Here is a 72089-nt window from a genome sequence, read left to right as displayed (position 1 = left end):
GAGAGTGACTGTAGAAAATAATTACGTGATCCAAGTTTTAAGTTTTAAGTTAAGTTAGTTTTAAGTTTGGACTTTAGTTAGGTATGCGTGTAACGTATCTACTTCTTCTTTATATAATCGTTATACGATACATTATTTCGGTTTTTTAGTTTCTAGCTGCCTATTGTCGAGTCTGTATAAAAGCTTGATCTATGATCGAGACAGACGAACAAGCTGTTTGTTTTACATACAGAGTTTATGACAGCAATTAGGAGCCTAGCTTATTAACCGGCGTTAAACTCACCAAGTAACGATTTTCCAAAGTGTATCCATTTGTTTTGATAGCGGTTCAGTGACGGGTATTTTTGTTCGATTGGCTGTTTGCTCGGTGTACTTACTGGTAGAATGTGTTTGGTTAACGAATTTATGTTTTGACTGACGGTATACTGACGGTTGAATGTTTAGGTGCTTTTTTATGGGTTTTATAAGTTACCGTTTAGGTGATGCCCGCGGCTTCGTCCGTGTGGATGAAGCTGTAAAAAGTAGTATGAAATTTTAAAGATATAGTCAGAAAAGCAGGGATTTATTTGCTTTGGACGAGTTATTGAAATGTTCTCTCATATTAAACTTTCGCGCTGATATAGATCACAACACGTAGAGGCTTATCGAGAGTTTTAGTCTTTGAAATAACGTAACGGCAATATTAACTTGATCAGGGCGCAATAACAGCTATTGCAACCGTGAACCGTTCAATCAAAATGGCGACCTACACACAAGAAGTATTTAATCGTCGTTGAGTCTCAAGTCAGACTACTAGGTAGGTAGGTATAGGTACCCTAAAAACATTAAAAACGCTCGAGTGGTATTACATTGAATAGGGGTTTGCCCCAAAACTGACTGAATAACCTCACAGTGGTTTATTTTAAAATCATTGTGAGGTTCTTCAGAGAGATTTTTAAGCCTCGATAGCTCAACGGTTGAGGAGCGGACTGAATTCAGAAAGGTCAGCGGTTCAAACCCCACCCGTTGCACTATTGTCGTACCCACTCCTGGCACAAGCTTTACGCTTAATTGGAGAGGAAAGGCGAGTATTAGTCATGATTAGCATGGCTAATATTATTTATTTAAAAAAAAATTGGGGGAAAAAACTACCGTTTACCAAACAATGGCCATCATAGTTTTTATTTTTAGCAGTTAATAGCAAAACCCTATCTTATGCCTAGGTGTTCTAATGCACATGCACATAACCAGTCATTATTTTTAGTTAGAACTTGAATAATAGCTCTAAGAAGTAACTAAATAGGCAAGTAGGTACAATAAAAATGAAAATAAATAGGTTTACATTAGATCGGTTTTCTGAATCGCGAAAACAGTAATAATTTGAATTAAAACAACATCGGAACAGATCTGTTTCTCCGCGTTTCCACTCTCAGCCGTGACTGACGGACTGACGGCTCGTTTACTCGTAATGACGGCCGTTCGCGTTTAATCAACGGTTTAATGCGCCTAATGGAGTTTGTATAAGAAATTCCTGCAAATTCTTACGAACAACGATCTTTCACCTTAGTACCTACCTTCATGGCAAAGCTGTACCTTTATTTGTCGCGCTTCGTGCGACAGGTAGGAATTTAGTAAAACGCGAAGACGGATTGATACTTATAATTATAGTCAAACAATCTTACAAATAGGTTGTGTCTTATTGTGGAACTAAATAAACTTAATAGATAACTCAGTCGGGAGCGGCCGTAGGTAACGCGCTACAATCACAGGGTAGTTAATTGAGAAACGCATACGCATGAAGATACGTTGACCGTCCGAAGGAAGACAACTGGCCTTGGTCAGACGCCGGGGCAGACACGGGCTCGCAGAAGGCTCGCAGACGCGTCGGACAATCGACGATGCTCGGGCGGCGCTGCGGTGCGGCGGCTTAGTGCTTGTGCGTAGGCTACTCGACAGCAGTGTGCAGCGTGGCTTGGGTAGACGGTACGAAGTTGGTAGACACTTCGCCGGTGGGGTAGCAGTCAGGTTAATAGCAGGGCTTCAGTGTAACTGTTAGAGCTTCCTGGTAGAAGGAACCCTGGAATCGAGAGAGGCAATCTTAAATGATTTGCTCAAACTCTCGTTCCATAACTTTAGATGAGCCTTGGGTCGTCTGAGCCAAGTGCAGGTCGTATAATATAAAAGTGATGGAACGAGTTTACAGATTCTGTTAGTAAATATCCTATCGCAAGGGTTAGGTTAAACGAGTACAAAACAATTAGCCTAAACTTATAATTTAATAACATCACAGTTACCAACCTTAATCCAGGGTTACACAGAATTCACTACACTTATTTATTACTTTCACTTCACTCCTGCGTCGTGATTGCAGGTAATAGAAATCAGGAATGTCCCTGAACTAGGAGGATTGCTTATTTATATTAAATTTAGCGGAAATAAGGTGTAGTCTCGAGTGTTCTGGCTACAGGAAATGTTATTAGTTTGTCGGGAAAGTTTCCAGAATGAAAGACTATTGATCGACAGATGTCGCTAGCGTATATGATTAATTAAATAGTCTTGACAGATTATTTTTAAATGGAAAGCTATCTGTCGTTAGAGGTCGCTAATTTGTATGAGTAGTTTTATTTTACAGAATGTTCTAGAAAAACTGTCATTGTTTGATTAGTCTATGTAAACTATTCTCCGACAGATGGCACTGAATGTTAATCAGTGTTGACGTTGAGGTCTGTCAATGTCAGAAATTCTTTGTCCTAGTAATGTATTATGCGACCGGTAGATGTCGTTCGTAATTGTTTATTACAATTCCGTGATTCGATTTTTTTTCGAATCACTACATATTTATTTATTTTATTTAAACATCTATATTGCTTAACTAGCTGATGTCCGCGACTTCGACCGCGTGGATATAGGTTTTAAAAAATCCCGTGGGAATTCGTCAATTTTCCGGGATAAAAAGTAGCCTTTGTGTTAATCTATCTCCAAATTTCAGCCAAATCCGTCCAGTGGTTTTTACGTGAAAGAGTAACAAACATACACACATACACATAAACTTGCACCTTTATTAATATTAGTGTGATAGGTAATAGTGACAAAGAATAAAATACAGGAGACATAAAACAAAGGGCGACCTTATCACCATAGTAATCTCTTACAGGCAACCCCTACTTAAGAACTTAGAAAACTATAAGACGGCGAGTCGCATTTTTTGTTAAATATAACATAATCATCATCATCATCATTATCAACCCATCACCGGCTCATTACTGAGCGCGATTCTCTCAGAATGAGAAGGCCATAGTCTGCCACGCCTGGCCCTGTGCGGATTGGCAGACTTCACACATTTTTGAGAACATTATGAAAAACTCTCAGGCATGCAGGTTCCTCACGATGTTTTCCTTAAAGGAAGTGATATTTAATTGCTTAAAACACACATAACTCCGAAAAGTTCCAAAAAGAAAAGAGCACCCGACCTCCCGAAAAGAAGGCCGAAACCAAAGGCGTATGGGTTAAATAAAACAACTGCCATACCTCTTCCAGGTTAGCCCGCTTCCATCTTAGATTACATCATCACTTACCACCAGGTGAAATTGCAGGCAAGGGCTACTTTGTATCTGAATAAAAAAAATGTCTTGATGTTATTATGCCATACATACCCTACAGGCTTAAAATAAGAACCCAGCCTAGAGGTCAAACTCAACACATAACCCTTCTTTTAGGCTTCAACGCAGTCGGGTTAAAACGTGATGTTTCATCCACCATCACCTTTCAGAAAGTCGTTCGAGGCTCGAGCCCTTAGCCCCTTATACCTGATTCAACGCGCTATCACGAACTCCTATAAAGGATGCTCCTTATCAGCCGGCAGTAAACAGCGCTGTTTATGCGCTTCCGGCTTCCTTTATGCGTCACCCTGTATAAGGCACTTTATACTGCTTTGTTTCCTCTTTTTAGGGTTCCGTACGTCAAAAGGAAAAACGGAACCCTTATAGGATCACTTTGTCTGTCTGTCTGTCCGTCCGTCTGTCGTGTCTCGCAAGAAAACTTATAGGGTAGGTAGGTACTTGCCGTTGACCTAGAATCATGTTTGGCAGGTAGGTATGTCTTATATCACAAGTAAAGGAAAAAATCCAGAAACCGTGAATTTGTTTTAATTTTCAACAAAATTGTTTGAAAATTGTGAAATGTTTTCATGAACAAATACTAGTTTTTACAATTTTCAAAGTGAGATAACTATACTAAGTGGGGTATCATATGAAAGAGTTTTACCTGTACAATGTACATTCTAAAGCAGATTTTTATTTATTTTTATGCATTATAGTATTTGATGATGTGTCGTGCAAAATGTAGGAAAAAAATACCCGAGTTCGGAACCCTCTGTCCGCGAGTCTAACTCGCACTTGGCCGGTTTTTTATTTACAAGTGATAAGGATGTTTCTTTAGTGGGCTTTAACTATTAGTTGTTTAGAGGTGCCTAGTGTAAGATATAAGAAAAGCTGGAAATTAAACAACTACCTAAATGGAGTTTAAATCTTCAATTATCACCATTATTTAAAACAACTTTACTTACGGTGATTTTTTAAATGACTTACCAAATAACTTCTGCCGAGAATCGAACCCCCAACTTGCCAGTTATAAGATCACATCGCTCACCAATGTGCCAGACTTCGTCGGTTGCAAAATAAATATGTGTATGATTTTCATGACATTGAAGAACGTCGTGGTTTGAACTTTATTTTATCAGTTAAAAGTTCCAGACAGAATTCCTCATCAAAACAGCCATCTCGCCGACAAGCTTGTTTGTCAGTCTGTCTGTCACAGCGGAGGCCGTCTTCATCTAATGGATTTGGCCTGTGAAATGTTTACATAATATCTTCAAGTTTCTTTGAATAAAACGAAGGACTTTTAAAAATATGTTTTCTTCACAATGTCGGCTTTTATCTGTTGGTGAAGGTATTTGTCTGTCTTTATGACGACTTCTTTATGACTTTTTCATTTTAAAGGATTTTATTTATTTATTTATTTAGTCGCAAACAGTTCACAAAATTACGACATCTCTACTCATGTGTACACTTTACAATCAAAATACAATATAAGTAATATACATAGGTAATATTAAATACATAATAGGTTAATAACATACATAATAGGTTAATAACATAACATACATAATGGGTTAATAAGAACAACAGGTATAGTTCGCGAAAGGTCGACATGGCAATCGGAGTAGCGCGCGCTATCCCGCACTGAGTTAGCGCGGGTGACGATTGCCATGTCGACCTGTCGCAAACTGCACCTACACCAATAAAGAAGATTCCTAGGCTTGTGCTCAGTAGTGGACCGGTGATGGGTTGAAACATGACGATGATGAAGAGACACATTGCATTAAAATATTATGTTGAACTAGCTGTGCCCGCGACTTCGTTCGCGTGGAATAGTGACTTTTCGGGCAGCATATTTTGAACGCTCAGGCGCGAGGCGTGTAGTACGTACTCTGTACGTTAAGAATGTTCGCCGTGATTCTTTAAATTGACATAACTTTTTTATTTATGAACCGATTGACACGAAATAAACACTAAATGTTAAGTGAAGCTTACTACAATATATATAAGTGAAAACCGTATCTAAATCGAATAAGCCGTTTCTGATATAAGCGTGCACAAACACACAGACAAACAGACAAACAGACAAAAAAAAAATTAATTACAATTTCGGGTTCGGCATCGATATAATAACAACCCATGCTACTTTTTTTTTATATATTTCCATTGTACAGACACCACTTTTCTACATTTTTATTATATGTATAGATGTTGTGTTGAAGTGTGTGGACCTTTCAATTGTCCATAAGATACTGTAGTTGTATTGTTATTTGTTACCTAGGTACATGTTGTAACTTTTTGTTAAAAGAGTAACTGCTGAGTTTCTTTACTGTTCAGTAGAATGTGCATTCCGAACCAGTGGTAGAGAGTAGAGACGCTACATGAAAGAAATTTAATTTGTAAAAAGAAGTGTTGAATCAGAGGCTAAGCTGCACCGACATCGCATGGCGGCTTCACAGAGGCAGAGCTAATCACTGCGAGCGTGCGATGCTTATCTGTCTCCAATTATATCGACTCTGACGGGCCCTCGGATATTATTACATTGAGTTGAAGGCCCGGCTGTGAATTAACACGGGGGGCAAATTATGTGGTTACGTGGCTGTTGGGTTTTACACAATGGGAGATATTTCCCCAATTTATGAGATACAGCCCACTGACAGACTGATGGACTGGCGGACGGACACACACCGGAGTCTTAGTAATAGGGTTCCGTTAGCACCCTTCAGTTTCGAAACCCTACAAATTACGAAAATTAGCGTGAGCGCAGCGAGCTGAAAACTTTCGGTCAATGCTACAGAATTTATGAATTCTGAATAACGGTTATACTAGCAAACTGAATTGTACTCGTTGATAGCTTTGATGCATTAATTTGAGGTAAAATCACTTATGAAAAAGAAGAAACGGTGAATATTCAGTGGCTAAGCTGCACCGACATCGCATGGCGGCTTCACAGAGGCAGAGCTAATCACTGCGAGCGTGCGATGCTTATCTGTCTCCAATTATATCGACTCTGACGGGCCCTCGGATATTATTACATCCAGTTGAAGGCCCGGCTGTGAATAAACACGGGGGCAAATTATGTGGTTACGTGGCTGTTGGATTTTACACAACGGGGGATATTCTCCCATTTTAGTGGTTTCTGTTCCTTTATTTTATAGGGTTGCTTAGAACAAAAACCAGTCAAGTGCGAGTCGGACTCGCACACGGAGGGTTCCGTACAAGATATAGCATCTATGTACTTTTAAATTTTTTTCAATTTTCATGGCGGACATTTTTAAATTTTTTATTGAGTACTTATGTTTTATTGTTGTAGTAGAAATAGAACTACATATTTGTGTAAATTTTAACTCTCTATCTATTACAGTTCATGAGATACAGGCTACAGCCCATTGACAGACATACGGTCAGATAGTCAGCGGAGGCTTACAGGTAGTAATAGGGTCCCGTTGGCAGTTGGCACCCTTCGGGTACGGAACTCTAAAAAATCAAAGTCAAAATTTATTTAATTCATGTGGAAAAACTAGGTACCTACCTAGTGTCTCTTATGCCGATTTCGAATAAAATAATCTAGATATAGTTTAGTTCAATCCGTCCATCAGTATTCTGTTCGTCTCTCCATTTGAAACTGCTGAAACCTTTTACTTCAACGGTTTTTTTTAATACTCACTATACTTAATAAAATAATCTTAATAAAATAATCTGGAATGAACAAGCATTTCAGATCCATCAAAACGCATGACGAATTAAACGTTAAAACGTGCCACATTAAACTACCCTACCATACAGAATAGGTACAATTCATTCCATTTTTATCACAAGTATTCTGACAAAACATCTCTTTAAAAGCGATTATCTCGCCAGGACCCGCTCAGAGTGACACATAAATAAAATAAAAACGGAAATAAAGACCCACTAAAAACACCAAAAAACTCATACGTTCAATCCCTTTGGGGGAGCCGTCATATGCAAAGCTTCTCTATGTCAAAGTACCGGACCACTGGTACCTCAAATTATACCTAAGGAAGTGGCACTAAAGATAAGACGTAGGTATATTATCAATTCTACGGTTCTACCTGTAATCTATCACACTATAATATTATAAAGGTGAAAGTTTGTATGTGTGTGTGTGTGTGTATGTTTGTTACTCTTTCACGCAAAAACTACTGGACGGATTTGGCTGAAATTCGGAATGGAGATAGATAATATCCTAGATTAGCACATAGGCTACTTTTTATCCCGGAAAAGCAAAGAGTTCCCACGGGATTTCGAAAAACCTAAATACACGCGGACGAAGTTGCGGGCGTCAGCTAGTCGATAGATAACTTAGAAACGTTGCTGTATTTCAAAAATTGTATGGTCTTTTTTGACGATTAAAATCGTCACTCAGTAACTTATCAGCATTACTGAATTTCGACTTTAAATCAAAGAGCTTAAAATCCATTTTATTCTAACGTTATTGTGTTTTCACGCTCGAATTCTATCAACGCTGCTGAAGTGTAAAATCTCATACTAATCACACTGGCCCTTTTATCAACTCCCAATTGTATAAAAAAACGTACTCATTGTAATCGCTAGCAAATTCTGCGCCTTGTTAGGCTGTGAAAAAATACGAATTCAACCAATTAATGAGCAGTCTTTGCTGTCGATTACGAATACGATGAATAAATTTTTCTTACACAATCGGAGGGCTGAATAGGAGAGCATGTCAACTCTGGGGCGTGTTGCTCGACGTTGGCGGCACATCAAAGCGGCGCCGCCTTTGATCTGCCGGCTCTCAAGTATCAAGAAGCTGCGGCGCGGGCGGTAGTCAGGATGCGGTTCTGGATTCACTTTAGATAGGTATACCAAGATATAAGTATTTATACTAGGACAAATGCGTGGCTACGTTAATTTCAAAGCTCAGGCTTTGGTCACAATGGCGGCTAAACAAGATAAAACTAAAATCTGAACACTCTAAAAAGTTCAAAATAAAACAATTTTTATTTTAAACTTTTTAGGGCAGATAGATTTGTATAAATTCACTGACAATGTGGCTAATTCTGTTGTACACGATCTTTAAAGTAAATGGAATCGATTGATATCACTTTCAGAATGCGCCCTGAAAAAAAAGGATAGGACTAGATTTAGTTTAGAGATTGTGTTCAACAGAATTATCCACTATGTACAGTACATTGCATATAACTTCGTACCTACATAGTTAAGAATGATACCTTAATATATACTTATACTTTCCTGAAAGTAAATATATAATATTATGATTTGAGAAAATACAAACATACATACCTACATTATTAATAGAGATGCCCGTGGCTTCGCCCGCGTGGATTTCGGTTTTTTAAAATCCCATAGATATCTTTGATTTTCCGGGATAAAAAGTAGCATATGTCCTTCCCCGGGATGTATCCCATGTGTATCTTTCATTAAAATCGGTTCAGCGATTGGGCCGTGAAAACGTAGGTACAGACAGACAGACACACTTTCGCATTTATATGTAATTTAGTAAGTATGGATTAAATACAGAACCTTCTGTTTTAATGTCGGTTATTCGCCAATCGTCTCCGAACGTTTGTTTCAGTGGTAGCCTAAAGCTATTAAAATTCAGAAAATGAGTGAATAGAATGGGCTGGATTCGATTGTTAGCTATGTCAATCTGATTTATGATTACTTAGTTGCCAAATTGACTCAGATCTGATTTGGCGGGGGGCTTCGGCCGTACCTAGTTAGTAGTAAGTTACCATCCTAATGGCAAAACATCTCCCGTCCGCTGTCTTCCCGCCTCTATCTGTAGACATCGCACCGTTCGGGAATATTCGATATGTCCATGTCGTCTTGTATAAAAGTACCTACTCAGTGCCTGAAGACCGAAGTCATCGAACAGTGCGTGTTGTAAGTGATGATATTATATACGGACTAAATCCTTACTACTTACCTACTTACTATTTGTTTAAAGTAGCCGTAGTTTTCTACTTCGATCGAAAACTATCAGATTCGGATGAGACGCAGTGCGTAAAGAACCTTACGTACCTTACCTACCATTTATTACGCTTGGTTATCTTTTATTTAAAAGTATGTTTCTTTATAACAAATTAGATAAGAATCATTTACATTTAATTAATTTTTATAATTTAATAGTCTTAAAATGGTTTTTATTTAGAGTTATTGCTGCGAAATTACCATTTATCTCATCTAAATGTTTGAGAAAGTTTAAAATTATTACCATCTTAATATTAATGGTCCAAAAATACGTAAAAATACCTATTTTCCAAATTAATTGACCATATCCTTTGCAAATAGTGACTGTTTGAATTAATTAGAATGTTATTATGATCTAATAGCATTTTTATTGCAATTACAAAGCATCTGAAATATAACGAAGTTTTGATAATGGGAAAAATAAAAAAAATTATCATCTTCATCTTTACAACAATCATTTCATTTCATCATCATTTTAACCTACTATTGATAACTGAGCGCAGGTCTCTCTCTCAGGATGATCAATTTAGGCCATAGTCCACCACACTAAACTTCTCAAGACAGATCGGTAGAATTCACACACCTTTGAAAAAATTATAGAGAACTCTGCATACAGCTAGTATTCTCACGATGTTTTCCTTCCCCGATTTAGTCTTTTTATATTTTCTTCGAAATAGTATTAGAAATCACGTCACGCATTGCCAGACACTTTGTATAGTGGCAACCCTTTTATTCTGTGACTTCCTTTTAAACCTTTATTGCCTCTTATCTCTCAAAGCCACGATGATGATCCAAGCTTCATAGTTGCTGATCGTTCCTCCCTGTGTTGAGGACAATACACACAGACACTTTCAGCTTTTATAAAATAACGAAGGTCTGGAACGCGCTGGCTCTCTCACCAGAATGAAAAATAAATTAATTTATTAACTGGGCAGGCAGTTAATAAATTAATACTAGGGTAAGCAGTGATTTTATGCTTCTATGACCTGTATGTCACATATCTATGCCTGTATGCCATTGATAGTTATTGTACTTACCTACTACTGTTACATACTTACCGTTCTGATGTAAATACTGTCCTTTATAAGATAATCTCATAAAAGGTCATTTTCTATCTTTATGACCCATATTGTTATAATCCAGTAGCGCCGTTGAGTCATTACACATACAATGTTCGCGTGAATGAATTTGTAAACTTTGTAAACAAAGCCATCAATGTCACTACAGCCACTGTGTCACAGAATAATTATTTGTGTAAATTATTATGTTACATTAGAACGATGACATCAGTGACTCCATAAACATGACAGTTACTCGTATAGTTAGTTCCTCATTCGTTTTATTCTTTTTTTTACCCGACTGTGGCAAAGCCGAAAGGAGGGGTTAATTTTACAAACAAATGTAAATTAAAAATTTATAACACCGCCGGCAAGTGAACGTTACAGTAACTAGAAAAGAGCTGATAACTTTCAAACAGCTGAACCGATTTTCTTGGATCTTGGCTAAGAACACTCTCGATCAAGCCACCTTTCAAACAAAAACTAAATTAAAATCGGTTCATTAGTTTAGGAGCTACGATGCCACAGACAGATACACAGATACACACGCCAAACTTATAACACCCCTCTTTTTGGGTCGGAGGGTTAAAAATAGCGAGCAAACGAGCAGGTGGGTCACCTGATGTTGAGTGATTACCACCGCCCATGAACATTTGCAAGCACCAGAGGTAACGCCGACGCGTTGCTGACCTTTCAGTAATTTGTTGATTAAATGTAAAACCCCATGTTGTAATCTAGTGGGAACACCACCGATGGAAGGTGATTTCAGACCATAAATCCATGACCAGTGAGTTGAGTTTTATTAAGCGAAACCTAAAACCAAAATAACCTGTCTATCTATGCAAGTTAGACACGTTGGTAATAACATAAATATTCAAGACTAGCTAATGCCCGCGACTTCGTTCGCGTGGATGTAGGTTTTTTAAAATTCCCGTGGGAACTTTTTGATTTTCCGGGATAAAAAGTAGTAAAATCTATCTCCATTCTAAATTTCAGCCCAATCCGTCCAGTAGTTTTTGCGTGAAGGAGTAACAAACATACACACACACACACACACACACACACATACAAACTTTCTCCTTTATATTAGTGTGATGATAGAATAAATGGCACATTATACATATACTTTCCTATCCCGTGAAACTAACACAGTAATAACATTAGGGCGTAACACATTGCGCCGCGAGTGTACGGGGCTCATAATATTTCAACGCCGGCGAATGCACCGCACAACATGATGTATGGTGACAGACGGACAGATAAATTGCTCATAATTTATTGTATGGAAGCCGCTGCAAGGCTAATTACGAGTGTTGCAAACTGACTCACACTGAGAGAAAAATGATTTGTGGTTATTGTCTCAGAGGCTTAGCTAGAGGCGGCTAAATAATTTGTGGATATCAGTTTTGCTGGGTGATATAGATATTTATTTTTATATATAACTAGATCTATTTTATATATATGTAGTTGTGTGCATATAAATGCCATTGCGGGAGTTAGTTTAAAGCTAATTACACTGTAAACACCTAAGGGAGTTAAAAGGGGTATGAAAGTTTGTGTAAAAGTCCTTCATTTTTTAAGTTATAGAGATTAAAGTTAATATTTCGGACTGTAGGTTAAAATGAAGAAATTTAAGTGTTTTTATGATTTTTGGAAATTCCACCTTCAAGGAAGTTAGTATCATAATTATTCAATGTAGATATAATATGTATCGTGCAACATGCATATCGTATGCTGCATGTTGCACCGTACAGTCAATTAATTCCTATCAAGATAGTGTTGAAGGTTCTCTAAAAAAGTTTTTATTATTATTTTCGGGTGTGAAAGGAGCTATAAATGCCTATGAAAGATGCCTATGGTACTAAGATGACTCCAAGCTTTGCATTATTGACTCACACTGTAGAAGAGAAGAATCGTTTTGTACAAAACCATTCCCATATTCCCACATTCGGGAGCGATATGTGAATAATGCACAGTTTTACATTTATGGGTGTGTGGCATAGGTGATAAGTACTGCAAACTTGGCTTACAATGTTAGTAGGAAAAAAGTTATAATATAAGTACTATTTTAATGGGTACCTAATGACATGGCTAAGCCGAAGGCAGCGAAATAATTATAGGTATTGCTAGTTGGGCAATTTATTTTAATAGCGCGAACTGATGACTATCATAATTCAAATCCATACAAAAGCAATTAACACAGCAGCAAAGCTTCCACGAGGTATCCTATCCTAGCAAGTTTCCTTTGTATCTCATAACCTGACAAATGCTGTCAAGTGAAGTATATGCTAATTACCTAAGCTAATAACTATTATATTATGTACCTACTAATTCCCCTCCACAAATAAAATCAAAAAAAGTTAGCTAACGTATAATTTTACCTAACATTGTGAAACAATAGTTTATCAAAATGTAGTCGTTGTTTTAAGAAATTTCCTACAGTAAAGTAACAAAAGAGAATGTATAATATTCTCTTGTATAATTCAATTCATTTCGTAATAAATTAGAGCTCATGTTTATTAACGTTATTTTAGTGAATAATTTTATAGAACATAAAATAGAATTATAACCACCTTAAGAGGAAAACCTATGCGAATGACATTGACGATTTCCCCTTCAAACTAGCAATTTTGACATGTCATGACCCTCTATTGACAATTAATCAAGCAGACATTTCAATCTGCGAAATTTACGCGGACTTTTAGTATTTTGACGTAGGAGGGTAAAAGATCCAGTACATGAACGAATAAGGACTACCCTGACTTTGACCTAAAATTAAGATATATATGAGAATCGTTCTATATATAATTTTTATATTTTTTTTTATCTGTGTCTATACACAGTAGGTATACACTCTTAAATTATTTAAATATCAAAAACGCAAAAAAATGCGTGGTATTAATTATTATAAATTATTTTATTTAACAAAAGGATAAATTGCCAGTAAATGAACTGGGAATTTCAGTGAATGAACGAACTCTATCTAGTGCATAAACTCTCGATTCCTATTAATAAATTCTTAAGTATATTTTCGCCTTGGAATTTTAAAAAAAATGTCAGATTTTCAGTTTTTGACTTATTGTATATTTTTTTCTACATTTTGCGCGATAAATCAAAAACTATTTTACATAATAATAATAAATAAAACCTGTTTTAGAAGACTGCAAGTTACAATAGAGCCGCTTGGAACAATTTTTTTTGCTGTTTCTTCTGGTAATATTCACAATGCAGAAATAATAATCATCATGGTGTTTAGATGGTTTGCGCCAAATTATAAAATTTTTTTTTAGTAAAAGTAGTTAACTATTCTTATTTGCTCATAAACGCAACGAGGAAATACAGCTTCCACATATAAAAATTTGAGTCCAGGCCTTGCTGTTAGCTGCTAATGGGTTCTCAAAGTAGCCCGAGTATGCTTGTTTTACTGGGCACAAAAGGAAAGAATGAAAGGAGCTTACCCAGTACATCTTAAAAGATCCGTTATAGATACATGCATCCTGCCATGCCTTACCTATGCCAGCCAAACATGGGTCCAGACAAAGAATATAAAAAGAAATAGTGACTTGCTAAAGGGCGATGGCAAGGTGCATAAATTAAGCAAAAAATATTCAAAGTGAGAATTGAAGACATAAGAAAAAAGACAAAGCCTACAGACACCTTGAGACATGCCCTAAAACTGAAATGCAAATGGTCATATTGTATCGATTTTTACAGATGAAAGAAAGACAGGTAGGTAGACCGAAGACGCGTTGGTCTAATGCTATTGTGCAAATCGCGAGAGAAAATTAGCTTGATAGTACCAAAGACAGAGAGAAATGGGGATACCCAAGAGGGATCCATATCCAAGAAAGCAGAATACCAGAATAAATATAAAAAAAATTCAAAAGAAAAATAAAACCGACTTCAAAATCACAAACACTAAAAAGTAAAAAATAATTTAAGTTATTGTGGTTTTTGAAGTCGGTTTTATTTTTATTTTGAAAATTTTTTATTTCAAAATTTTTAGTGGCCCCACTGTACTATAATAATATGCCATGCCCAGCTAAAACCCTACTGTTTACTAAGCAATTACACTGATCGCGAGCAATTTGCTCTAATCCATTGAGGAGTTCTGTTCTCCATCTCAGAAGATATTCATCAGAACTTCATCAAATTTATATGGGACCACCTGCAAAGTATACCTAGCTTTTCAAAAAAAAAAATCCAGATCGGTCCAGGCGTCTTTGAGCAATCGGTGAACATACATTAAAAAAAAAATTGAATTTGCTCTTATCCATTGAGGAGTTCTGTTCTCCATCTTCAAAGATATTCATCAGATCTTTACCAAATTTATATGGGACCACTTGCAAAGTATACCCTATCAAACAAAAAAAAAATCCAAATCGGTCCAGGCGTCTTTGAGTAATCGGGGAACATACATAAAAAAAAAAGATACCAACGAATTCAGAACCTCTTCCTTTTTTTAAAGTCGGTTAAAAATATACTAAGATTTACTAACATGGTGTTATACCATAGAGTAGCAAACAGAGGCAAAGCTTCTAAGAAGCGAGCAAAATTTATAACTATTTTGGTAGGGCTGGCACTGGAGGATACAATTTAATTAACAATAGTTATTTGTTCAACAAGATGGTAAAGTTTGTTTTTGTTGTGATTGCCTAGTTTAAATATCGATCTTTAAATATCGATCGATAGATCTAAATATCGATTTTGAACGAAATCGGTCAATTTAGAAAGAATTATAAATGGTGCCAACTTTTTTAAATTTTGGTTACAGGTTCCTATTTTGTGATCCCAGGGAGCTCTAAATATCGATTTTGAACAAAATCGGTCAATTAACAAAGAATTTCAAAATGGCGTCGACTTTTTTAAATTTTGGTAACAGTTTCTTATTTTGTGATCCCAGGGAGCTCTAAATATCGATTTTGAACGAAATCGGTCAATTAACAAAGAATTTCAAAATGGCGTCGACTTTTTTAAATTTTGGTAACGTTTCTTATTTTGTGATCGCAGGGAGCTCTAAATATCGATTTTGAACGAAATCGGTCAATTAACAAAGAATTTCAAAATGGCGTCGACTTTTTTAAATTTTGATAACAGTTTCTTATTTTGTGATCCCAGGGAGCTCTAAATATCGATTTTGAACGAAATCGGTCAATTAACAAAGAATTTCAAAATGGCGTCGACTTTTTTAAATTTTGGTAACAGTTTCTTATTTCGTGATCCCAGGGAGCTCTAAATATCGATTTTGAACGAAATCGGTCAATTAACAAAGAATTTCAAAATGGCGTCGACTTTTTTAAATTTTGGTAACAGTTTCTTATTTCGTGATCCCAGGGAGCTCTAAATATCGATTTTGAACGAAATCGGTCAATTAACAAAGAATTTCAAAATGGCGTCGACTTTTTTAAATTTTGGTAACAGTTTCTTATTTCGTGATCCCAGGGAGCTCTAAATATCGATTTTGAACGAAATCGGTCAATTTACAAAGAATTTCAAAATGGCGTCGACTTTTTTAAATTTTGGTAACAGTTTCTTATTTCGTGATCCCAGGGAGCTCTAAATATCGATTTTGAACGAAATCGGTCAATTAACAAAGAATTTCAAAATGGCGTCGACTTTTTTAAATTTTGGTAACAGTTTCTTATTTCGTGATCCCAGGGAGCTCTAAATATCGATTTTGAACGAAATCGGTCAATTTACAAAGAATTTCAAAATGGCGTCGACTTTTTTAAATTTTGGTAACAGTTTCTTATTTTGTGATCCCAGGGAGCTCTAAATATCGATTTTGAACGAAATCGGTCAATTAACAAAGAATTTCAAAATGGCGTCGATTTTTTTAAATTTGGTAACAATATCCTGTTTTGTGATCCTAGGGATCCTCAGATATTGATTTTGAACAAAATCTATGACAGTTCAAGAAAATAGATTTTAAACACTATTTAAATTATTATCATTAACATTAAATTAAATGAAAACACGACGCGCGACGTGTACTGCAGCCCCTGAGCTTGAGCACAGGCCGAGCCGGTATAAACCGATTTCTCTCCGTACGCGACGTAGCGCCTGTGCTCACGCACACACGCGCCTCAAGCTTGTAGTAGTGTACCTATCGTAGCGCGCTTGTATGAAGCTTTGACTCTGTTCGCTACTCATGTGGTTATACAACGCAATACCACACTAACAAACACTCGTACAAACATACAGACAAGTATATACTCACACACACTCACACACACACATGGACGCACGCACACGCACTTTTGAACGGTTTGAACGGAACACGGTTTTGAAATTGAAATTGAAAAAAGTGTAAGAATTTGTAAGAAAATATTTAAAAAAGGTATATCAGCCGGTTTTTTATTCCAGCTCTTAATACATGTAAAAACGTCCAATCTGTTCATTTACTTGAGCCTTTACCCTAGTACCTAATTATATCGACCGCCCCATATCAAAACAAAGTAAATGTCATTTTTCCGAAAATCGTTTTATGTCATAAGCCTAACTTTCATAGTATGTCCCGTTGTATTGTAAGGACACCCACATTAAAGTAAAATTAAAAGCTAGTAAGTCGCTTTGACCATTTTAAAACATAGTAAGTCTATGAACTGGCTAGGTTTTTTATAGATTAATGCGCCTTACTAAGTTTTTCAAAGGAATTAGATAAAATAAAATAAATATCACCCATTATCTAAATACCATGTCAAAACAGTAAATACTTAATGATGCATTAAAACTTAAAAGTAAGATAGGAAAAGTCAATGACCTCTACATGTCAACTGTTAAATATGGCTTGCAAGGGAAATACTTTGCATACTTACATAATGTTTTTAAGGTTCCATATCTCAAAAGGAAACACGGGACCCTTATAGGATCACTTTGTTGCCTGTCTTTCTGTCCGTCTGTCCGTCTGTCGTGTCTGTCAAGAAAACCGATAGGGTATTTCCCGTTAACCTAGAATTATGGGCAGGTAGATAGGTCTCAACTCTCATAGCCCAAGTAAAGGAATAAATCCGAGAACAAATTTCGTGATTCTAGATCAACGGGAAGTACTGTATAGGTTTTCTTGACGGACGGACGGACAAATGGACAGACAACGAAGTGATCCTTTAAGAGCTCCGTTTTTCATTTTGAGGTACGGAACCCTAAAAAAGAAAGTGATGCACATCTAATGAATAAATGTGTAGGCCAGTCTTCACACTAAAATATTTAAACCCCTTTAATTTAAAAACTGTCATAGCCTAGTGGTTAGAACGTCCGCCTCCTAATCGAAGGTCGGGGGTTCGATCCTGGAATCACGCACTACTAACTTTTCAGTTATGTGCGTTTTAAGCAATTTAATATTGTATATCAAATCTTTGAAAAGAGCAACCGCCGAGTTTCTTGTTGAAGACTACGGCCTAAACTTCTCTTGAATTTAAACCACTTACTAGGTTTTGATCTGAGAAAGAAATTTGACATTAATTGACAAAATTGAGAGACCTAAGCTTGTATAAGAACACAGAAGTGTCATAATTCGTGTTCACTTTGCCTAACGTCTCTCGGAGAGCAGAGAGAGATTTAAACTGTTTCTTATAATCACTGGCCATATTTCAAATGCGAAAGTGTGTTTGTTGGTTTAATATTCAATCACGCTGCAACGGAGCAACCAGTCGACGTGGTTTTTTGCATGGATACATTTAAAGACCTTGAGAGTGACATCTCTCTCCGCATCGTATTCTTTATTGCTGAGGGTTGTGACCTCTTTCCATTATTCCTACATCTAATGGTAGGTTTTCTTGGGATAATAATGCGGTGGGTTCAAAGAGCCTACGGAACTCGACTAGAAAAACGAGATTTTGACTCTTAGTTTTAACGGTTATGAATTAGTTATTATTATCAGTGATAAAATTGATTAGGGCTGCCAGGTAAAATGACATTTATCTCGGAAAATCAAAGAGTTTCCACGAGATTTTTTCCAAGTTTGCGCTACTAAGTACATATATTATGAAGAGGAAAGGTTTGTTTGTTTGTTATCGATAAACTCTGAAACTACTGAACTACTTGCACTAAAGACATAATCATCAACATCAACCGACAGACGTCCACAGTGAACATAGGTCTTTAATAGGGTCTTCCACATGCTACGGGTTTGCGCCGCCTGAATCTTTGCGCTTGCGCTTGACGACAATCATGCTTTAAAGAAAGCAATGATGAGGTCCAAGTTGGAGCACGCTTACCTGGAAGATGCCTATTCACTCTTGGCTTGCAGGTATCTATGGTATATATGGCAGGAAACACGGCCGCCGAAATGGCGTTCCAACCTTTAGGCTCTCCCCATTGCCCGCAGCATGAATCTGAGCTTCCTTATGATGGTTATATTATGTACATATAATATCTCATAAGAAATCTCTAACACACAATCCAGCTAAGTAAGTCCAATTTCGAAAAAAGCTAGCTAGCCGACAAATCTAACTCAGGCAGCCTTCGGGAACCTTCGAGATGTCTCTGTCCAAAATTCCTCAATGCTTGAAGAACAGTCTTTGAATAGTGCATATTGTCATTGATGAAATATGGATCCGAAATATAGGTCTTTTTTTTGTACACAGGAAATGCCTGACGCATACCCCTCCGTCATGTGGGGCTTGCACCAAACTTGCACTACTACGAAATCCATTTCGGAACACGGCACCCGGAACGAGGCGCGCTATCTCCTAACATAGGTATAATACCTATTTAGAACACTTACTATCTGTCATCATAATCTATGACAACCTCCGAGTATTTACCTGGTAAAACCGTAACTTTAGAATAAAATTTAGTATATAAGCAGGCTTCATTTAGAAATGAAAAAATCCCTATTTTATTTTTCAACGATTATAAACACAACTTTCATTCAAAAATAATAAGCTTATATTCATTTTAAATAATATTTTGCGACGAAATGACGCGCACAGTCCTTCCGCCATGACAGTCCAGTGGACACTGAATTCCATAGAGCGCCTGCAAGAAAATAAATAGCACAGGAAGTTTTTTGGTTAGTTTTAGATTATTTAAGAAACGAAAAACATTTAGTATAAAACTAACAGTTAAAATTGATTGCTAAACCTAAACATATCATTTTCTGGAGGTTGGCTTCAAAGTATCAAGATGTTAAAGAAAACTTTTACAGAACAAGTTGCGAACAGCAATGTTTTCAACTTGGTTTTTTTTTATTATTGGGATAATGTATACTAAATTAAAAAAGGCCCTTATAATCTTCACAAACTGAAGTTTTTAATTGCATGTATTTAATAGCTGTTAATGCTTTAGAAAAATAAACAATTTACTTCAAAGTACAGCATTTTTGCGATTTGTCAAATAGCAATTACCTTAACTGGAAGTATCCGCAGTTGTAATAAATTCCCAGACTTGGCCGCGAGGCGTGCTTGGAACAAGCAATTGAAACGAAAGTTGAAATTAAATATTTACGTATATTTTTCATTTTTATGCACTTTATAACAACAAATCTTTGTTGACAGATACTCATTGCAGCTATTACAGTGATTTAATATTCTAGTACACGCAATGTAGTCCACTCTTCTCTGCTTTAAAATTTATATTTAACCATGATACTTTAATCTTATTAAACAGACCTGTGCCATTTTACTGAAGCTTTTAATATTAAAAAATCTGAGTTAAAATAAGTTTAAACAATCAAGATTTTATCACGTAAGGTCGTGGCAATAAAATAAGAATTACACTCGATTTATATTCAAGACGTACTTTAGCGGATAACATTACTGCGATATGTTTAATATTGTGTCGAATAATACTCAAAAATATACAGTCGATTAATTAAAAAAAATACAAACACAATTAACAATCCTCACTAAATTAATTGCAACAACTTAAATTAGGAAACTAATTAAATTACATTACTATCGATTTGGTACATAAAAATTCAGTTAATCTAACTAAAAAATAAAAGCCGCACTCCCGGGACTAAGCGATAGCGGGCCCGAGTCAGTGCACATAACGTTACCAATATTACAAGTTAGAGATCACAGCTGTCGCACCCCGCTGGGGTTCAAGTCCGTTGATATGAGCCGACTAGAAACTAGGAGACACTAACTTATATTTACACTGTCTTCAGTTCCGAATGTCCTTTTGGCATGGGCGTTAGTGGTCGGCGCCCCCCTTCTTGTTTGCGTGGAGCGCCGACGGTCCTCAAGGGTGCAGCGGCCGCGGCCCGAACAACGGGTACGACGGGAAGTACGCCGCCAGCGATGGATGAGGCGGCAAGGGGAACGGGAGAGGAGGCGATGACACCAGGTGAGACGGCTTGCTGTACGGATGGAATCGTGGCGTCAGCGGCGACAGGGGCGGTGTGGGATACGTCCTCTGAAGAAGAGGGTGTGTTGCACTTAACATTGATAAACTTGGACTGGATTCACCACTTGCGGTATGCGATCTTAAATGCTGAAGTAGCTCCTCCGATGAAGAGAACCTCTTCCCGCAGTAAGCGGAGTCACCGGCCATCCAACTGCAAACGAAAGGCAGCTGTGACGCAGCAGCCAAGGCGGCCAGTTGGGCGTGGGCGTATGCAGCCGCTGCCGGGTGACCAGGTGGTATATGAAACGGTGTTTTAGCGTGATCGCATTGAGCACAGCCAGCTGGGCACACGGCGGACTTGAGCAAGTGTGAACTTAAAGAACATCCAGTGCAATAGGGGTCTCTACAAATTCCTAAATCGCTGCCCGGGGCTTTCATTCTTGCATACGCGAGGTACGGATTCAGTCCATTTTTCAACGCATGATGTTGCGCTGCCATCAGGCTGCTCGTCATTAAATCCATAGATAACGGAAATCCAGTTGGAGGTAGTCCTCCGAGAAAAGCAGACGAGGAAACAGGTACACTGGGCTTGAAACTGGACGATTCTTTGGTATCCATAGATAATGAACTTGGTGGGTACGGTAACTTGGAACTAGAAGAATCTGTCGATTTGGCTTGAGCGGGTGAGTGTAGACGTAGAGGACTGGATCTTTCGTCAGATTTTTCGGACGGCGACTTGCGTTGCGCCGGCGGAGGCGTCCTCTGAGAAGATGAACTTTGGTTGCTATTGCATCGAGCTTGGACCGGGGTCGTCGATGCGCTTCCTTTCGACGACGGCGTTTTAGAGTGGGCGTGTACCGAAGAGGCTCTGTCCTCGGGCGTTCTAGTCTTTTCTCTCGTCAGGCACGATTCGTAAGGCTTGAAGCTCGGTTTGTTGTCCATATGGATCGGTTTGTCCTCGTACTTCTTGCTGGCTTTCTCCGCGGCGGAGATGAGCTTGGGGTTGGGCGTGTCGGCGCCGATCGCGCTGCAGGTCTGCGCCAGGAGCGCCAGCGGGCTCTTTTTCGCGTCGAGCTGCAACAAAGAGGTTTATGAAATGAAACGTCGGTTGCGAGTGACGGCACAAAGGAGGGTGCCCGGGGCGAGAGGGCGAGAGGGCGAGAGGGAGCGAGTGCAATCACGCGGCCGACGAGCCATTATCCGCGCGTCTGGCAGCCGTCGGCCCCGCTTGACATTTCACTCGGTTCCCGCATGATGTAATCTCGCAGTGAAAAGGCCAATTTGTGCGCTGAATTTGCGGCGCGCCTGTACTTGCCGCGCTGTCACGTCTATTATCACGGCACGGCGTTAGTTTGAACGAGCGTTCAGGGGAGGATTTTGTTTTATGTTACGAGCGTGTCAGCGCTACTTCGCACTTTGCGTGCGTTCATTTAAACTTTCCTAGAGTTATTACTCCTATATGAATCCTATAAAGGTGTTGATAAATTTGAGCGTTCACTTGTAACAAAACATACGAGTAGATACTCTAAGCGCACGAAACGCTTTGCGTCATCATTCTTTATGCGCATGGTTAGGGTTTGGAATACTCTTCTAAGATCAGTGTTTCCTGCCCATTATAATCTGGGTATCGTTTAAACAAGAGTAAATAGGAACCTTCTAATCAAACGTGTCCCATCTTAGGACCACATCATCACTTCCCATCAGGTGTGATCATGGTCAAGCGTGCGCCTATACTTAGTGAATAAAAATGAATAAAAATAAAGCATTCACCATTTTTCGAACGATTCGAGATCACTCTTGTTATTTCATGTGAGATTCCTTACCTATTTCGCTCGTTTATGTAACATTTGCTAAAATGCTCATTACAAGTCAATTCTCAAGTTTATCATAGCCTTGCTACGCTAGTTCAATTTCTTAGGAATGATCCAAGCTACTTAACATATAAATTAGTTAGATAAGACGTTTTTATGCTGAACTTTTATGTGTTTGTAATGATAAGGAAATTCGCAATTGAGTATACTTTTAGTGAGTCCGAATTAATAAAAACTATAGTGTTCATATTATTTTATTCATGAGCGCCATTTCAACTGAATTTTAATGACTGTAGCACAACATTTAACTTTAATTTTAACAAATAAGTACCTACATAATGATAATAATAATTAGTTAATTTAAATGTCTAGGGATTAGTGCCAATCGGTTTATAAATATGAATAATTAATAGATTAATCATTTAGTAATTAAAAAATAATTCAATATTATTATAAGTTAGTTGATTAATTATCAGTTAGTAATAAATAGAAAGTTAGTTGATTGAGGAATACGAAATGACTATAAAACATAATTTAATGATTCTCCTCGTATATTATAATTTATTTTAATTAAGTAAATAATTATCTATGTTGCATAATAATTAAGATTACATCATAAAAACGTTTTTTCGTAATCTCGATAAAGAGATAAATAAAGTATTAAATGCGTTAAATCTGGTTTTGAAATGAAACAAAAATTTTAAAATGAAATTGAGTTTTTAATGAGTTTACACTATACCTACCAATTCATATCAATCAATTATTTCATTTCATTTATTTTACTTGCTTTCATGTACATTGATTGTTTGAAGCTTAAATTAAAATACATGAGGCCCTGTCAGGGCATCGCAAATACAAAATATTATAGCATATTATCATTTAAAAAAGGTACAGTTAAAGTTAGAAGTATATAACCAAATTATACTTATTAAATATTAATATCAATACACAATTGTATTGACCATTTATTTATTAGTAATCATGTTTAATTAATTTACATAATGTCATTATCAGTCATTTCGATTATTTATTAGTAAGAATGTCAATAGTTATAATGTTATTAGTAATTGTTATAGAGAGTGAAAATAAAAATTGTACTGAAACAAAACTCCGTTTTGTTAGTTACAGAAGTGATGCTGAGAACTTCTATTTTTACTGAACTCGAATTATTTTGATATTACTACGTTAATATTAAATCTTTTAAAGCGTCAAAATTAAATGCGTGGGAGTGAGACATTACAGTTTTTTATTAATGTCAGTATAATTTATATCATCAACAGAAACGGTCCGTTTTCAATCCATCATTTTAAATTGAATGTCTCACTCTGAACTTTGTGTATTTTATTGCCATGTATTTCGACTTGAAATTATACATTCAGTAATTTCTTGGACAACTTCCAGTGCTAGTGTCTTAATTGTTTTGTATATATGGTACTCCTAGATCAAAATTCAAAACTGTTTCAACTCCAAAACCACGTCACGTCATTTTCTGATCCCTGACTCGAGTCAGGGATCAGAAAATGACGTGATCATCGATGATCGATTCATTATTATTCATCATGATCAACGTATCGCATGTCACCGACCCACTATTGCATCCACCTCTCAGAATAAGACGATCTTTACGATAGTAAAATTGTAGTATATATTTAGTCAAACTTAGGTGACTTAATTTAGCTGTAAGGGACGCTGGACGCTTGTTTGGAATGCAACGTGTGTTTTAACATCGTTTTAAGTGTAGACACTTTATCTGCCTCTCACCTTCATGGACCTCGTCTGTGGCGGGTGTAGCGGTCATCAGCGCCGAACGGACCATAGGCGCAGATATGAAAACCTCGATGGGAGCTTCATATTCGTAGCTTTTCGCGTTGAGACCTTGGGGTCGTGGGGCCCGGGGGCTCGAGCTCTTTTTGAGGAAATTTCGAAAAGGGTTACCGAGTCAACCGGGGACCCGAGAGCTGTCAGTTACCATGAGCAAATAATTAGTTTGCCCATCCAAATGGGTAATGCTGCCAGCGTCTTCCAAAGGGGTAATACTGCCAGCGTCTTCCAAAGGGGTAATGCTATGTAATGTCGCTGCGGTTGTCTCGATGAGGTTTTAGATTAGATTTAATTTATTTTAGTTTTTAATTTAATATATTTTTTTTAGTTTTAATTTAGATTTAAGTTTATAAAATTTTCAGTTGTTATTATACCTAATTCTAATATTATATTTAGCTTTAAATATTGAAAACACAATAATAATTTCTTCTATTTCTACTGTAGATTTCCACAAGAAAGGATTTTCAAAATTCTATTCAAGCGAAGCTGGGATGGGGCAGATATTTTTTTAACCGCCGACCCAAAAAGAGGGGTTTTATAAGTTTGGCGTGTGTATCTGTGGCATGGCAGCTCCTAAACTAATGAATCGATTTCAATTTTTTGTTTAATAGGTGGCTTGATCGAGAGTGTTCTTAGCTATAATCCAAGAAAATTGGTTCAACCGTTTGAAAGTTATCAGCTCTTTTCTAGTTACTGTAACCTTCACTTGTCGGGGGTGTTATAAATTTTTAATTTACACTTGTTAAATATTGTACAGAAGCAGGCGTTACTTTGCGGAAGTCCATGATATACAAGGAACCAAAAGCTTAATTTGCTATGAATGAAAATTACTTTGTAATTGTGTATTGTATGGTCTACATCTCCTGAGGACGCTCCGGCGTCGAGCCGAAACGTGCGTCGAGTGGTTTTGGGATTTGAATGGTGCTGCGTGGTGGTTGGTGGTGCGCATTGCTTGCTTGGTGGTTAGCTTTTCCTGCATGTTTAGCAGTGGGAGGGTGAGCGGTGCACATCGCATGCTACATGATGCATCATAGAGTCTATTTCAGCGGATTATAGCAAATTAAGCTTTTGGTTCCTTGAATATTGTATTTAACGGTCTCATTGGTCTTTTGGTTAGCATGTTCGACTGCTTATAACGAGGTCTAGAGTTTGATTCCCATGTTGGGACAATAATAGGTAACTAGAAGAGTTTTTCTAACTAAAATTTCTTAGTAGGTACCAGACCAGAGTTAGGAAATTGGTGGTATTTGGCCCCCGTGCCTGGTAGAGCACATAAAGCCTTTGGCCGTGCCTTATTTCTCTCCGGACGTGTCGGATTGCTGTCCCATCGTGTTATAAGTGAGAGAATAGTCCACCTGTGTTTATTCACACACTTGACCACTAAATATACATAACTAGCTGACGCCCGCGACTTCGTCCGCGTGGATTTAGGTTTTTCAAAATGCCGTAGAAACTCTTTGATTTTTCGGGATAGAAAGTAGCCTATGTGGTTATCCAGGGTATCATCTATCTATCTAATTTCAGTCAAATCCGTTCACTAGTTTATGCGTGCAAGAGTAACAAACATACATACACAAACTTTCGCCTTTTTATATTAGTGTGATATTATCAGCCGCGCAGATGGCAAATATCTGTGGAGTTGGCCACCCGCCGTGCTGGCCAAAATTTGGTCGTGTGGTCATTATTGTAATTAACTGTTTACTGATAGTATACCTATTACCTACTGTTAATAATGTGAATAAATGACACCTTGTGGTGTCTGTTATTGCGCAATAACTAATTCGGTTAATGTACATGTTACTTGTATCAATTTAGTTTTATTGACTTCTTATTTATATTTCCCGTTTAGTTTGTAATTTGTCGCCTTTGAATAATCAGTAATAATTTGTCTACATTATTATTTTTATGTTATAAGTAACGTTTTACGATCAGAATACAAATGTTTATGTAGGGATATAGCCGTTTACGATTTACATGTTTTGCGTTAAAAATAAATAGTCCGTGATTTGTCACGCATATTTTATTTTGTTGATGGCAAATATTTACTTAATAAAATACGATTTTTTTCCATCTTAAATAAAAGCTTTGAAATGAATAAAAGGCTATGTTTATTGAATGATCATTGATTTGATTTAAATATCATTATAAACTTTGATGTTCCTAAACTTTAAAGTTTTTCAAGTGTAGTAACAGAAAACTTTTGAGTTCAAGCTTTTTAATACAGTATTGCTTAAATGAAGTGCAACAAAACAAAATATGATAGCCATTTATTTATATCTGAGCTTTCGTTATATTGACTTCTCACTCATTTGTCAATTTCCACAAAGTATGGCTGAACTGACGTAAAGAACTCACCGTGGTCGGTAAAGGCGACAGATAATCCGGTCGCAGATACTGATTACTGGACGTGAGCATATTGCTCCACAACAATGTATCCTTCTCCAGTTTAGAAACGTTTAATCACTACACTTCACGATCCAGCCTGTCAGCACATCACTCACAAGTCACTGCGAACGCGGGGTGCTAACGCGTGCGTCACCCACGGCGGTCGGCGTTGAACTGAGCTTGTTTCTGTCGCGCCCCCCTCTCTGACACGTTGTCACTCGTCGCCGCGCCATTTTTGCATTCTGTGTACTTTGCGGGAGCTTTGCCGTCTTATCCCCACCGCCGTTTGACACCCCGTTTGTTAGGCGTCTCGCTCGCGCGCGGAAAAATTACCAAACGCTGCACGCCAGCCGCGGCGGTTTTGATGAAAGGATTATGCGGGGTGAGATTGTGCGGAGCGGTCAGTGAGGCGAGAAGTGGCTTTGATGCACTGTGACATTGAATTGTCACACAGTCACAGTGTGCAACTAATACGGTTGTGCTGTTAAACATTTTTGAATCGCATAACTAAAAAGTTTATTTATGCAAAGTGGAAAATGACGGTAAAATGTGATTGTTGTAATGAAGTATAATTCTTTCACCAATCTTGCCTGTTGCTTGCTTTAGCAATAAAGCTACCTTTGCGCCCTCTTGTATAGTTTCTTTTGTAGGTATCTTATATTGTTTTCTGTATGTAATTATGTCTATGGATGCAATAAAGAATTCTAAATTAATAAATAAAATTGTTGATCTCGCGTAGGTAGGTATATTACGAAATATCTAATGAATTAGTGTAGTGTGTGTGTGTGTAATTGATATTTTACAATCTATAAAAATACCTTGTAGGCTTGTACTGATGATCGATGTCGACTTTCTACTTAGGACAACACTGACAATGACAATATAAATTAGGGATGTCCTATAAAAAGGACAATCTCGTCTCACTGGCGGCTCTCAAAAAGTCACTCAGTTATAAAATATGCAAAGCGCAGTCAAAGGCGATGCGGCGACAGAGATGCATAGCGCGGGAAATTGAATAGCCACGAGGCGGGTAAACGGTGGCTGACTAATAATTTACTTTTAGCGTCATCTTTCTGCGCTGTCCTTTATTATGGACATTGGCGGGTTGATTCATGCGGTTTAGAATGTGAAGTGTTGAAAACTAGTAATTTTTGAGCATGGTTTCATGAGTTTTTTCAAGTAGACGTTGACAGTTGACACCGATATTATTATGTACTTTGTTCATAACTCAAAATTCAAAAAACCCCCGACACAAAAACCTCTATAAGAAAACTAAAACTAACGGCTGAACCGATTTTCTTCTATTATAGCTAAGAACAGTCTCGATCAAACAAATCCTTTCAAACAAAAGAAACTAAATTGAAATCGGTTTATTCGTTTAGGAGCTACCTACGATGCCACAGACAGATACACAGATACGTACACGTCAAACTTATAAACCCCTCTTTTTGGGTCGGGGGTTAAAAATTGGAATGTAGATAAATTACTATCGTAATGATTCTATCGTTTTAAATAATTACTTTGTGCCCGCGACTTTGTCTGCGTAGTTTTTTTTTGAAATTTTGTGGGAGCTTTTAGATTTTTGGAGTAAAGCTATCTCCATCTTCAAGATGGAAGCTATCTCTATAAGCGGATGAGCTGTAAAAAGATAGCAGACAAATGGAAAGACAGACAGACTTTCACATAGGTACATGCATTTATAAAATTAATAAGTATGGATATTTTAATTAATGTTTTATATGTGTAGAAGCCTTTAAAGTTTGAAATAGATAGTTTATGTGTTCTAATCGCGGCAAGAATGGGAGCAGTTTATTTTTTCGCTCAGGAAAAGCAACATAGATGGCGTTAGTAGTTCTGTATTTTTAAAAATCTATTTTTTTTAAAATTACATTTAGATACTGACTGGGGGAATCTTAGGACCCTTCTCAAAATACCACTCTAAAAAAAACTTATACACGCCTCCATATTTTTTTTATCTTGCTTAAAAATTCTGTTCGGATTTTAATTTGATAGGACCTACCTACTTTAAACTGTAAGCTTTTGCATAATACTAATAATGTAATTCAGATGATATCCGTGACTTCATCCGCATGGATTTAGTTGTTATTTTCGTAAGGGAACTTTCGATTTTCTGGGATAAAAAGTAGCCTAAGTCCATATATGAGATAATATCTCTGTAGGTAGGTATAGCTAGTCAAAATTGGTTGAACGGATAGACCGTTAAAAGCTAGCAGACAGACAGTCAGTCAGATACACTTTCGCATAGATTATTCTATTAGCGTGGATATATTTACTCATTATGGAATTATGGCACGCCTCTACCACCGGTTTGATTCCGGAAAACCTGCATCAATCATTATTGTAATCGCAATTATTGTGATTGGCTGAGTTCATGGTATGTATTCTTTTTAACCTCCGACCCAAAAAGAGGGGTGTTATAAGTTTGACGTGTGTATCTGTGTATATGTGTATCTGTGCATCTGTCTGTGGCATCGTAGCGCCTAAACGAATGAACCGATTTTAATTTAGTTTTTTTTTGTTTGAAAAGTGGCTTGATCGAAAGTGTTCTTAGCTATCATCCAAGAAAATCGGTTCAGCCGTTTGAAAGTTATCAGCTTTTTTCTAGTTACTGTAACCTTCACTTGTCGGGGGTGTTATAAATTTTTAATTTACACTTGTTGCAACAACGCATTGTGGAAATAATAGTGAGCGAACGTCTACCAATCAGAGGTGATTGCGATCATGACATTGTACCTGTCATTCTGCCGCAATCTAGCAGCAGTTTCTGGGGTCTCTCCGTCACTCGCTCCATACAAACGTAGTTCCAATTTCATTTGAATATTAAGCAACTAAAGTCCCATGTTTGCAGATATATTCTAGAAACTAATATCTATGCCTGTGGTTTTCCAGATTTCTGTTAAAATAATCGGTTTCGAAGTTACGCGGTCTTAAAAATTCACATTCAAATCTTTGAGCCCCTGTAATTTTAAAACTACATATTTTTAGAAAAATCTAAACCACCACAGGCACAGATATTAGTTTCTAGAATATGTCTGCAAAATTTCATGGACTTTGGTTGTTTAATATTCAAATGAAATTGGAACTACGATTGTATGGGGTAAGTGACGGAGAGAGCCTAGCTGTGATAATAGTTATTCTAAAAGTTATTACGTAATGCTCTCAGGTAGGTCTTGAGGGAGGTGTCGGTCCTTGAGACCACCGGCGAGGGGTTAAAACTGCACCCTCATTGTTTGCTCGGCACACAAAGTGGTCGCGATTATTAACCCTCAAAAAACCTTTATTTATCCTCAAAAAATATTGTGTACAATGACTTTTGGTTTTTTAATAATAACATGGGGTATTTCTGATTGTTGTGCTTTTTTACCCGACTGAGGTAAAGCCCAAAAGAGGGTTATTACTTATTTTAAGAAGATAGATTCAGAGCTTTCGGCTTAAGTAAAACTTTTACATAACAAGAAGGGTACGTAAGTTTTATATGCCTGGGAATCCCTATTCAAAACCAAATTATAATTAGAGAAGGCATTGTCTAGGCAAGCGCGTTCCATCTAAGGCTGCATCATCACTTGCCAAGCAGGCCTGTTTGCAGCCCAAAAAAGTAACCCTAGTGCGCTAACCAGCACTTTCCATATAAACCTAGTTTGGATCTGATTTTAATTTTAACCAATCGAAGTTAATTACAATTTGTAGACAAGTTCTAGAAACAAATATCTACGTGTCTGTCAGATTTCCGTAAAAATGTGTATTTAAGATTTATATGTCAATTCGATTGGTTGATATTCAACTGAGAAGTGAAAACCAAGCTACGTTTGTATGAGGGAGCGCGCTAGGGTTAGGTACTTCTTGTAAGGAAATGTCTACCGACGTCATTCTTTTCCCATCAAAAAACTACATCTAATATCATGCGAACCCTCGGGGCTAATGGTAAGTACCTACATGCCTTAATCACCAAGGCATCACATCTTTCATCATCATCCAATCATTATCATATTTTGAACTTATCCATTTAAGGCTATATCAGAAGCGGTTAATCCAACCTGACAGATCCATACAAAATCCCAATATTGCATTATCTCATATCTAATATTCCTTTAAAGGGATTTAAGGTGATTATAAATGTCGTCGGACCATACTGAGATAACTTTAGGTGGAAACTTAATGTGCATAAAGCTGTTCACATACTACTTTTTATCTGCCGCACGCACCGCACGCAATAATTTTTTATTCTGATACAAGTTAGACCTTGACTATGATCTCACTTGGTGATTGAATAGTCTAAGATGGTTTTTAACCCCCGACCCCAAAAGAGGGGTGTTATAAGTTTGACCTGTGTAACTGTGTATCTGTGTATCTGTCTGAGGCATCGTAGCTCCTAAACGAATGAACCGATTTTAATTTAGTTTTTTTTTTGTTTGAAAGGTGGATTTAATATAATACAAATAAATCTAAAATGTATATAACATTATATACGATACTGACATGATATTGTGCCATTCCGTAAATAGGTATACAATATGTTCTTTGCGGCACGTACGGTACATATAAATGTGCGATCATCATCCTGGTGATTATAATGTCCCCCGAGATAACTTTAGGAATAAATTAACATTTAATTAAACCGTCTTATCTGGATCTTTTACGGGTTTTTAGTTTGTGAGATACACTCGCCAGATACGGCGATGTGGGCAGACAGATGCTCCTACGTAAGAAATGCGATTTTAATGAGGTAATATGGAAGCTTTTGTTAAATTTAATGGCATCAAGTTGATAAGGAGTTTTTAATTTTTAGTCAATTTCGAAAAAGGACATGTTTCTCAGGTGCGTTTCGAATGAATTAAGTAAATATATTATGTACTCGTAGGTTGGTTTTAAGTGGTTTTTTTTTGCTATTGTATGAGAACTGGCAAAGTATTAGGTATTTCGCAGTAAGTTGCTACGAGGGCAACAAGCTGAAAAGCTGAAAGGTCGTATACTCGAATCTATAATTTTTTAGCTCTACACCATACTGAAAAGGCGGTAGCATTACTTCATTGTTTTGACTTTTACCTAGATCTAAACTTGAACAAGTGTAAATTAAAAATTTATAACACCCCCGACAAGTGAAGGTTACAGAAACTAGAAAAGAGCTGATAACTTTCAAACGGCTGAACCGATTTCCTTGGATGATAGCTAAGAACACTCTCGATCAAGCCACCTTTCAAACAAAAAAAACTAAATTAAAATCGGTTCATTCGTTTAGGCGCTACGATGCCACAGACAGATACACAGATACACACGTCAAACTTATAACACCCCTCTTTTTGGGTCGGGGGTTAAAAAGCAATTGTTTCAGTAAAAAAGTTATCATTGATAACCCATTTTCATTATTTAATCATGGCCTCCTGTAAAATTGCATTTTAGTAGAGCTTAAACAGCCTTTCAGCATGATGTCCTTGTTATCGTGGACTTGAATAAAATACCGGTCAAGTGTGAATCGGACTCGCACAAGAAGGGTTCCGTGCTATCGCACAAGTTATAACACTACTAGATGATGCCCGCGACTTCGTCCGCGTGGATTTAAGTTTTTTGAAATCCCGTGGGAACTCTTTGATTTTCCGGGATAAAAAGTAGCCTATGTGCTAATCCTGGATATTATCTATCTCAATTCCAAATTTCAGCCAAATCCGTCCAGTAGTTTTTGCGTGAAGGAGTAACAAACATACACACACACACACACACACATACAAACTTTCACCTTTATAATATTAGTGTGATGATACACTACTTACTACACTACAATACTATACTACACTACTTTTTAATTTCTTTTAATTTGCATGGCGGTCATAGGAAGCTACAATTGAAATAAGAAAGTGGTAGGCGGTGTCAATATGCATGCATGAGGAGCGCACTGGGGTGGGTATCATATTAAAATAAATAGGCTGATAATTTTGGCTATTTAATGAGTATAAGTAAGTCAATATGATGTTTAATGCACTGCAATCAGAAACCATTCAACCGCGACGGACGTAGAGTAAATTCGTAATGGTTTTCATCGAAAATTGGGCTAGTTAGCCGCTTCGCGCATCGCTGCGTGCTGCCTGTATAATAGCTACTAGCCGTCAGGGGTGGCACTTGCCGTTTCATCTTCGATACTCTACTAAACTTCTAAAAAAACTTTAATCAAACTGTAACTGGACGATTTCTGTTCATTCAATATATTTTGAAAATTTTAATCGAAGAAAAAAATTGTTATCGATATAGACCCAAAAACAATTATTTTTTTGGAATTTTTGTCTGTCTATCAGTACGCGAATCATGCGAAAATTACTGAACGGATTTAAACGAAATTTTGTACTCCGATACTGCGGATTGAGGGTAGTTTTTATCCCGAATTAGGGATTCTTCGGGATACGGGATCAATCTTTTTATCGATTTTACTTCATAACTCCGTCAAGTTTGAAACGATTTTCACAATTCTTTTTTCTTTACAAAGATTGTACCTAGTACCTACTGTCGAATTAGTGCTACCAATGTAATTTGTAAACCATGTAAGTTTGGTGAAGATATGATGAACAGTTTCAGAAATAGGGGACGAAATTCCTCAAATGATAGCTGCAAGTCGATCGCGATCAATTGGTATAATAGCTATCCAGAAAGTGGACAAAGCCATAATACATAGCATATAGCATACAATAAATAAATAAATTAATGTGATGATCACATCAATTTCAGGATAAGGAGGCAAGTCAAACACAAATAATAATTACTAAACGGTAAAAATTTTAATAAAGAACAATTGACTTTTTTATTTTAATTTGGTGCGTTGGCAGCCCTATAAAATCAAACAGGCCGACATAATCGACACGGACGGGGTTGTCACGCTCGTCCGCTACCGCCCCAAAGCGACCGACAACGGACGGGATTGCTTTTTTAATAATTTGCACTGTCATGTCTGCATTGTTGGTGCCACTTCACAGTGGCTAATACATTCAGTAATGTGATTGATGAGCGATGACTCGTGAGAACATGCCGCCGAACTATCGCGGCGCCGGCCCACTATTGAGCACCGTGTGCTCTCAGACTGAAAACGTTTTCAGCCACAGTCCATCACGCTGAGATGGTATTACAGATTGGCAGACTTCACACACCTTATGGAGAACTCGTAGGTATGTAGGTTTCCTCGTGAAGTTATCCTTTACCGCTTTAGCAAGCGATATAGATATACTTCCTTGAATTTCTTGAAACACACATAACTCTGGAAAGTTAGAAGTGCGTGCCCGGTATTGAATCCCCAACCTCCCAAATCCGACGCCTTAACCACTGGGCTATCCAGTGGTAAAATACTTGAAAAAATTGAATTAGGACCATTTCAAAAAAAAAAAAAGAATATTAGCCATGCTAATCATGACTAATACTCCCTTTTCCCCTCCAATTAAGCGTAAAACTTGTGCCAGGAGTGGGTACGACAATAGTGCAACGGGTGGGGTTGAACCGCCGACCTTTCGGTATTCAGTTCGCTCCACAACCGTTGAGCTATCGAGGCTATTGAATTTTGGATTTCAAGAAGAGCCTTTACACCACTGTGCAAAGAGGATAATATCAGAAGTTAGCATTTGAACGCGATGCGATCAGCACTGTGTAATCTCGTCTCACGATCGCTGAGGAACAAAGTAACAACTTAGGATGCAGCTCACAGCAGAAACGGTAATTTTGTACCAGTGTGTCTGATTAAGGCTCAGCTTTAACTTAAACTTGAAATAGGCTCTCTGCATGGTATTCCTGAAGCAGAGGGTTGTGACTCACACTTGTAACTTTTCTATTAATCTCAATAGAAAGAGTTTTTAGGGTTCCGTACCTCAAAAAATAAACGGAACCCTTGTAGGATCACCTTGTTGTCTGTCTGTCTGTCCTGTCTGTCAAGAAAACCTATAGGTATAGAATAATAAAATTTGGCAGGTAGCTGTACCTAGGTCTTATGGCGCACCAAGTAAAGGGAAAAATCCGAAAACCGTGAATTTGTGGTTACATCACAATTATTTTGTAAATATTTCATGAACAAATAATAATAATTAATATTTTCATTGTAAGAAAACTATACCAAGTGTGGTATTATATTATGAAAAGGCTTAACTGTACATTCTAAAACAGTCTTTTTATTAAAATACATTTACTTAGGTACATAAAAATTTATGAAAAATAGTTTTTGATTTATCGTGCAAAATGTCGGAAAAAATACTCGAGTATGGAACCCTCGGTGCGCAAGTTTGACTCGCACTTGGCCAGTTTTTTATTAAACCCATATCCCTTTGGTTTCTACGCGGCATCGTACCGGAACGCTAAAACGCTTGGCGGCATGGTTTTGCCAGTAGGTTGGTAACTAGCCACGGCCGAAGCCTCACACCAAACCAGACCAGACATTTAGAAATCATAAAGTTACAATTCAAGAACCAAAAGAATCGAACCCGAGACGTTCCACTAGTAGCCCAAAAGAAGCCTTAATTTTCTTTAATTTTACGTCACCATAGCCTAATATTAATTTGACATATCGTCGGTTCAGGATCAAACCGAGAGTTTCCTCACTCTAGTTCACTCTGGTAGTAAGCCATGCAGTGATGGGTTGAGGTGATAGATGTTACCGACAAACATAGTACATAGTAATATTGTAAAAATTATATCTACTGAACAGCTCCCCCTTAACATCAGTTTTGGCACAGTTAACGCCTGATCCGTTTGCAGCTCGCGTTCAAGCTAATCCGAGCTTACTTGATAAGAATGCGCTCCAGTTAGCATGTACAGCTTGTAATGAGCTTAAACAGCTCCACATATTATGTGGATGGATGTAAATTTAAGCTATTATAAATATCGTTGCTCGGAGGTTCTTATGTGATCAAATCAGAAATGAGGACATAGCTCAACGGGTTGCGAAGCTGAAGTGGTAATGAGTAGGGCACCCAGTTCAAAAAACCGGCCAAGTGCGAGTCAGACTCGCGCACCGAGGGTTTCGTACTCGGGTGTGTTTTCCGACATTTTGCACGATAAATCAAGAACTATTATTATGTACAAAAATAAATAAAGATCTGTTTTAGAATGTACAAGTAAATCCCTTTCATTTATGATATCCTACTTGGTATAGGTAGTTAGTTATCTTACTTAGAAAATTGAAACACATTTAATTTTTTTTGTCTGTGATGTATGTATGTTTTCGGATCAATTCCCTTTACTTGTGCTATAAGAATCACCTTCCTGCCAAATTTCATAACCCTAGGTCAACGGGAAGCATCCTAAAGATTTTCTTAACAGACGGACAGACAGACAGACAACAAAGTGGTCCCATAGGGGTTTCGTTTTTTATTTTAAGGTACGGAATCCTAGAAAAACACCATTATGTAGGCAACTGAAAGCCCAGCCGGCTGTTACCACACAATTAAGTACACTCATTGATCTATTGTTACGAGTATGATGTTGTATGGATACAACAACATATATAAATATCACATATAATATGGATGGATTATAGTATCATACAAATAAACACACATAGTGGTATCGCAGACAAGTGTAGAGCGAGAACTGTTATCTCCGGAAGTCACACGGTGACTACCTTTCAGCGATCTCTTCGTGTGTAGAGCGAGGAAGCTTTAGACTGGACGTGTTCAAAATACATTTTTTTTAATGGAAATTACGTATTACAATAAAACTTAAAACTAACGTTATCTAATTACTATACAAGTCATGCCCGCGTGGAATGGTGCCAAGAATACTGGCTGCAATGTAACTCTCGATAAGAGAGGCTTTCTATTTTTTTTTAAATTCATTACAGCCAAGCGCTTGACCACAATCACACCTGAAGGAAAGTGATGATGTGGCTCAAGATGGGACGCGTTTACCTAGAATATGCCCATTTACTAAGATACCCGGATTGTAATTCGTAGGAAACACAGATCAGAGTACACAGAGGAGCACAGAGAAATAATATTCTAAACCTTAGCCATGCGCATGAGGAATGATGACACAATTTGTAGGTATGCTTTGTTTTCATCTGTGAAACCAATCCGGCCATCGCTCGCTTGAATCGCTTCAGCGATGTATTTGCTCAGCCAGTGCTTCCCAACTCATGTTTCATAGTTCCCCTAATACTTAGTGCCAGATCTAAGAGTGGTCAAGTGCTAGTGTATGTGCAGACGCGAGGAGTACAATGAAACCACTTAGTGGTTGTCGACCGTCGCTCGCTTGAATCGCTTCAGCGATGTATTTGCTCAGCCAGTGCTTCCCAACTTATGTTTCATAGTTCCCTATGAGTGGTGGTACATATATGCAGATGCGAGGAGTACAATATGATACGTTAAACACTTTAGGAGCCACTGTTAAACCGGAACGTGTAGATAGCGTGTCGCGATGTCTGAGTATTCGCTCCAGATGGAGTGTAATGTCATACTTAGTTGCTCGCCAACCCGCGTCTGCACTCAGCGGTATATGTGTCACTGGGCAGAGGACACGTTCACCTCTTTACCTCCGCCCTCTGTCCTGTAATTTCCATTATAGTTATATTGGAAATTGCTGGCGTTATTTCGTTGCGTATCAAAAATAATTGATTGAAGTTTTGTTCTTTTTAGAGTTCCGTACCTCAAAAGGAAAAATGGAACCCTTATAGGATCACTTTGTTGTCTGTCTGTCTGTCCGTCCGTCTGTCCATTCGTCGTGTCTGTCAAGAAACCTATAGGGTACTTCCCGTTGACCTAGAATCATGAAAAGCAGGTAGGTAGGTCTCATAGCACAAATACAGGAATAAATCTGAAAACCGCGAATTTGTGGTAACATCATTAAAAAAAAAATTAAAACGTGTTTCAATTTTCAAAATAAGATAACTATACCAAGTTGGGTATCATATGAAAGGGCTTTACCTGTACATTCTAAAACAGAATTTTATTTATTTCTATGCATAATAGTTTTTGATTTATCGTACAAAATGTCGAAAAATACTCGAGTACGGAACTCTCGGTGCGCGAGTCTGACTCGCACTTGGCCGGTTTTTTAATAATTATGAACTAATAGATCAAAGTGTTTTAACTCCGTTAATGTAACTTTTGAGATAAAAGCATAATCCATAATATTTTTAAGAGAGGACAAAAACAAACAACTTTGTATTGTAATAGGGTTTATTGGAAGTCAAATCAGCAAATAAAACTGAAATCCACATACTTCTTATTATTAATTATCAATAAAATTTTACATATTTTTTTGGATTTAATACATATTGATGCATTAACCATAAAATAATACTGTTTGATGTGGCACATTTGGGATTTAATACAGTTTGACATGGGTGTGAAGACTATTACACACTGAACTAAAATTTACTTATTTCATCCTCCTCTTCCAAACAGTCACACATTTCCTGCTGTTCTTGATTTGAATCGGTAACACCATCACCATCACTGTTTATAATTTTTTTGTAATATTCTAACTCCCCATTATCTTGCCATTCCTCTCCAAAACGTTTCTTCAGTAACATGTTTACATCATTTTTCTTTGCCTGATTTAGTAAATTATTATTGTTGATGATTGCAGGCTCTGGTATATTTTCAATTTTAAAACCCCTTTTCATAATTGGACCATAGTCTTTTCCAGTATCAGCATTGTAGAAATTTTCCATTTTGACATCTATTCTTGGTTTAAGTTGCCTTGTTGCTTTGTTTCTTACCATTGTCTTTTTTATATAAATCCTTTTAGCATCTCTGATTCCATCCATCTTTTTCATGAATTCTGATAGACTTTTTATATCCAGCGTATTCCATTCCTTTCCCAATTCATGGACTTTTCCTTTTTCAGAGTAAACTTGTGTATATTCTTTTCGTGTGATGATTTCTTCTCTCTTCTTCAATTCTTTTTCTACCACTCCAAAGACACGATCTGGAGGCATATAAGAATGCCCTCTTACAGGGTAGAACAAAACAACTTCCTCAATATGTACAGGAGCTTTAGTAAAAAGCCACCAACATAAACTATGAACGACATGCATGTTTTTGTTCTGCCCTCCGCAACCGTCACAGAACAGTCTCAATTTGGTCTTGGATTCGGCAAAATTGTATGTTTGTAGATATGATAGTATAGCAGAGGATATTTCCACTGAGCCTTTTCCGGCCTCCGTTTCTGTCCACGTAAAAAAATGTGAATCCTGCATATTCAGGTCAACAATACAAAAAGTATAAAAGTTTATTTGCCGAGCATAGTAAGCTTCACTAATATTCAGTTTAGGAAGAGGATGAATTTGTTGAAGATCGAAACAAAGTCTGACACTATCAGAATAGTCTGCTTTTAGTAACTTATGAAATGTCTTGGCACGTAACTTATGAGCTCCCAAATTGTGCATCAAACTGTTTTTCTTTTGTGTATCAGTTTCTGCTCTCATGGCAGACGCCATCCTTTTACAATAACTACAAACATCAACAGCAGGAGTTCCGAAGCCAATATTAAATTTTGTACAAAATATTGTGGCAAAGAAAGTTTTTTTAACTTTAAGATTTTCATTGGCTTGACTGTTGTAAATTTTGTAAAGCTTATTTATTGACAACGTGGATGGCAAATATATGCGCTTGCTTTTAAGGCGATTATAGTGACTTATACTACCCTCAAGTTTAGAAATGAATTCAATAACGGCCTGTTTTTTCTGGGCATACAGATGTGCCTTGTGATTTCCACCTCTCCGTTCATGAACTCCTTCACCACTAAAAACACCCTTTGCAATTGAGTTGATTCTGGTTTGAGAAACATTAAACAACTTTTGAAAAAACTTTGCACAAACAGGCATCATTTTCCCTTGTTTGACAGGAATGTAATACTTAACGGAGAATTTCTTAGCATTTCTGGACTTAGTTTTAGGCTTTGCTACTGGCCTAGATCGTTTAGTGCCTGAAACCCTTAACATGTATGACAATCGCCTATCCTGCTCAATTTTCGTATGGGCGTCATACATTTTTTGTTTCGCATAAATCAGGTAATTCATAGAAATCAAACAGCAAGAATACCGTTTTGTCGTATGTGTACATGGTGGATTAAAGGCTAACAAAGCCGGATCACTATCACGGTATCTGAAACAATAAACATTATGACATAAACAAAAACAGGCAAATAACCCATTAAAATAAATTACTATAAATGCTGTGATAAAATACACAAGTGCGAACAACACTTACCTTGCTTCTTTACGCCGAGCTCTTAGGTTTTTATTACGTGGCCGTTTTCGTGAACCATCCGAATGTTCTCCAACAAATATTGATTCTTCCATATTTACATACGATTATTACCATAAAATAATAACAAATCTATTTTATTATTCAAAAAACATTAACACAACAACAGTGACAACATAACCGCCAATGTTTCCTGTCATATTGACATCGAGTGACAAGTGACCACAAACAATATAGTTTGTTGCGTTCAGAAATGACTTGTACTTGATGTCTATGGATGTAACACACTTTGTTCTAGCGACAAAATTTAATACACTTGGATATGGCAACGAACCTGGATCTAATATTGTTTGAAACGGTGACTACTTTTGGTTCTTTTTTATAATAAAAAGTAATACAGTTTGATGCGTCATAATTTGACATAAGTTTTCAAGGTTTGAAATAGATAAAAAATCCGTTCTGTATTAGAATAATTCGGTAGGTGGAGTTAATACACTTTGATCTGTTACTCCTCATTTCTGAGTAATAGTGGGAGAAAAATTATTGTTCTAGTCCATTGTAATGATAATATTTTGGCATTTAATAAAAATGTCAATCGAGTGTACCCAGTATCCACACACGGTGGGTAGTGGCAGTCGCCGGCGAGAGGATGATCGATGACGCGAGTGATTTATTCCACCATCAGCCGCGCCCTATTTATGCACTTATTGTGAAGGAAAAGCGATCATAATTCATAACGTCACCGCCCCAAGATATAAACTTGAGCGAATATTCCTGAGAAATAATAATAATAATCGTTATCAATGTTAGCGGCCGTGCCGGTGCTTTATTATACCTGACTAGCTGATGCCCGCAGCTTCGCCCGCGTGGATTTTAGAAATCCCGTAGGAACTCTTTGATTTTCCGGGATAAAAAGTAGCCTATGTGCTAATCCAGGATATTACCTATCTCCATTTCAAATTTCAGCCAAATCTGTCCAGTAGTTTTTGCGTGAAGGAGTAATAAACATACACACACACACACACACACATACAAACTTTCGCCTTTATAATATTATTAGTGTGATAGTGTGATTTCCACGTTGCGTGATTACTTATCACCCATAACTTACATGGATAACCCCCATTGCACAATCTACTCATGTGGCCCAGAGTAAAAATTATTTATTACTTACTAACTGATGCCCGCAACTTCATCCCGTGGATATAGGTTTTCAAAAACCCCGCAGGAACTCATTGATTTTCCGGGATAAAAAGTAGCTTATATCTTAATCTAGGGTATAATCTATCTCCGTTCCAAATTTCAGCCAAATCCATCCAGTAATTTCCCATCCATGCATACAAATTTTCGCGTTTATAATATTAGTTGTAATAATTATTTACAATATAAAATAAATTATGTAAATTTATAACAATCTAATATTATTTAGGTGATTATATGACGGTCCCTTGTTTCAAAAGCATTCTGGCGTTTTGTTCCAACATTAAACCTGTATCTTTACACTACACTTTGTTTTAATTAGCGCGTGCGTCTAACGCAAATTGAAAACGCACCAGTGCGTTATGGTAGTGTTTTTACCTACACTTCAGGAAATTCCTTAATTATTTTTAATACATATCAAAAATGGCGGATCCAGCAGGATTCGAATTTTTGATATGTATTTTAAAATTATTATAAACAAGGAGGCCAAGGACGATTGACGTGTATCACCATCCCAGTAGCTTAAATCACTCTATCAAGAGTGCATGATTGAGAAGAAAGGCACTTGTTATTAAAACGCTCTCGCTTGTAACTTGGCGACCTTGACTAAGATGGCCCCGGAGCTCATTAGGCGAAAGATAATCAATCATGCTGAATTAACGGCGGAAAGGCTGCCTGCCCGCTCTATGACTGGTTACTATTACACACAGAAGACTGGCTTGCTTTGTTCTATTTACTTACTTTAACGTGACTCATACAGATCAAAAGATCTTAAACTCACAGCCTTGAAGTAAAGAGGCCTAATCAGATCTGATTTTTATTATAAGTTTTTTATCAGTTTCAACGGTGCTTGCACTTCGGAAACTTATTTATTTTATTAATCAGTATTTTTTCGGAGCAAACTGAAAACCAGCGCTGAGAATTGCTGTCAATGCTCAGCCATGCTGAGTTTGCGGCCTATTGTTAATTGTTAGTTTTTTATTTTATTGATTTAATATATAACACATGTTCATGTAACTAGCAATAAGAAAACAATAAAGCCTATTTATTATTATTATTAAACATGGACACTGATAAAATAAATAACAATCAAACTGCAAGGGGCACAGCGAGCAATGGAACGGGTATATCACTCATTGACTGTGTGCGAAACGCCACAATCGGGAAAAGAACGGTACTGACTGTTTTGAAAGTGTCTAGGTCGAAATGGAGATGGGCAGGGCATGTCCACAGATGGCCGATAGACTCGTTTGCTACTGGAATGGAGACCACCTACCGGAAGGAGAAACTTGGGAGACAACTACCCCGTTGGTCATTACCACGCTTGCGGGGAATAACTTGGAGGAGGCTCGCTTGGCATCGAGAAGAATGGCGTGCAATTAAGGAGGCCTATGTCCAACAATAGATAAATAAGAGCTAACAAAGAAGAAAATTAGTGTCAAGAGCGGTGATAGCATGGTTAAGACGTCAGCCCTTGGATCGGTGAAGAAAGACATCGTGAGGAAACCGGCTTGTCTAAGAGTTCTTCATGATATTTTCAAAGGCTTGTGAAGTCTGCCAATCCTTATCATCAACCCTTCGCTGGCTAACTACTGAGCACGGGTCTCCTCCTGAATGAGAAGGGTTTAGTGCGGATTGGCAGACTTCACACACCTTTGAGAACATTATGGAGAACTCTTAGGCATGCAGGTTAGGCATTCAGGGGCCTACACCCAAAGATGGGTACCCAAAATATAAATAAAACCAAACTAAAAATAATAATAGGTTTACCTCCTTACCTCCATTTAATTAAGAAGTTAGACTAGACAAAACCCCGCAATATTGTGTGTAGAAAAATGATAATATGAAGTTAATACAAGTAAATGTGCTATCATACATTGTTCCAAAAATGTTTTTCGCATCTTCGTCCAATTAAGAGCGACAAAAGAAACCATGGAGCGATATCATGGTAGTTCGGTCCTGTAATGAAACAACTGTCCGGTAAATTGGCCGTCCCAGACATTCGGGACGGTCAATTCGGACTACTCCCGGACTAACGCGTGCAGTTAGTGGCGGTCGGTCTCTTATTACACGCTGTCTTACATACAACATACTGGCATAAAGGGTAATACATTTTGTCGATTATCACATTAATGATATTACTGTCACAGAAAAAATTGTACTACGGTTTCTACTCTATACAGAGTGTAAGCAGAACGCTAGCAAAAATTATATAACACAATCCAATGCCAATAACCATTTGCCTTATCTTGTAGTTTAATAGTATAGCGCGCAAAACTCCGGTCAATGCTCCACCTACGACGCGGCATTGACTTCGAGTGACCTATTTACGGAAGTTCGTTGACCTCTAGCGTCAGTCAAATGTTTTATTTGCAAGTATATTGTGTAATTTGTGAAAATTTAAAAATACAGGATTTTTAATTTTTTTTCATAGTTTTTTTTTATGCGAATGTACAGGTGGACAAATAAGAAAGAAAGCAATAATAGTATCACCATTTTTTGGGATTTTGAATGAATAAGTAGGTACTTAGAATAATGTCTGTTAGTAAGTACCCAAGACATAAACGAACGTACAATTTGATCACACGATACCAACACACCGCAATAAAGGAGACCGTTAACTGCTCACAAGACTGGTTCCAATACACAAAATATTGAAAATTAATACCTGTCAACAATATAATAGCGGGCCACCAATTACCAAGGAGTCACCATCCAGCTATGAATTTACACACGATATTTTAAACCTTGTAAAGATCAACTTAAGGTTGAAAGTCAAATGGAGGTTGTTGACAATAGAGTTGGTTTATAGGGTAACTGCACAGAATTGACCCTTGTTGCCTCGTCACAGGAGCATAATACGTATAATCCATCACTGCTGTTCAATGCTTGTAATTTGTTTTGAGAAACATATCATTTTACGGTCGGCTTGTTTCCTTTTTAATGATATATAATGTCTTGCTTCGCGACTTAGGGTATGATGGGTTATTGTGGAATTTACTACAAGGTATAAATATACCTATATGGAAAAGTAAAAGACATACTTAATTTTTCTAGATGATACATTAGAGACGAAAGTAAGAGTAACGACTATACAAAATTCATTTCTTTTAAGGATTTTCTAGTAAAATATGGAATACTTATAGTTTCGTCCAGTCTGTCTATCCGTCTATCTGTGTGTCACAGCTATTTTAAGTAAGTATAAAGACTTGTAAAGTTAAAAAGTAAGTACTTACAAGTTTTTTTTTTTTTTAAATAGTTCTTAAAAAATATAACGGAAACTGTAGAATCGGTGTTTGACAACTATTTAGTGAAATCATTATATTTTTATCAAACGTCAAAACACGCGTTCAGTATGCAAGCTTCTATGAAATACTGGCATGTGACGTCACAATGATTTGACGTGCTTTTTTCAAATTTAATTGATAATTTTAAATGGTTATTAATTACTCTTAAAACTAATAAAGGACGTGGATTTTACGTTTTTTGGAAGACCCTTTATTTACATAATCACTGGGAAACAATTTATTTTTGACATAATTGGTCAAACACAGTATTTGAACCTTACGTCTCTGAGTAGAGTGGGTAGGTATCAAACCCCAAGCTTTTTTGACCACCAGGCTACGGTTCAGTATCCTTTAGTATCGCAGATTTCTCTAAGCGACTGATGTTATACAAGGAATAATAGGCCCAATTCTATGCTAATGTGATCAAAGCAAAGTCTATGCCAAACAACGCGACGGTGCGAGTTTATTATAAGTAATTTGAAAGCGCCTTGGATTACATCAATTTCTTTTAATGATTTGCAACTGACGGGAACTTCCACGAAACGGCTGACAAAGACGGATGGCTCTCTTCAACGGCTGATTGTCAGGAGGAAATGATCCAGTTTTTAGTTTACAAACACACGCCACCCTGCAGGGGAAATCAAACTCTTTTCTCTATCACCTAAGATATATTTTCTCCTGGCCGAGGAGGGCTTTTGATTAATTTGCCTAAGAATAACGGGTATTCACGTAATTTTACGACGCGTAAAACGATTAGTCGCTTTGTTAACTGGTTTTTCAGTGGAGTGCTTTTTGATTGATTCGTTTCGATGTTTTTGATATCTGATTTCATAATATTAAAAACTAGACGATGCCCACAACTTCGTCTTCGTGTAATTAATTAAATTTTAAGGGTTCCTTATCTCAAAAGGAATAATTGAACCCTTATAGGATCACTTTGTTGTCTGTCTGTCTGTATGTCTGTCTGTATGTCCGTCTGTCCGTCTGTCCGTCTGTCTGTCAGTCGTGTCTGTCAAGAAAACCAATAGGGTACTTCCCGTTAATCTAGAATCATGAAATTTGGCAGGTAGGTAGGTCTTATAGCACAAGCAAAGGAAAAATCCGAAAACTGTTTCGTTACATCACAAAAAAAAATGTGTTTCCATTTTTCTACTTATATTGAGTGGGGTATCATATGAAAGGACTCTATCTGTATCTGCGGGATAGCGCGGGTGACTTGCGTGTGTGCGGGGCGACCCCCCGCCTCATACCCCGATTGCCATCTCGACCTATCCATATGTTTGTATAGAAAGGTTACTTCTCTTAAATCACCCCAAGAGTACACAAAGACAAACACGAGTCCAAACTTCAAAGTGATATTTCACTCCCTGTTGGAAGTTCAAAAGAAAGCCGCGGCGTGCTCGCGGCCCGATCCCGCGGATTAGTGCTATCTCGTGCGAACGTGGAAACAAACTTCACGGTTTAGCACTTTATCAACTGACTTCCAAATATAAATGGTGTAGTCTAGTTTATTTGTACATCATAAGGACGTATTTCCTAAAACTAGGACAACGGGAAGTACCCTATAGGTTTCTTGACAGACAGACAGACAGACAGGCAGACAGACAGACAGACAACAAAGTGATCCTATAAGGGTTCCGTTTTTCCTTTTTGAGGTACGAAACCCTAAAAACCGGTTAAATGCGAGTCAGACTCGCGCACTCGGTTCCGTACTTGGGGTATTTTTCCAACATTTTACACCATAAATCAAAAAGTATTATGCATGAAAATAAAAATAAATCTTTTTTGGAATGTACAAGTAAACCCCATATGATACCCCACTTGGTAGGTATAGTTATCCTTCTTTGAAAATTGAATCACATTTTAATTTTTTTTTGTGTGATGTAACCACAAATTCACTTTCGGATTTTTTTCTTTAGGTGCTTGTGCTATAAGACCTACCTACCTGCCTACGTCAACGGGAATTACCCTATAGGTTTTCTTGACAGATACGACGGACGGACAGATGGACAGACACGGACAGACAGACAACTAAGTGATCCTATTCCAAGGAAGGCATTCCGAACTAGTGGTATCTGCTCTTGACGATTCAAAAGTACTTGTAATAGTCTAATTGAATAAAAATATTTTAAATTTGAATTTATAAGGGTTCCGTTTTTCCTTTTGAGGTACGGAACCCTAAAAACCTTTCTCTTTCTTTCTTTTTTAAACGCATGGTGATAGATAGCATAGAACATGTTAGGAATTCTAACTAATCTGAGGAAATAACTGAATAATAGTGCCATTGATAATATCTTACTACATCAATCTAAAACCATTCGGATTTTAAAGGTGAGTCAAAACCGAACGAAAGTGAATTAATGTAAAGACATATCGCGGTAATCGAATCCCTTACCCTCTAGTAGATACAGTTAGATACAGACCAATGCATCAGCAAAATAACCCCTCGAATTCACCCTCAGGTCCAAAAGACCGCGGCGTAGACAAAAGCTGATTTCGCAATTTATAAACAGTTCAAAAATTTAATTATTTATACGCCCGAGGCCCATATACCGTCGGATGACAAAACGAGGCAACCCGAGTACCGCGCTTAGTCCTATCATAGTTTACTCCTGAATTTGATTTTATACCCTTAAACTCCTATGACATAGTGGGGTCGAAAAATAATTTACTCTATTGAATAAAAAATGAAAGAAAATAGTAACCTTGGTCTGGTGGGAGCTTCGGTCGTGGCTAGTCACCACCCTATTGGCAAAGCCGTGCCACCAAGTGATGTAGCGTTTCGGTCTGATGCCGTGAAGAAACGAGGCATGGGTTTAGTAAAAACTGCCACACCCCTTCCAGGTTAGCCCGCTTGCATCTTCTTAGACTGCATCATCACTTACCACCAGGTGAGATTGCAGCCAAGTCTTAACTTGTATAAAAATTAAAGAAAACCTTGAAATCCTATAAAATGTTTTGACAAAATATAATGCTATGTTTTGTCAAAATAAACTGCGTCTGCCGAGATTTTCCAATCGCGACAAAACAGCACAATCTAGCTTACAGTATTTTGTGATAAAGTCCAGAAACCTATGCAGCATTGTTAGCACGATAATCGTGTTTTGTTATCCAAGCGTAGGCGATTCAAAGAACTGACGAAAAACAGTAACAGAAAACTTCAAACGCGTTGTTCTCAATTTCATTAATTTTGAGTTACCACGTTTTGTCATGCGAGAGTAACCGTAGCCCAATAGAATACGTGTGTGCCTCGGGCATGTTAGGATAATTTTTGGGGATTCGCTGGCAGTCGGGGAGTGTCGAAAAGCAATTTCCGAGCCTCAGGCGATTGTTCTTTGCTGTTATGAGTGGGCGTGCTCATGCATTAAAACCTCTTTGGTGGACCTAATCTTGTTTTGTATCCATCATGCCAATTTTCGTATGTGCACCTACTATTTTATTATTATGTTGTGTATGAGAGTAGCGGTTCGTGAGTGCAATGACTGCTAAACACTTATGAGTGTAGGTGCAATGACTGCTGTGTAACACTAAGAGGGTAAAATAGGGCTTTGAAATTTCTGTAGTCCACGCGGTTGAAGTCAAGGACATAAGCTAGTTTTAAATAAGTACATTGTTATTTGTAAGTATTATGGCTATTTTAGTACGTGCAAAGTGTATCGATGATTTTAAGATAAACGGTTGAAACAAGAAAAATTGAAAACATTTTAAGTATCTTTATAAATCCACCGAGTTTAAACCTACCACGTTGTTGTCTATTGTAAAAAAAAAACGTTATTGTCGTCCGTTTAAAGTTTAAACGTATATAAAACCGGCACCTATTAAGTAGTCAGAATAAATAAATACGAGACACAATGCGTCGTAACACGTCACACGTTAAATTGTTCACTCACGAATTTTGAAAGGACTTACACTGATATACAAGACCCAAGACAGGCAGCTGCTAGTTACCTGATCCCTGCGACTTACCTACCTAATAAATTTCTAACACTGACTGATTGCCAAACAACACGCAGCTAAATAAAATGGTAGGTTTAGAAACATGAAATTTTCCATGGGAGTTCCTAATATAACCTATAATTCTATACCCTGTAATATAACCTATAATAATTTCTATAATTACACCTGTAAAACCTGTATCAGCAAATAAATAAATTGATTGATTGATTGATAACATACGTGACCATTAAGAAAGAATTTTTGAAAATTCACTGTCGAAGGGAGCTAATAAATGGGGAACGAAAATCCTAAATCATCATTTTTTTTTTCGTTTATATATTTTTGCTGCAAATTTCCATATTTCTAAGTTCAAAAATGATAAACTCAAAACAAACTTTAATCCCCCACCTATGCCGTTTCGGTGCAGAATTTTCAAAAATCCTTTCTTACGGTTCACCTACTTGAAAATGTTACATGGTTCATGAGAGATGCCGATGTGATATGACATCAAGCACACCGCAAGTTTTTTATTAAGTACCTATATGTGAATTATTTGTTTTCCTGTGGGACTATGATACATATATTCCCGGCTAGCTAAAGGTTATTAAGCTAAGGACTGATGATCTAGTAATAAGACTAAGTTTGCAACAAAAATACATTTTTGAGATAGGAATTTAAAAAAAAATTTGCTAAAAAAAATCAAACCCATCTATATATTTCCGGGAAAATAATCCTTCAAAGTCAAAGATATTTACAATTGCGTATAGTTTTTTTTTCTATTTCTTCTTTTTGTTGTTGATTTTTTCATGTTTTGTGTGCAATAAAGTTTTTATCTATCTATCTATATTTTTCCAAAAACTTCATTTTCGACTGTGCATCTTTGAATGGTTTAATATCAGCGAGGCCACTCTAACCCTCAATAGTTGAAGGATTCCGCAGCGAATGTTCCCATTGTACGGGGCCGCCGCGACCCCCGTAATGATCTCACGTCCCGCGTGCGTGGCCGATAAAGGGTTAAGTACACACTAACAACCTGACGTGAGTCACAAATCCACCATTATTATGTTATTGTGGGAGCCATGTCGCCGCGGCCCCGCATTTACATACAATTTAACATGAAATGTGGGCAATAATTCATGACGGCTGTTTCGTTATTATTTCTATTATAAAGTGCTCAGCTCGACATTTTTCATGTTACCGTCGGCCGTGTTCTCTTCACGCTGCAAATGGCCGACGCTTATTCATTTGTGTTGACGGCCTGTTGTTGTGCTGGCACAATTTTTCTTTATTATTTGAAAATGACACTTTACCGTGATAACCGTAGCCTGGTAGCTTAGCTATCACTTTATACTTGAATTTATTTCTCACTTGGAATAATCATTGGATAGGAATATGATTAAGTAAAGTCAAATAGAATATGAATTACTAGATGATGAACGAGACTTCTATTTAGATTTCGATAACGTATGGATTTAGGTTTTACAAAATCCCTGGGAAACTTTTTGTTTTCTAGGTCACTCATGTCATTCTTTAGCTACATAATCCATGCAAAAAGCCGCGAACCGAAAAAAACCGGCCAAGTGCGAGTCAGACTCGCGCACCGAGGGTTCCGTACTCGGGTGTGTTTTCCGACATTTTGCACCATAAATCAAAAACTATCATAAATATATAATAAAACTGATTATATTTATTTTTAAATAAATATAATCAGTTTTAGAATCTACAAGTAAAGCCCTTTCATATGATACCTCACTTGGTATATAACTTATCTTACTTTGAAAATTAAAACAAATTTTAATTTTTTTTTTGTGATGTAACCACAAATTCACAGTTTTCAGATTTATTCCTTTACTTGTGGTATAAGACCTATCCACCTGCCAAATTTCATGATTTTAGGTCAATGGGAAGTACCCTATAGGTTTCTTGACAGACACGACGGACGTCTGTCCGATAGACAGACATACAGACAATAAAGTGGTCCTATAAGGGCTCCGTTTTTCTTTTTGAGGTACGGAACCCTAAAAATCACGTCAATCCGTTGCTCCGTTGATTGAAGGACAACTAACAAACTAACTCGCTTTAGCATTTATATCTAATAATGGGAAGTGATATCTGTCAGTCTGTCCCCTTTTCACGGCCCATCTGATAATTGATCTGCTAAATTGATTTTGATGAAGTTTTGTACAGCTGATATAGCTTGTATCTAGACTGGAAAAGATGTGGCTAGAGCTAGACGATATCTGACGTAGCACAAAAAAATTGAAAAGCGTAATATGTCTTAGCGTTCGATATGAGTCTTATTTTGGTTATCTGTGGATATAACCGATATCTATCTTTTAATCTAATAGGATGTAAAGTTAGAGAAATTATTCGATCGCTACTATCACTTACGTTGATGCTATCAATTATCCTGTCACATCTTAATTAGGATGATAAAATGGACTAGATAAGTGTCGAGATATTTCTAGATTAAGAGAGTCTGATAGTGTTTCATCAGATATGCCCAATCTGATCAGAAAATTGCAGAGTTTTTAATAAGCTGATTTAACAATCAATTCAATTTGAATTCTTGATTTTATTAAGTGATTATGTGTTTTAGGGTTCCATAGGAATTGAATTGGATAATAATTGTAAAAGCCGAATCGATATCTCACTTTTTTAATCGCCTTGTATGCGGAATGATCTGGGAACCCACCGCATCATTATTATCTTAAGAAAATTCCACCATTAAAAATTAATCAAAAATCAAAATCCATACTATAGCTACTATTAATATTAATATAACTGCGAATGTATCTCTGTCTGTCCGTCTGCTAGCTTTTCACGGCCCAATGTTGGGCCCAATGGCCCAAACCGATTTTGATGAAATTTGGTACAGAATTAGCTTACATCCCTGGAAGGGCATAGGCTACTTTTATCACGAAAAATCAAAGAGTTCCCGCGGGATTTTTAAAAGTCCATTCATTTATTTGATTTGTATGAAAGGTAGAGTTAGCTTGCATCCCGGAAGTTGACATAGAGAATAGTTTATTCCGGAAAATCAAAGAGTAGCCCAAGGGATTTTTAAAAAACCCAATCCAAGCGGATGAAGTTGCGGGCATCATCTACCTAGTAGGGTAATAAATTGTAGTTTATGCTACATGTGTGACTCTACTACCAGTTCGGAATGCAGCTTCTACTGAGAAGAGCCGACAAGAAACTCAGTAGTTATTATTTTCAATTTATAAAAAGTTACACTAAGTATAGGTGTAATAATATACAATTTTGTGAACAACTGACAGCTCAGCCAATTGCTTCCACGCAACTTTGACATTATCAGGTATGTCATGATCAACCCATTGCCGGCCCACTAAATACGGGTCTCTTCTCAGAGGGAAAAGGGTTTATTCCATACAGACGTGACAGACACGCTGGCCCAATACTGATTGGTAGACTTCACACACTTCTGAGTACATGGAGAACATTCAGGCATGCAGGTTTCCTCACGATGTTTTCCTTCACCGTTAAGTATGTATGACGTATGCGTCGCGTAAGCGTAGACGTAGCGTTGTAATATATGGAACTGTATGAGACACGACATACCGCTTGCGTGGCGTGAACGTTCGCGTAGACGTAATGCGTGCAGTTATGTCTACGGATTCGTGCGCGTCACCACGCGCGTGTCACGTGTACGTGCTTGGTGTGAATCGGCTGTTAATTGCTTAAAACGTACATAACTGAAAAGCTAGAGGTGCGTGTCCGGGATCGAACCCCCGACTTCCGATTAGGAACCGGACGTTCTAATCAGATATGTGATTTATGGGAATGGGTCACAAACCTCAGAAATGAAGAATTTGACGCACACAAGGAATTGAATAATTATTGAAGTGTGAATTTATGCTCCAAACTAATGAGTTTGAACTAGAATTCATCTATTAGACGAATAAAGAGGTAAATGGTGGTTCGTATTGTTGGTGAAACAACAAAGACTCTATTGGCATATTTTCGTAACCGATTAACTTACATAAAACAAATTAGTGAAGCCAAATCAACATATAAATAACCTCACGGGGTGTTACGGTGCATGGCCACGAAAATAATTGGGAAACGAACAAAACACGAATCCTTTCATCGACAAACGACATATCGACGGGTATTATCTATGCATCGCTTAGCACGAATTGAAATGAAGGCATTCACTGTTTAACGGTAGTCTGTGCGTCACTTGCTCCATACGAACGTAGTTTGGTCCACATTTGAATATTACCCAATCAAACTGATGTAATTTTGTAGACACGTTCTAGAAATCAACTGTTTTTTGCCCAGTTTTTAATCTTAATTTGATCACTATAACAAGTTTCATTACGTTTTTTTTGGGTTCATTATATGAGAATCTATATTATTCGAGATCTTATACAATACTGTTAATTAAACGTATAATTATTTATCATAAGAAACATTCATAATTGTAAAAACTTATAGGTAATATCTATGTCTGTCTATTAAAAAACTGTTTTAAAGTTTCACGGGCTTGAAGTTGTACTTAAGTAAATCCTTGAGACTCTTAACTTTAATACTGAATATTTTAATGAAATCTGAAAAACCACAAATAAAATAAAATAATGTAAAAATATTTTTATTCAATTAAACTTTTACAAGTGCTTTTGAATCGTCAAAATAATCTACCACTGGTTCGGAATGCCGTTCCTACCGAGAGAACCAGCAAGAAACTCGGTGGTTGCTCTTTACAAGTATTCAGTTTACAATAATATGCCATACATTGAATCTCCAAATACTACCACTCGTAGTAGATATTAGTTTCAAGATTCATATACCTATATCTACAAAGTTTGATTTTTTTAAAGGCTTTTGAAGATACTTATTACAGTTACATAATACTTAGATTTAAATAATTATGTACCTAATTTGTCAATAAATTTGTATGTTAGGGTTTCCTGACTGGATGTGTTGGCTCAACTAAACACCTTGTCATGTCATCCCATATTCAAACTAATAAACTATTTCCTATTTCAAAAGAGAGCCAAACTACGTTTGCTTGGAGCGGGCTACGAATAAAATCCTCTTAAAATTAATCGATGCGAGAAGCTTATTGAATATTTTTACCACGATTTATGCCCAATTAGCAGCCGGTGCGTGAATTGAATTGTTTGTGCCCGAAATCTGAATAAACACCACAATATTTACGATAATGTCCAGCCGCTTCAATAGCCGGCCCCGCGGGCCGCAGCAGGAGAGATGTGAATAGTTTATTATGCGGCGGTGAAGGGTTAACTCTTTGTATGACGTTTTCATGTTAATTTACGCCCTGGCTGACAAGGTGGTCTTTTTAGCCCCGGACTATTCGTAGGGTTGCCACTTGTTTTTAAACAAATTGTACGTTCTGGGTAAGTACAACTCGTGAAAATATAAATTATACTTTAGTTTTCCTTAGTTTGCAAAAAATAGCTCAAATCGCAGAAACCTCGCTGAAACTACTTCAACATAGCACATAGGCAACTTTTTATCCCGGAAAATCAAAGAGTTCCCTCGGGATTTTTAAAAAACCGACATCCACGCGAACGAAGTCGTGGGCATAAGCTAGTAAGGTATAAAGTAAGCTCGTTTGCCGACAATTATAGTAAGTTAGTACAACGATTAATATAAATGACGGCTGGCATAGTAGCAACCCTACCATGGAGTATGGACCCTTCAAAGCTGATTCCGAATATGATATTTTAGTGTTAATTCAGTCGTTGAATAAAATTCTCGGTCAATTTATTCAAGACTCTTAACTTATATTTATGAGATGGGACACCAAAACTCGTTATCATTTACCAGTATGTGAAATTTAATTAAACGGGCTCGTTTTACTTTTCAGTTAAATAAGTGAAGTGAGATAAAACCTTTGGCGTGAACAGCGCGTTTATTAAAAGGGTTGAATGTACCTATTTACAAGTTTTGATAATAGTGGTAATATATTATGGGCTTTACTTATACTTACGGCAAGTACATGTCTTAGGGTTCCGTACCTCAAAAGGATAAACGGAACCCTTATAGGATCACTTTGTTGTCTGTCTATCTGTCCGTCCGTTTATCCGACGGTCGTGTCTGTCAAGAAAACCTATAGGTTACTTCCCGTTGACCTAAAATCATGAAATTTGGTAGTTAGGTAGGACTTATAGAACGAGTCCAAAAACTGTGAATTTGTGGTTACATCACAAAAAAAATTTAATGTGTTCATGAAGAAATAAATTAGTTTTTCAATTTTCGAAGTAAGATAACTACCTATACCTACCAAGTGGCGCATCATATGAAAGGGCTTTACTTGTACATTCTAATAAAACAATTTTCAACAAGTGTAAATTAAAAATTTATAACACCCCCCACAAGTGAAGATTACAGTAACTAGAAAAGAGCTGATAACTTTCAAACGGCTGAACCGATTTTCATGGATTATAGCTAAGAACACTCTCGATCAAGCCACCTTTCAAACAAAAAAACTAAATTAAAATCGGTTCATTAGTTTAGGAGCTACGATGCCACAGACAGATACACAGATACACAGACACACAGATACACACGTCAAACTTATAACACCCCTCTTTTTGGGTCGGGGGTTAAAAAAGCAGTTCATGTTCTTAACAAGATACACTTGCAATAAAGAACGTTAGCTGTATCCAAGTGCCGGCATTAACTCAGAAAGATTTCGCTTCCAGACGGTTAAACATTTTCATAATAGCTCATTATAGCCGGTAATTAATTACTGCCAGTGCTCGGCTCACTTGCTTGAAGCCATGGAGCCTGCTTCAAAGCTTTGTGTATCATCACGGATAAATCGTGCAAGATATAACGATTGTATTATAACATAAATCTAGTTAGGATACCCAGAATCTTGCAACATTTGATGTTTTGTACATAAGATGATGAGAAATAAAACTGATTTATAAAACTGATTGTATTGGTACCTCAAAAGGAATAAAGGATCACTTCGTTGTCTGTCCGTCTGTCGTGTCTATCAAGAAAACCTGTAAGGTATCTCGTTGACCTACTCGTAGAAACATGAAAGGCCGATAGGATAGATTTGGCTTATAGAACAAGTAAACAAAAAAAATCTGAAAACCGTGATATTAATATGTAATTATTATTTTCAATTTTCAAAGTAAGATAGCTATACCAAGTGGGGTATCACATGAAAGAGCTTTTTACTCTAAAACAGATTTTCTTTTATTCATGTTATATGCATAATAGTTTTGGATTTATCGTGCAAAATATCGAAATAACACCCGAGTACGGAACCCTCGATGCGCGAGTCTGACTCGCACGTGACTGGTTTTTTCTTATGCGGCACTTCTTCATAGCACATATTCTTACCCACTCCGCTACACCGCTTAGCATTAGTGGAAACAGTCACATAGTTTCATAGCTTAGCTTTGACTATCTCAAAGTAGCTGCATATCACATTTCTGGTGGAAAAGCAGCCTTATAGCAAGCTGGTCCTACTGGGACTTCAAGACGATGATTTATTAGACTGCGGTCACGTTTAGAAAGCCAACTTTCATAGTAAGTGAGTGAGTAATTGTTGTAAATATGTCATCGTCCTTTGATTCGACTGCATTAATAAGAGTCGAGGCTTATGAATTATGGTTTGTGAAAATAGATGGTGGTGTAGTGAGGTAAATTAAATCGATAATTTTGTAGTTATGTCGATATTCGATAAAACTTCATTGAAATTCAATACTTATCTTATCGTTCTGTATCCCGAAAGATCCCTATTTGGAACGCTTGGTATAATTAAAGTCAATAGTTTTGCAATTTTGTGGTTCCTTACACGGTTTATTTACACACGAAGTTGCCTTATTTGGTTTCAAATATAGATGTTTCAAGGCTCATAACTTTCAATATAAATGTAGTTAATTTCACTGTAGGTATTTATTATTTTGGGGCATAATAATAATGGAGAATTTAATCGATATCTGGCTTAGTTTTAGATATTATAGAACAATAAATAATAGAACAATAGGAGAATTACATGATGTGTATGGAGAAGCACGTTAAGAAGTGTTTTTTTAAGTTTTTTTTAAATTCCATTTCTGCGATCTCACCTGGTGGTAAGTGATGATGCAGTCTAAGATGGTAGCCCACCCATACCACTTATCGGTTTCTACAAGGCATCGTACCGGAACGCTAAATCGCTTGGCGGCATGACTTTACCGGTAAGGTGGTAGCTAGCCACGCCCGTAATCTCCTACCAGTGTAATCAGAACGACTGGTGATCATCGATACTTTTTGCAATTGGGAATTGTAAGGTCTATATCTCCTGGGGATGCTCCGGTGTCGGAGTGAAACTTGCGTCGAGTGGTTTTGGGGTTTGTGTGGTGCTGCGTGGTGGTGGTGCGTATTGCTTGCTTAATGGCATGTTTAGCAGTGGGAGGGCGGGCTTTGCATATCGCATGCTGCATGTTGCACCATACAGATTTGTCTGGTTAAGCGGATTATAGCAATGGTTCCTTGTATATCATCGATACTTTTTCGATCACTTACATGTCTCCTCCCTAGTCGCACTCCGCACCTGTCCCTCATAAAGCATCTCTGTACAAATAGAAAAGGACAAAAATAACTATCCTCCTTTAATCTTCACTAACCGCTCGCTCTGCTTCCATCGGCCCCCATTTAATTGACAAATAAAGATTTACATGTCGTTTATCTTACAGCTATACACATAGCTACTTTACGTTCTAAACATTATTTTTTTAACACCATTTCTAAACATTATTTTTTTAACACCGAACACCAAGGTACTGGAATTGGTCCACAAAGAGAGAGAACTCATGTCCACCATCATGCGAAGGAAGCTCGCTTTCTTTGGGCATTTACAGAGAGGAGGACAATTCTCATTCCCAAGATTAGTTTTGGAAGGGAGAATTGCAGGCAAAAGAGCTCAAGGTCGCCAAAGACGCAAATGGTTGGACGATATAAGGGGGTGGACAGGGCTTAGTTACCCGAAGTTGAAAGAGGCGGGTTTTAATAGAGAAGCTTTTCGGATGATGATCGCCAAACTTCGTTTCGAAGAAGGCACGCGATGATGATGATTTTTTTTTAAGCCGATAACCGACGCCATCTCAACCTGACGCTTACTATAAGTCAATAAATCGTGACTCGTGACTCATGACCTCTGTAAGAAGCAAAAGAAGCTAAGTAATATCAAAAGTAGCAAATATCGCAGTAATAATAACTACCACTTCAAACTTCAGCATTAGAAAGTAGGTACATTGCATCTAATAACACTAAACAGGTCGTAACGCAATCATACGCAATGCTTCACACTAGAGGTGGACCATTTCACAGGTAACATGTGAAAATTCAAGTGAAATGCAATTTCATATGTAGCACTTGCTACCTTACTTGAATAAGCCTGTGAAAAATCACAAAGCTAAATATAACAAAGTTTGAAAATTGTTACATTCAATCCTGCTTTATTTTTTTAATTTCATACGCGCATGGTAAGTGACCCAAGTAAGACGCAAAAGAGTGTGTGAGTGAGAACACTTGCATCGCGGCGTGTTATAAAGAGGAAATCATCTAGTTAAATTAATGTAGCACACGATTGTAAGTGGGAAAATTTTAACTTCCTTTCCGTGAAAAACTACCTGTGAAACATCAGTGCTTTGGTCTTGATTTCCTAGTTAAATTAATAAATGAAACAAAATCGTAAGTGTGAAAATTAAAAATCACCGTTCGTGAAAAATCACCTGTGAAATCACTGATGAAAAATAATAATTTCACCAAATGAACATGTTTGAAATAGTAATATTGCGCATCTCAACTTCACACGTTTTATCTCCACAGACAGACATATATTAGTGAGTGAGCCTAGCGTGCTTGCGGCGAATAAATCAAACGCTATTCTAATGGATGACCAGATATAAATCTATTTATGTAAAGTTTTCAATGCACATTTCGCATGTTACTCGGTCGTAAAGTACAGCTATGGATATCTAACGCGGATCCAGATTGCTGTGAAATTTGTTATTGTATTATGCTATTAGATAACGCTTGGTGTTGTACAAGGCGGGCTACTGTGTCATCTTTTATTTGTTCATCTTTTATGATCATAATATCGTAATTTATTCGATCGTATCGTAGGACCGATTTTTCAATCTTCAAACATGTTTACCTGAGAAATAAAGATGTTTAGACAGATTCCCCATAGAAAAAAATGTCTTCATCCGCGTGGACTACACAAATTTTACACCCCTAGTGCCCCTATTCTATTCCTTAAGGGTATGATTTGTCAAAAAAAGACTAATTCAATTTGTTTGTTGTAATAGCGGCATTAGAAACTCTCTCTCCACCAATTACGGTTCACGAGATACAGTCCGCTGACAGACAGACGGACGGAATGATGGACGGACGGATAGCGGACGCTTAGTAATAGCGTCCCGTTGGCGCCTTCCGGATACGGAACCCTGAAAAGAAGCATAAATTGGGACATATATATACACAAGTAAGTATAGTTCGCGACAGGTCGAGATGGCAATCGGGGTATGAGGCGGGGAACGCCCCGCACTCCCGCACGTCACCCGCGCTCGCCCGCACCGGATTAGCGCGGAGGCTGTGCGGGTGGGCGGGTGGGCGGGGCTTCCCCACCTCGATTGCCATCTCGACAGGTCGCGCACTATAGGTACACTTATTAACTTAATTATTATTAGCTTTGGCATTTTACACTTTTTGTTGGAATTGCGTCATTTCGTGGAGTTTATTAAGTTGTCAGATTTTATCAAAAAAATGTTTATTTATCCACTTCACCCCTTCAAACCCTTTGTTTCACGTCAAATGACAAGGAAAATTCCATGTTTGCGATAAATATTTTCATCAAAAAAAATATATTTTTTTTCCTTTTTATGGCTCACTTTCACGATTTTTTATTACACTATTTAAATAAAATTAAGTGTTTTAGAACACGTAAAACGATGGTTAATTATTAACATCAGCATCATCATCACTCATCAGAACAATATCTAATTGTATCGAACAATACTTCGTACATGACTGTTAAAAAAGGGGAATAATTTTGTCATATAATGTTGCGGCTAAATTAAGGTTAATTTCAATGCCCAACAACGCCATAATTATGGCGGTAATTAACGAGTTAAACTGAGTGGCCAACTTGAACGGTTAACGTCTATGTGACCGGGACATATTAAAGTAATACTCATTATTTTTGATACTTAAGTACCTGATAGAGTTAATTTGATAATCCAAAAAATAACCAATGTTAAACATAGTTTTAAGTCCCCACCAACTGCTAATTTTTTCTTTTGTTGCAAAGTGCAAATGGTTATTATTATCACGAATTGTGAAAAAATATATCCAACCCCATAACATAGTTTTGCTAACCATTATTTACTTAACGAAAGTTTGTAGTTAGTTCTGAGTAATCAGTAATCATTAATAAGCTATGATTATTTATTCCACAAATAGTTGTTCTCTATTTATTATGGCATCGCGTGCCACATGACCTCCGTGCCCTCATAGTATCATTACCATGTCACTATGTCATTCCGCCTATGGTAATGACATATAGTGACATGCGACGCTGACAGAACAATTGTTTAGATTGAATAACGACTTCTACTGGACTGTTTGACGTAAACTAGCAAAGTTATAACTGAAGGAAATAAGTTAAATTGTTGTAAATCACTACCCACTTTAAGAACCGTGCTATATAAAACGTCCACCTTCTCTTTCTGAAGCCCACTAACTTTTTGGAGTTATGTAGGTTATAAGCAATTAAACATCACTTCATTTAATGGTGAAGGAAAACATTGCGAGGAAACTTGTAGGTATGCCTCAGAGTTCTCCATATTGTTCTCAAAAGTGTGTGAAGTCTGCCAATCCGCACTTGGTCAGCTTGGCAGATTATTATTATGGCTAAACCATTCTCATTCTAAGAAAATGGATGAACAGTCAATGGATGAATGGAGAAAACTGTCAGGCATGGAGGTTTCCTGCTTACGGTGATTCCTTCACCGTTAAAGGAAGTGATATTTATAACTCTTAAAGTAGCTCTCGTATATGCTAGAGTCTAGACATAAAAATATCCAAAAATTGGTAGAAACCTTTAAGTATACAAAACTTTTCAAAACATTGAACAACACAATATATTTTTAAATTGCTTGCGGTTAGACGTTCATAAAGTACGCTCGAAAGTGCACCGAGGTATAATAATATTAGAACACTTCCAGACAACCCATTTACCCAGACCTACCATTCCGTTCTACTTTATGAAAAAATGTTACGAAATGTAAAGATGGTGTCCTAAACGAGGGGTCAGGGTGAACTGGTCGCACAGCTAGAGGGTGTAAAAAGTGTAAAGTCTACGCTAAGCTTCCTTGTGAGCTTAGAGGCGCTTAGAGCTTTGAATAACAAAACGAACTTTGCCCAGCCGAGTATGGTGTAAAGTTCTTGAGTACTTTAATGTTTCTTTATCTATGTTTTTAACCCCCGACCCAAAAAGAGGGGTGTTATAAGTTTGACGTGTGTATCTGTGTATCTGTCTGCGGCATCGTAGCGCCTAAACGAATGAACCGATTTTAATTTAGTTTTTTTTGTTTGAAAGGTGGCTTGATCGAGAGTGTTCTAAGCTATAATCCAAAAAAATTGGTTCAGCCGTTTAAGAGTTATCAGCTCTTTTCTAGTTTTCTTGTAGAAAAGAAGGTTAGATAACCGTTAGGTTCATAATATTATGCAGATTGACAAATGTCAAGCTGTCTAATACATAATTATTTATTTGAAAATGATGTTTTGGAAAACTCAAATACTTCGGATCGTCGGGGGTGTTATAAATTTTTAATTTACACTTGTTAACTGAAAACATGTGGATATTGGGTTTAGTCTTTGTACGTTTGTCGGTTCGTCAGTTACCTCATAATTGCTAAAGCTAATTTAATTTTGTAAAATGAGTTGAAAGAGCAATAAAATTGTCTTCGTCTTAGTGTTTCTCGTCTTACACGTTATAATAGATATATGTATATCTACCTACATTATTATAACATCATGGCGAATCCAATATACCTACCTACCTAACTAAATTCTTACTCATATTATGAAAAGTGAAAGCTTACGTGTTTGTTTGTCCTTCAATGACGTTGCAACAGAGCAACAGATCAACTTAATTTCTTGCACGAATATTAGTAGTAGTTATTAAAAACCTGGATATAGACAACTTTATGCCTTGTAAAGAGTTCCTAGGGGATTTTTAAAAATCTAAATTCATGCAGATGAATTAATACACATAGTAGGTACTAGGTAGGTACAAGTGTTATAATGTCGTGACAATCCAATAAGCAGAAAATCTCAAGCAAAAATAAGGACTTCAAGAAATAATATAAAATTGAGATAAATAATTCTATCGAATTTTGTATTCCATGTTTTTTTAGTCTTAAAAACACTGGTATGTAAGAAAATGGTATGAAAATAATCCTGAAAGTAATACTAGTAGATAGTCGGATTTTGTTTTTTGATCTTAATCTAATGCTTCTGGTTCAATATAAAGAAAGTAGGCACCAATTCGGAATCATTAACGTTCCACAGGATTGTGAGCAGCGATTGTAAGTGGCACCACAATGCACCGTATCGTATCACGCACGCGAAACAAAACCGAGTCAAACGCAGCACAAATTATGTGCTGTCTATCGCAACTCAAGCCAACAGACAATCAGCTAGATCCGAAGAAGCGTTCCATTCTCGAATCCAAACATCACGACCGCCGACGTGCTCAATCAGCCTTCACTTCAAGCCCGCCGCAGACGTCTCGATACAATCGAAACTGCAACTGCATTTCAGCTGCGAGCCCTTTGATACGTCCGTCGGTTGTCTGTCCAAACGATTGTACCGAGCGACCAACCCACGAAGACCCCCCGACCTATTAACTTCCTCCCATCCTAGTTTTACGACCAAAGCTGCCCGAGTATCACGGAAGATCAAGATTGCCTGGTCGTACTATCGCCTTTGAATTCCGAATACGCCGTCATTTCAATTGTCAAGCCTTGCCCGTAAACAGAGGAGGTGATAAATTAATGCCCCAGTACATTAGAGCGTGATAATAAAACACGCATTAAAGCGTAATTGCTGACAACCCTCCCACCCACACCGTCCTTTCACAACAATTTAACATCCAATCCCCCTTAACTGAAATTCTTTAAGATTCTTGCTGAAACTTAACCAGCAATGGAATGGTAAATGTACGATGTAGTTAAGCAGTAAACGGGCAAAGATAGCATGTTAAGGGGCATCTAACAGCGAAACTCACTCTCGAGGGTAATCGCGCACGAAAGCGTCTGGTAATAAAAGTGGTCGTAAAATTGTAACGTTACGACCCGTGAGACGGTAGAGTGCACTCGATGGCACACTGATACTCTTTTTGGGTTCAGTCGCTTCTAACGTTGTTCTATTGATTTATGGATTTATTTTCTCTATTGACAATGTTGTAAAGCACCATTACATGTTTCCGTTTTGTCGGAAAGTTTGAATTGACTTTTATTTGATTTACCACTACTTACTGCCAACACGTCAGTTTTAGGGGCTTATTATTTTATTTTACCGCGGTGGTTATGAATCGAACCAAATGTTTTAAGATTAGTAAGTATTAGTAATAAATAATAGAGTAGAATAGATTTTCAAATTAACTTTTTACAAGTGCTTTACAATGGTCAAAATAATCTACCACTGGTTCGGAATGTTGTTCCTGCCGAGAAGAACCAGCAGGAAACTCGGCGGTTGCTCTTTTCAAGAGTTCAATTATAAATCTTTTGTTGTTCTTCTTCGAATTTCCCTGGTACTCGTATTATAATAGAAACCTACAGCTATAATACTCAATTTAAAACAATACCTTTTCAGCATAGCAAAAAAAAATCTTTATAAAACTTAAGAAAAAACTTATACAGGAAAATTACAATAAACAAAAACTTATCATCATCATCACTATAAACTGATAGACGTTAACAGCTGGACATAGTTCACTTGTAGGGATTTCCATACGCCACGATCCTAAGCCGCCGCGCCGCGCCGCCTGAAATCAGCGGCTCCCTGCTACTTTTTTGATATCATCTACCCATCTAGCAGGGGATCTTCTAAATGCATTCTAGTACCTTGGGACTCCGACGTCTATCGGCTTTTTGAATTTAGAGCTCTGCCCATTGCTACTTCAGCTTCACCACCCCTTAAGTTATGTCGGTTTGTTACCCATTATATCAGTTACTCTGATTCTCATTTTGTACTATACTTGTACTTAAAATATTGTAAAATTAAAGTGTTTACAGAAAAACTTGTTTTCTATTCAAACAAAACTCAACACTAGAGTGTCTCTTCACAAAAATGCATTGTAACGAAGCAGCTGTCCTTCAAAGGCTTTATCTCCCGCGGTAATTGGTCGTAAGACGCGCGCTTTACGAGGCTCGACGATTTTATCCCGGGCCGCTTTCGTGCGCCATTGTACTCGCTTATTGTGCGACTATCATTATTGACGACGACGACAGGATCCACCCGTTTGTTTGGATTAATTCTACTTTACAGCCTTTTTGGCTATTTCAGGGCCGGGGACAAATGTAGCGGAAAAATATTATGTGCGGATTTCCACTCCCACACAAAGACGGTTAAATTTTTAGGGTTCCGTACTCAAAAGGTGCCGATGGGACTTTCCTACTGATTCGCTCATTCTGAGATCTATATTGACTTTGCTTAGACTTAAGACAGATTTAAATCGAGACAGAAGTATAACTCTAACATAAATCTATCTCGTTTTAACTCAATCTTAAATCTGCGGAAAGGCAAAGTGCGCTCTATAAATCTCACCCTTAGTGTCTAACACTGAATGATGGCCACCAATCTCATTTGACATTTATTTTTAATCCATTGAAGATTATCTATGAAAAATTATTTTAACATCCCTCAATGAAGCAGCAATGTAGAACAAACCAATGTCAAATAAGATCGGTGGCTATCATTCAGTGTTAAACGCTGACTCGCCCTATATTACTAAGCCTCCGCTCTCCGTCCGTCCGTCTGTCTATTAGCGGGCTGTATCTCATGAAGACAGAGAAGAAAGGGGTTCATCATCATTACTAACCCATAGAGGTCCACTGCTGGACATAGGTCTCTTGTAGGGACTTCCACACGCCACGGTCTTGCGCCGCCGCCGGAATTCAGCAGCTCCCTGCGACTAATTTGATGTCATCTATCCACCTTGTGGGGGTCTTTCAACGCTGCGGTTTCCGGTCGCCATTTTAGCACCTTGAGACGTCTATAGGTTGACGATGATGATTAAGAGGGCTCTCTCCGTTACTCGTTTCATACAAACGTAGTTCCAATTTCATTTGAATATTAAGTAACCAAAGTCCATGAAATTTTGCAGATATATTCTAGAAACTAATATCTATGTCTGTGGTTTTCCAGATTTCTGTTAAAATATTCGGTTTCAAAGTAACGCGGTCTTAAAAATTTTCATACAAATCTTTGAGCCCCTGTAATTTTAAAACTACATATTTTTAGAAAAATCTAAAACACCACAGACACAGATATTAGTTTCTAGAATATGTCTGCAAAATTTCATGGACTTCGGTTGGTTTGGTTGGATATTCAAATGAAATTGGAACTACGATTGTATGAAACGAGTGACGGAGAGAGCCCTGTTAAGCTGTTAAAAAAGCGTTTCAAAACGTATTGAAACTGTTACTTAAAAGATCACATATCTAATTGTCATCTTTTAGAGAGATTCGCAGTCGGAGTGGTGACCCTTTTGCGATGTTATTGACAAGGAGCGACAAGGGTAATGGAGTGTGCGAGATTGATCGCGCCAGCCCTGATGTGGCGTGCAGAGCTACTCGCAATAACACGTTTTGATACTATGATCGTGATTTATTTTGCTAGGGTTGCCAAAAGATTGTTTTTTAATTGCCTCTTGAAAACAGTCGTTGGGGTAGTCTTTGTACCCACTTCTATTAAATCCTTGTCTTCTCAGGGTCAGTGCCTTCACAAACGTTCTAAAATTAGATAGGTAAAGGTAAAGATTTTATAGATTAAGATTTAGGTATGAGGTAAAGTAGTACTTACTACCTAAGTAGGTACATATAAGAATATGCAGGCACTTAGATAATATTTTTAACCCCCGACCCAAAAAGAGAGGTGTTATAAGTTTGACGTGTGTATCTGTGTATCTGTCTGTGGCATCGTAGCTCCTAAACTAATGAACCGATTTTAATTTAGTTTTTTTTTGTTTGAAAGGTAGCTTGATCGAGAGTGTTTTTCATCATCCAAAAAAATCGGTTCAGACGTTTGAAAGTTATCAGCTCTTTTCTAGTTACTGTAACCTTCACTTGTGGGGGGTGTTATAAATTTTTAATTTACACTTGTGTTTAATATGTCCAAAATGCCAACCTACATAAAAATGTGAATGCAAAGTGTGTTTATTTGTTGGTTTTTCCTTCAATCACGCTGCGAGGGAACAGCGGATCGCGTGATGGACATGTTGAAAGACCTAGAGAATGACATAGGCTACTTATTAGCCCGGAAAATCTAAGCACTCCCACGGGATTATTAACCTGAAAACCTAAATCCACGCGGATGAAGTCGCGGGCGTCAGCTAGTAACCTAATATTTGTCATATCGTCGAATCAAAAATCAGGATCAAACCGAGAGTTCCTTCACTCTAGTTGACTCTGACGCGATCAACAGTCACAATAATTGAAAATTGATAGTAATCCAAACAGTGCCAGAACGACTCATACAACACATCATGGCGTATACAATATAAATACATTAGTTTTATTGGCCCATAAATCGGCTTAACAAATTATATTGTTAGTCATTTCTGTCGCCGTTGAGATGTTTACAGCGACGCGATGTGGCACTGAGTTACAATCGGATGGTTAATTACGCCATGTAATCGCAATCACGATCCATATATAACATCAGTCTCATCACTACCCAATAATATTATTATAAAACGAAAGTGTGTTTATTTTTTGGTTTGCTCTTCAATCATGCAACAGAGCAACGGATCGACTTGTTTTCGCATGGTTATAGTATAGATAGGTTATGCCGGAAAATTAAAAAGTTCACACAGGATTTTTATAAGTCTAAATCTACGGGGATGAAGTCGCGGGCATCAGATAGTTTACGTATTATTTTATTTATTTTATTTTACAAGAAAACTTACAGCTTACAGGAAAAAGTAAGTAGATATAAACAGAAGAAAATTTAACTCTCAGTATAAGGATTTAGGGCATAGTGTGCCACGCTTAACAATATCAATGAGTATTTATTTACTCTGGTAATTCTCATTACATTAATAATTATTATTAACAATAAATTCTATAAAATAAACTAAAACTAGAAAAATAAATTAAAACTAAATAATAAATAAAAATAAATCTTTTTAATTTTAAAAGTAGGTACTTTATGTTTCGTTCTCACATTCTGGGGCTTTGATAGAAATCTCTCAAAGGGATAAGTAGGTAATTAATTGTCCTTTCAATGTTTATGTTTTAATTTTAAGCTTTGCTACAAAATAAATTTAATACACTTTGATTGCAACGATGTTTCGCAACAACTCCATGATTTGATAAAACTGAGCAAGTGTTTGGAATTAATGGATGCAGACATTTTATTTTGTTTCATATTTTACTGTCCAGGAAATAGGGCAATAGCCGAATCAGAATTATTAAAATTTTAAGATGTCTTTTAACCCCCTACCCAAAAAGAGGGGTGTTATAAGTTTTGTGTATCTGTGTATCTGTCTGTGGCAACGTAGCTCCTAAACTAATGAACAGATTTTAATTTATTTATTTTTGTTTGAAAGGTGGCTTGATCGCGAGTGTTCTTAGCTATAATCCAAGAAAATCGGTTCAGCCGTTTGAAAGTTGTCCGCTCTTTTCTAGTTTTCTTATAGAGGTTTTTATGTCGGGGGTTTTTGAAATGTTGAGTTATTTCTTTTTTTTTTTAATGATCATTATTCGTTCAAGAGCTTCTACTAGTTCTAAATGGTTCTAACTGTATCCTCATTCTTTCTACTATAAGTATACTTCTCTAGAATAATAAAAAAAACTACGTTTTGTTTCAAAGATTATGGCAACCAGAATTAATCTAGACAACTGAATTCGTAAAAAATCAAACAGAACAACGGATCGACGGGATTTTTCGCTTGAAAAGACCAAAGTTATTGATATGCTATATAGTAATGTTTGATATGATTATCATGAACGATAGTTTAAGAGCTGTAGTGTGACAAAGAATACTTTTTATTCCAGAAAAATAAACAATTCCCGTGGGATTCTTAAAAAACTAAATGCACGCGAATAAGTCGCTGGCATATCGAGCAAAAAAAAGTAGGTGTAGTCGTGAAACTTCGAACATTTGCGTTAAATGTCTGCTGTTATTCTACAAATTTAATTTTCTCGGCAGGCAAGCAACCGGAAAAAAGTAATTCTGTATAATTTGATAAAGTGCAGTGGAATGGCGGGCGGCGTCATTCCCGTCGCGCCGCGCGGCGTTGCGACGTTTCGACGCGCGATGATTGCGTCAACTCATTAACACGTCCCTTTTTAACCCCCTACCCAAAAAGAGGTGTCACGTATCTGTGTATCTGTCTGTGGCATCGTAGCTCCTAAAGTAATGAACCGTTTTAATTTAGTTTTTTTTTTTGTTTGAAAGGTGGCTTGATCGAGAGTGTTCTTAGCTATAATCCAAGGAAATCGGTTCAGCCGTTTGAAAGTTATCAGCTCTTTTCTAGTTACTGTAACCTTCACTTGTCGGGGGTATTATAAATTTTAAATTTACACTTGTGAGTACATGTAGGTCTATGTGGGAGTTAATATGAACTTAAATAACGTTTATTGCTAATATAGGTGTTGTAGGCCTTCGGAATATGTACAATATTTTGAGATAGAGTTTCTCTTCTGGTTAATAATGTCACGTTATGTACCTATTAATTATTATTGGATCTAGTTAGCCTGTTTTTTCCTATACTTATTTTCTTTTGTGCAGGTGTATTAAACCCGACGGTCTCGGTCCGATATTAATACTCTTTGAAGAATAATAAAACAAAATGGGTTATTCCATTAATCTCCAAAAAAAAATGGGGAAATTTTCGAAGTTATAGGAACAGAGCGTTTTAGCAAATTAAATGTTTTAACAGTGGATTAAAATACCGTGAGGAAACCAGCATGAAATAAAACGAAATGAGTTTTATTTCATGTAAGAGATGTCTTTCATGCCTGAGAGTTCCCCATAATGTTCTCAAAAGTGTGTGAAGTCTGCCAATCCGCACTTGGTCAGCGAAATATGGCTTTATAGTCTATAACCCTTCTCATTCCGACTCCGAGAGGAAACCCCTGTTCAGTAGTAGGCCAGCAATGGATAAAGATGATGATGATAAGCCAATGGGCCATCTGTAGAATAAATTATAAAAAAAAATATTGTAATTCGAAACAAAGCGTACGTATTACTATAATTATATAGCAATAACATTTATCCTAAGTACCTATTTATGATTATTTATCTACACGATAAAGTTTTTATGCAGTGTCCACTCTTGAAACAATGACCAATTTAAATACTGTCACCCAATAAAACTTAATATCCGTTAATTGCAATTGGTAACCAAATATAGGAAGGTTTTCACCTTTGGGTATGTTTTTTTGCCTTCGCATACCGCACGACAAAACTTGAAGTAGGATAGTGGTTAAATGCGACAAATAACAGGCTGGAGTGAAATGTCATTGCGAGCTAAGGATTCCGTATACTTTAGACGTCCACTGCTGGACATAGGCCTTTGTACAGATTCCCACACGCCACGGTCTTGTGCCGCCTGAATTCAGCGGCTCCCTGCAACTCGGTTGACGTTGTCCGTCCACCCAGAAGGATCATCATCATTGTGTGGATAATAATTCATAATAGTCAAAGATCTGGGGGGTGGGAATTAGACAATATTTGACATAGTTATACCTACCTAGTTAGTAATTTTTATCCCGGAAAATAAAAGAGTTCCAACGGGATTTAGAAATACCTAAATCCACACAGAAGAAGACTTCAGTCACTTAGATTATTTATATTATCAGAATTTCGTCCAAGTTTGTTGAAGGTTTGTTAGAACTTTTCTTGAGTTACGGAACCCTGAAATGCTGTTTATTTTCGCTCCATCACATACGTGAGATGTTTCGCATTCACTGAGGTATTTGCATTAAGATTAATTATTAAAAACATGATACATAAAGCCAGGCTATTAATTTATTGTAAGGTATACGTTCTTCAGATACCGATAATGGTTTTGCTTATTTAAATAATATCTTAAAAAGGTATCAGTAGCGATGGTTATGATCTGTTTTAGTTGGTTTATAATATTTTACTGCTGTCTAATGAAACATTGTGACTAGAAAATAATATTATGTACCAATAGAAATGTGTAGAGTAATTTTAGTTTACCTCTTTTAACAAAATCGAGGATAGTTAATAAAAAGAAAGTCGTCAGCTAACCGTTGAAATATAAAAATTCTTCACAAAAATCCCGTGCCATGTCCCAGAATTAGATCAAAAAGCGACACAATAGCTTTATAGAGGTGATTTACCGTGCATTTACATATTCGTTCTCGCTTCCGGCTCGCCACTCGCCGCTGGCATCGCATCCCTCGCGCATTTCACCGCTGCGCGCGAGTTGACCGCGCGAGTCAGAGACGTGACTTGAGATGTGTGATTAGAACTCGTGTGCGAGTGTAGAACTCATGTGCGAACTATACCTAATGTAAAGGATTATTTGAATGATAGCAAAACTTGAGAATGAGTTTTTTAACAGCTTTGGTGGTTATATTAACTTAAATGATTTTTTTAAGTGATGATAGTAAAAAAACACCCAGCTAAGTTTTAGCCGTAGCCGTAGCTCATAGCTTTACTTTTAAGTTTACATAATTAATTAATATCATCTTACAAATCTTACAATTCTGACCATCAAAACTGACTATCAAAAAAGTACAATAGTACCTACTTTGAATAAATGATTTTGAGTTTTTGAGTTTGAGTAATACAAATAGGAATCTGTAAGAGATTATATGTATTGCAGTTTCATATTAGCCATCGACTGCTGCGAGATTGTTGAGACCGGAGACATGTGCGAACAGTGTGTTTAGAATGACTTATTCCGTAATCATCGTTCATAGAATTTGATCATCAAAATAGCTTAATTAAAATGGAAAGTGGCAGCTCAGTTTTTAAGCTTAAACTCGTTCATCACATCTGTCAACCATCGCTCCAAGCTAAAAACTTGTGACATTAAAATAAGTGGTACCTACTGATTTTATGAGTTTAAACGGAGTAAAATGAACCCAAAGGTGCTTGTTATACCTTTTGGTTATACCTTTTGGTTAATTTTTCTCTGGCGTTATGGCGACGCTGGAAATCTAACTAATCTAATTTTGATAAGAGTGGTGGTCCTGCGATAGCTTGATGATCAGATTTAAAATCTCGTATTCACATACTAGGTAGCTCGTGTCTCGTTTCCAGCTCATCCGTTGAGTGGCGAATGTATAAATGCACGATTAGATTAGACCTATAAGTTATTGCTGAAGTCATTGGATTTATATCTGGGCAGCTGTCCGCTGCCAAATTATGTTATTTATGTGACTGTGAAATCCGCGATTAGTTGCAGTCTAAGCCGATTTAAATAGCTTTGGTTTATGTAAGTTTTTTTAAATTCTATTTGACTCAAAAGAGTTCGAGTTATTATGTATATGCGAGCTTTTCATCGCGGCATTTGTTTACCCATAGAATAAGAAAAGAATAAAGAAATACAGTACAGAAGAAAGAAACAATAAAGAAAATAATTTACTAAGAGAAAGAAAATCTTGGTATTCTACACAAAAATAGATGTCACATTAAAGTTAAGGTCATAAAGACAATAATCTATAAAAATAGATAGGAAATGGGTCTTGTCTATTTCAGATGCAATTATTTAAATCTAATAAGCTCAGTAGACGTGTGTGGACATAACAAATGGTCAGTATTAGTTTCTCGCCACATTAACGCATTAATCGCTCAACAGCTGCGCATTAGATATGAGCGCCGCGCCGGCGCGCCGTCGTCGCCGTGAGTTCATATCAGCGCGCCGCCGCCGATTGAAACATGCGGCGCGCCGTCGTGGCAAGTTGCAACTTGCTTTCCCGCTCGCACGCACCCTGCGCGCGTGGCGCTTTCATTTCGTTCGCTCAGTTGCGTCAAGCATTTCACGAAGTGTACGCGTGTTTGTATAATTATTATTGAGTGGCGGTAACAATGGCAGTCACTTCAACTACTTTTGATGTTTACAAGACAAAAATAAAAGATATTTATATAACACCAATGAAAACTCTTTCTACAAAACACACACATAGTTTTTGCTGGACAGAATTTGACCAACTAGCTGTAGAACTAAACGGCAAACGAAGAAATGTTCTAGATGAACAAGTATTTTGTGCAGTTTGCCTACGGAATGCAAAAACTGAAGACGAGGATGTTTTGTTTTCAAAGTAAGTTATTTTTGTTTAGTATTTAACATTAAGTA

General features: G+C 37.2%; 2 protein-coding genes and 1 long non-coding RNA gene across 3 annotated transcripts; 1 reads left to right on the top strand and 2 right to left on the bottom strand.

Annotated features, from left to right (window-relative positions):
- Positions 1-20035: 20035 nt before the first annotated feature.
- Positions 20036-27128, bottom strand: LOC123867343 (zinc finger protein Elbow). The gene is made up of 2 exons (XM_045909341.1): positions 26884-27128; positions 20036-21970 (listed from the first exon to the last, which is right to left on the bottom strand). The coding sequence occupies exons 1-2, from the start codon at positions 26941-26943 to the stop codon at positions 20792-20794; spliced, it is 1239 nt and encodes a 412-aa protein (XP_045765297.1). The 5' UTR covers positions 26944-27128; the 3' UTR covers positions 20036-20791.
- LOC123867344 lies at positions 22041-51150 on the top strand. Its single transcript, XR_006796391.1, has 4 exons — positions 22041-22633; positions 24868-24873; positions 40639-40648; positions 51136-51150. It is a non-coding gene; the product is annotated as an uncharacterized LOC123867344 (long non-coding RNA).
- On the bottom strand, positions 37970-48032 carry LOC123867341. The gene is made up of 3 exons (XM_045909340.1): positions 48023-48032; positions 40107-40621; positions 37970-40001 (listed from the first exon to the last, which is right to left on the bottom strand). Exons 2-3 carry the CDS (start codon positions 40196-40198, stop codon positions 38261-38263), a joined length of 1833 nt encoding a protein of 610 aa, XP_045765296.1. The 5' UTR covers positions 40199-40621; positions 48023-48032; the 3' UTR covers positions 37970-38260.
- Positions 51151-72089: the final 20939 nt, after the last annotated feature.

Source organism: Maniola jurtina, chromosome 8, assembly GCF_905333055.1.
Source record: "Maniola jurtina chromosome 8, ilManJurt1.1, whole genome shotgun sequence".
Classification (NCBI taxonomy): domain Eukaryota; kingdom Metazoa; phylum Arthropoda; class Insecta; order Lepidoptera; family Nymphalidae; genus Maniola; species Maniola jurtina.
This window is presented reverse-complemented; position numbering and strand designations above follow the sequence as displayed.

Coding starts and splice junctions, on each gene's coding strand:
- LOC123867343 (XM_045909341.1), bottom strand. CDS start 26,943: ATGCTCACGTCCAGTAATCAGTATCTGCGACCGGATTATCTGTCGCCT. Junction 21,971..26,883: donor TGTCGCCTTTACCGACCACG/GTGAGTTCTTTA, acceptor TCTTTGTTGCAG/CTCGACGCGAAAAAGAGCCC.
- LOC123867341 (XM_045909340.1), bottom strand. CDS start 40,198: ATGGAAGAATCAATATTTGTTGGAGAACATTCGGATGGTTCACGAAAA. Junction 40,002..40,106: donor GCTCGGCGTAAAGAAGCAAG/GTAAGTGTTGTT, acceptor TTATTGTTTCAG/ATACCGTGATAGTGATCCGG.